Genomic DNA, 71,206 nt, shown 5'->3' with positions numbered 1-71,206 from the left:
CTTAGTTCATGGACCAGGTATAAAAATGTCTCCAAGTTCCTATAATGATATAGGGACTGCGATAATTCCAAGCCCCTGTATATGCTACAGATGAGATACTTCTTCCAAGACAATAAGTAGAAGCCAAAATTGGTCTTTGAAGATGGTGATCTCAAAGGGTCATGAAGTAGCAAAGTACGTGTACAGTATGATCTTGGTGTGCTACGAGGGATTCAAAGTATGAAGGCCTCAAGCTTCTGCATTCTCTAAACCTTCACAAATCAAGACGTTTAAGCGTAATGGAACGAGAGAGATGGTTCAGTGGTGTTTTTTGGTTCTTTGGGTGGATAGGAAAGTAAGAGCTGGAATCCTAAAAGTTCATGATGACAATGCTTCCATGAAAGCATGCAGCGATAGTGGAAGTCCACAAGGTCCTTTCACACTTCGATCGCGTTGGGATTTATTTGGCCATGAAAAATTTAGTAGCTGTTCCTGCAAATGGCATCAGGAAGTAAATATGTTTTGTCATATATTATGTGGTAAAGATAGGTAGACTAACTTTGTTTCTTTTCATTTAATTTTCTTGTAATAGTAGCGTTTAAATTCCAATACAGCCTTTTCTTTTTCTTTACTTTTCTCATGTACTTTTTTCTTCCTAATTATATGATCTTTCTATTTTTCATTTTTTATTCCCAAAGATACACAAACACAGACACAATGAATACACAGACACAATCTTTTAGCTCTATCAAATAAAGCGCCTAAAAAACTAGCCATAATTGCAAAAAACCATCAATGAATGGTAGTAATAGACAACACCCAAGCTATCATCATTACCATGTAAGCAAGTGTGCAAATCAAATTATTAAGAACCTATATCTATCTTGTCTTGTTACTAAACCCTACATCTACCTTGTCTTATCACTAAGACTTGTGGATTCATTTTGGCGGCAAGTGCTTAAGTGAATCCCTAGGCCCAAAACACATAGTCCCACTCATGTCCTTTTGGGATTTTGGCCACCTGGGTACTCATGCATTAGTTCACTTATTAAAGGCACACATTTGACACTACTCACTCCATAGATGCACGCACAAACACTCACTATATGCTTTCAGTTATGCTTAAAATAACATAACAAAATATCAAAAATTTACTTACTCCAAATTAAAAGCCATGTATTAAGATAATTAATTAGGAAATTCTGGAGAAATTGTACATATCATGAGCATTATATGTGCATGACGTGCATATAATGTGCATTGATTGGGTTGTCCAGATTTTGCTAAACCCAATGCCATCTTTTGGTTATTGTGCCAGTTTGTGATAAGGATAAGTTTAGTATTTGTACAAGTACATTAGTGTACACACATCCTTATTTATATTATTAATTAAACATAGACCCTTCAACTTGCCTAAAATTTGCTCAGCCCAATATCAAAGGCCCATGCACAAAATATGTAGAAAGTATGCACAACCCATTATCACAAGCACATGCACACAATAAGTACACTTAGCACAAATGAATATCGAACAAACCATGAACAAAATTAACTTCAAATTACATGCAATTACACAACCCTAAAGCCTAATTCATTAATTTCCCCTAAATTAACTATACAAAATAGTCAATCGCACATAAAACCCTAAATTCCCAAATTGGGAAAACCTAAGTTCAAATAATGAAAATTCAATTCAAAACGCCCCTTTTTTTTTTTCTTTTTTTTTTTTTTTTGCCATTACAATTGTCTGAATCAATGGATACCAAACTCGCCTTGGCCGCGAAAATTATAGAAAAGTTTGCAAGCTTGGCGCCGGTCGGAAATTGGACAGGATTTAGGTCACGTCATTTGGGGATTTAGGGTTCTAGAGATGGGGGCCGTGTGAGAAAGGTTTTCAAACAAGGAGTAAATGCTGACTAGGTTGGACGAAATAGCTCATTTATATACGAGGGCAATTAGGTCATTTCCAGGTTTTGAAAAATCCTATTTCTGTCATATTGTTGTGTATGTCCTGTGCATGTTCTATGCATATACCAAAAATCCTATCTTGGTCCCCAAATTAAGGAAGTGACCCATTTCTATCAATTTCTCTAAAAAAAAAAAAACATAATAATAAGGTGAACCCCATACAACACCCAAATGGCTACTTAGTAACTTTTTTTGACACACATTTTGTAAGACCCATGACGTAACCTTTTTCAAGAATTTGAAACGTCTATATTTCAATTCGTTGTTCATAGATTATGCTTGAAAAAATTTACACAAATAAAAATCATTAAGACATTTATATGACATTTGGATCAAATGGTAGTCATTTTAGTGTTTGTTTGTGTAATCGTAGTCATTCATTTTTCTTCACAAAAAAATAAATGTCTTAATGATTTTGAATTTGTTTAATTTTTTACAAGGATGATCTATGAATAAATTGATAAATAGACGGTTTGAATCACCAAGAGAGGTTACAAAATACCTAAAAAACTATGTCAAAATGTGTCAAAAAAGTGTCCCTCAAAATCCCAATTGAATACACCTCTTAAGTTTCGAATATAAAAGATTTCAATTATAAATAAAGAAGAATACCGTTAAATCGTAATAATAGTTAGTTTTATATATATATATATATTTTTTATTTTATTTTATTTTATTTTATTTTTTTGTTTTTTAGAAAACACAAATCATCACTTTTGTTAAAGTTAACATGAACCCATATTTATAGAGGAAAAGATTAATCCTCTGAGACAAAATTACTTCCTTTTATTGCCAAAGAGCCAGGAGTCTAGTCAAAGTACCAATTTTGGGTTGGGTCTCAAACTCTCCGAGCAATAGAGAGGGAAGATATAGAAGAAATAAAAAGCCGAAAGGGCCTCTCACTCTCTACCTTTTGATCAAAACTTTCACAGAGAGAAGAGAGAGAAAGAGGGGTACAAGGCGAAGGTGGTACACGAAGCATCATAGTGACCATGTCCTTGGGTTATGCAGAGAAGCTTTCCTACATAGAAGATGTGGGCCAAGTCGGAATGACAGAACATTTCGACACGCCTCAAGTTTTGCAAGAAAAAGTGAGAATCTTTTGAGTTTTTGCCCTTTCCAATTTTGTTTTAAATTTCTACTTGTTCTTAAAGTTGATGTTCTGGAGTTGTGATGAATGATAGTTAGGTTTTTTGCTTGCATTTGGTACAATTATGGCTTTGTTTTGCTAGGGAACATCGATTTGTTCCTAAAACTTAATGCTGATTAAGATCTGATATTTGGGTTTAGGCATTCATCTGCATTGTGATTGAGTTGTACTTGCTTTTTTGATCAATGAGTTGGTTACTTCCTTACCTGTGTTTTGGTAATCCCAAACATCTATGTTTATACCCTTAAAGAGGTAGAGATTATCAGCTTCACGGTTACCACATTTGGTTCGAATGTAGTTGAATTATACCGATTGAGTGGACAAAAACACAAGCTTTTCCTTCTCTTTTGTTGTTATCCAGGACTTACATATCTGTTGAAGAATTTAAGGCCTCGTTTTGTTAAAGAGGATTGGCTTGGAACTGCACAACATACTGAAGGGCATTTTGAAAGAAGAAATGGATGACAACCTTATTTTGTCCAAGTTAAAGACTATTCAGGAACAAAAGATATCCCCTACTAATCCTCATAAAAATGGTACTATTAAATTGGACTACTTTTCTTTTTGATTAACCTTCGACTTGGACAAAATAAGGAAGTTATCATCCATTTCTTCCTTCAAAATGCTTTAGCATAGTGAGTAGTATTACCCAAGTATACCCTCTCGAACAGACGAGGCCTAAGAGTCTTGGATTATCTCTTAGCTCCCGAAATTGTGATGTTTTGATTATTCAATTTCGTTGATATTCTAGAGGTTTACAAAGTAAACTTATGAAGGTTTACTTAAACATTTTGAAATGTAATGTGATATGCTTACTAATTGCAAGCTCCATTGCATTTTTATGCACTTTTGTGATCTTTCATTTTTGTGTTCTACTCTTTGCGGACGTATGAGTTTGTGTATGTATGCTCTTTATGCTGACATCATGTGCTTGAATTTATTTTTTGGGAATGGCAGATTGAGCGGCTTGCTATGTTGATACAAAAGGTTTGAACCTACACATCCCATTACAATATGTATATTTCATATTCGATCTTATTTAATCAATTTTTCTAAAAAATTCCTTGCACTTGCAGAGTAAGCATCTAGTAGTGTTTACAGGTGCAGGAATCTCGACTTCTTGTGGTATACCCGACTTTCGAGGTCCAAAGGGAATTTGGACTCTGCAGGTGAGAATCACAAAACCTCATACCAAATATGTAGAGTTAAATTTTTTTCTTTGTGATTTGTCCTTTCAAAATTAATGATATTCCTTTTGGCACAATTACTCTTGATTGGAGGGGAGTTTTGTATTGAATGTAAGTTTGGTTTGAGTTTTGAAGGTCTTATGTTAATTATGATGGACTTGTTATCCATTGCAGATGTATCTTTTTTCGCAAATAAAGTTTGTTTTTTTATAAGAAAAAAGAATCCTAACCACATCTAACATGGATTAATGCTTCTACCAGATACTAACTACTTAAAAATTGACTATTTGAGTCATTTGAACACAAATTACAAAAGATAGAAGCACTCAGGCATCTGCAGAGCACTATGGATGTTGCTGATTTCTGTTTACTAGTGCAGCGTGAAGGCAAGGCTTTGCCAGAAGCATCATTGCCATTTCATCGTGCAATGCCGAGCTTGACTCATATAGCTTTGGTTGAACTGGAGAGAGCTGGAATTTTGAAGTTTGTAATTAGCCAGGTATACATTACTTGGTCTACCTTGCAGAGTTTCTTTATATTGAAAATTATTGATGATGTTTTAAAATTTGTTATTCACATGGCTTAATATCTGGTCATGCTTTGGATGCTAGCATCTTCAAGTCTTTGAGGCTACATTCTCCTGTGTCCTATTCCCATATTGGGACTGGGGGTAGGGCATAGTCTTTTTACTATTAAAAAGTTTGTGGCCATTGTGTTTTTTTTTTTCCTTTGCTGGGGCAGGGACACATTAATAATTCCTTTGTGTTTGACTGTTTGTATTATTTTTCTGTCTGACCTTGTTACTATTTATGCACTATTTTCGTCTTTCATTCTTGCACCCGCATAAATAGCTCATTTGTCTCTCTCCATGTTTATTCCCTTTTATGTTTGAATGCTAGAATGTTGATGGTCTTCATCTTCGATCTGGAATACCGAGGGAGAAACTTGCTGAGTTACATGGTAACTCCTTTCTGGAAACCTGCCCTTCTTGTGGAGTCGAGTAAGGCTTTCTCTTTTTATCATCCTGTTATTGTTGCCTTTCCTCATCATTTTTCTTTTTCTTGGGAATTGGGCCGGGAAGGGTTTAGTGTACAGAAGTTAATATTTTGTTTGCTTCATAGTTTGGCTCCTTGGGTCGTTCTTTTATCAAATTTAATTTCATGATTTAAACTTGTTAAGGTATTTGAGGGATTTTGAGGTTGAGACTATTGGACTGAAGGAGACTTCAAGACGGTGCTCAGATAAAAATTGTAGAGCAAGGCTTAAAGATACAGTTCTGGATTGGGAGGTATTGCTTACTAATAATTTATGTTCTGTTTGGATGTCCACGGTGAAGAAATAATTTCTTGGCTTTCATTTTATTAATCTGTCAGTTTAATTTTGATTTAATCGTTTTTTTATTCACATAAGTGTTTGCCTCTTTTGGGTATCATTGTGTAAGTATTTATGGAATGTTCATTCTAGTATTGTATACCTTGATACGTTGGGAGTTAGTGTTTTTGCTTATTATAAGTTTGTGGTAGGGTTTACCTAAGAGGATATGGCTTTCATCTCCTTATGTACCTCTGTTCTGTGCATCTACAAAATTTGTATTTCCCATAAAAGAAAATTTTCATTTGTCACTTGTTTTGTCTGCGTAGAAACTCTTTGACCAAGAGTCAAAAGTAAAATATATAATTGCATTAGAATTGTACGTCACTTTCAGCTATATAGGATGAGAAATAGGGAGAATCTTCTGGGGACGTGGCTTGTTCATGCATTTTTTTTGAAAAGATGTTTCTGAGAAATGCTCTCTTGCTTTTGCTGTGTTCAGGATGCATTGCCCTCAAAGGAGATGGATCTGGCTGAGAAGCACTGCAGGATGGCGGATGTTGTATTATGTTTGGGGACAAGGTAAAAACAGAGTTACCTAATTTAGCTGTCACAACGGTAGCTTAGCTTTTGTATATAAGGATATTGTATGGTAGTTACTATTACTTTGTGGTTTTGATGGACCATATACAGTAATTACTTAGTTGTAGCATAATAACGTTTAAAGTTAAATTCCTTAGTCAAATTCTGAAATGAATTTCACATTCCCTTTTTTACTGAAACTAGGGCTACGGAAGGATGAATCAGGCTATAAATAGTTTAGGGCATGAAGTTCTTCCTGATTGGTGTTATTTCTGCAGTTTGCAGATCACTCCAGCGTGCAACCTTCCCCTGAAATCGCTCCGTGGTGGGGGAAAGATTGTAATTGTCAACCTTCAGGTAATTACCTTCTAGTTTATGGCTGTTGTTTAAGGGCTGCAAAAAATTGGAGATGTCACATCAAGTTTATTAACAGTTATTTATTACGTTCTTTATTCTACTTCACAGAAAACTCCAAAGGACAAGAAAGCAAATTTAGTGATCCATGGACTTGTTGATAAGGTATTGAAATGTATACCATCAATGTAGTTTTTATTAGACAAGCTTTTGTCACCTCTGCTGATGAAGTCTTATTGTTACCCATTATGCATATTGTACATGTGCACATCCCATCAGGTCTTAAGGTCTTATCTGGGCTTTATCAATAGGGGCGTGAATCAGAATGCTGAGCTCCAATTTGTTCATTTTATTTCAACATTTAGATTCGGTCTCCTACATCATTATTTATTCATTTCAGCAACAGGTTATTTCAGGTGTCATGGACTTTCTAAATCTTCAGATTCCTCCATTTGTCCGGATAGATCTTTTTCAGATCATTCTAACTCAAGCCTTGAGTTTAGGTAAGGTTTCATGTTTACCGTGTTAAATATTTTGTACAAGGTGCAGAGAGTCACACATGCATGCTTGTTTTGGATGTACAGGAGATGCTTTCAGTGTGCTTCTAGTAAATTTACAACTTTATTATATGTGAATGCGATTTATGTCCTTTGGTTTGCTATTAGATCTAGCACTGAAGCTCATTCTTCTTTTTCCCCTGACCTTTTCCAGCTTTGACTGTGACCGCTCTTCTGCAGAGCATATTTTAGTGTTAATTTCAAACACATTTTTGGTCCACTCCCTGAATAAAAACTGAAGCTTTTGGTGTCCAGTGGTTGTCTAACAAAGTATCCGAGCCTTGGTTTGCGGGAGGCAATGGGTTCGAAACCTCCATACCCATTCCCCAATTAATTGTTGGTTTGCATGGTGGAGGATGGCGCTGCACCTATATGAATATCTCTCTACATTTCTTAGCCTATCCACACACAGAATGTGTTAACTAGATACACATCCCTGGCCCTTAAAAGCTTAATCTATTGGGGTAGTGCCATAGTGGTTGTCTAGCGCTGAATGTTGTTAACATATAAACGTTTGCAAATGCTTTGTACTATTATGTGATGCCCTATATATGGTAATGGACTACTCTCTCTAATTACTCCTTGTTTTTGTTCCCAGACATGATTAACAAGTCTCAGTAGTTCCATGAATTGTCCCTCAAATTAGTAAACTTTAGTTTCATCTTTCTCACATGGTCCTTTCACTTGCTTACAGATAAAAAGAATGTGAACTGGAGCCTCCGCGTAGCAAGTGTACATGGACAGAAAGCTCCATTGCCATTTGTCAAATCTATTGAGGTGAAATTACTTTAAGATACTTGTTTCATTGATCTTGCTACTTGCTTCCTATCATTTTACTGACAGACCACATCTTAAATTTTTCATCTTTAGTTTTTGTATTTTACAGACCCGTCTATAGAACCAAATAACTGTAAATATAAAACAGTTGACTATTTTCTTTTATATCTATAAGGATGAACCCTGACTTTTTTTTTGGTATACTTTATGAATGTAGGGAAGTTATGAAACCCGCTGTAAGCAAGAAATCACTACATCTTGTTGGATATAGTTTATCTTTCGTTTTCATTCTAGCACTGCGATAAGAAACTTGTTTACTAGCTGCCCCTCAGAAATGATCCTCTTATTCACAAATGGTTATATGTTTTTTTATATATAGCTTTTTCCATGTTCATAGATGCATATTTGCATTCTTGTCATTTACCGATTGACCAGATCGTTAGGTGCTTAGTTTTGTTTTTGTGTCGAAAGTTACCGCTCTGCTCTGCCACCCAAGCCATAGTAGACTAATTTTTGAAGCAGTTGACCTTTGCACCAAAGAAATCTCTTGTAACAGTTCCCATTCTTGTATTTTAGCAACCGAGCGTAGGAACATTGCTTTATCTCGAGATTGATCAACATAGTGAATTTGTATGGGAAGCTTAGGGCACATTCCTTTTCTACAAGACATCCCCTTCAAATTATCTTGTTATATTTCCTTTTCCCAGATTTGGTTCTAACCCTTGTGTTATTTTTGCATCCTAGATATCCTTCTTAGACAATCAAGGGTATAAATCAGCTATTCTACAGAAGGAACCGTTTCAATTGAAAAGGTATGCTAAACTGAATTACTTCTATTCAATTTTGAATTTCAAATAAGATAGGTCATAAATACTTAAGGTGATTGTAAACTAAGTAAAATATAGATTTTATTTAAAACGAGAAAACAGTATGATCAGTCAAGACTTGTGTGGTTATTTCCAGCAGTTTGATATTTGTTATCGTAAATTCCTTTGATTGTAAACTAGTGGCTTTATTTGTATTTCTTAATGGTATAATCTGCATGGTGACTGCCATATTTTGGTTCGTCTGGTCCCATTGTTTTTTTAGAGTTTAGACAGAGGTATGCAAGAAAGGAGAGAGATGAGAGATGAGGGCGGTGAGGAAGAAAGGAAGGAAACATAGAACCAAAGCTAAAAACAAAAGTTTCTTAAATTGTTTGGGGCTTGTTTGGTATTGTTCTTGGATCTTAAGTTTCTGAATGGTAGGTAAATTACTTAATACTGGTTAGTTTCAAAAACAAAAAAATTCATTCAAGAAGGACACCAAACAACTCAGTTTTTTATCTATGAACCTCTCTGCATATATTTTCTCATCTCTCCTTCACATTATCATAACTCCTCTCACTTTCTTGTCCTCTAGCACTTAAACTCCATTCTGATGTATGCGGACGATCCAATAGGCTAATAGCTTATGATGTGTTATCTAATAGTGTCACGTTCTCACATTTTGTATTCGATATGTATCAGGAGAACCTTGCAGGGAAAATCATTTGATATGGTTTTGAAATTCAACTTGATAGATAGTTGTGGTTGTCCGTCCACAGAAATTGTTGTACCTCTTAATTTTAAGGTTGGTTAGAAGTTCGAACCTTGTCTCTTATATGCTGTTAGTAGTTATAAATTACATATCCTTGATTTTCGAAATCAAGGATATCGCCCTTCTGTGTTCTAAGGGAGGCCTGACATTACTGTGACTTAATATTGTCCAGGTTCCAGAAGACTGTCTTACGCTTGATAAGGATTCGGTATTGCAAAAGCTGAGACACACAGCAATTCAAGAATCATGCTGTGGGCAGAATGCAATTGTTGAGAGAAATGTCATCCTGACCCCAAAAACTAAGGTCATTGCATATGCCATTGTAACAAATGTTGTCCGGTATAGGATGACTGCTGAAGCCTTGCAAGCTGGTTCCCTAGGTAATGCCATTAAAAGGCGAAAAGGAAGTGTCAATGGTTTTGAAACATCAAGGAAGCGATCAAAAGTGCACAGGCGCAAGTCTAGATTTTAGAAACTGAACAGTTGGTGGTTCGGCAAGAACTTGTAAATGGTACTGAAATTCTAGAAATTGATGAAAGGTCACAGGCATGTACGTTATAGAAACTGGCCGCTTGCGCTTGGTTTTCTTGTAAATATCTTATGCTCATTAGGACTGACGAAAAAGTATTGAGTTAGTAGGGACTGGGTGAATTTTGTTAGATGCTGCACTCATCTCCCCAGCTATGAATAGGTGGTGTTATAACTTAATCGGCTAATATGATTCAAATTATGGTCTTCGGTTGCTTCTATATATTTTTCCTCTCTCTCTCTCTCTCTCTCTCTCTCTCTCTCTCTCTCTCTCATCCTGTGAGTTTTGGGTGAATGGAGATTCTCTGTTGCCAAAGAGTGGAGTGATTGAAGAGACCATCTCCTCTTCGTTGTAAACTTGTTTCTTTTCTCATAACCTGATGCTTGAACAAGGCTGACCGGTTCGGTCTTAACTTAAGCAGCCAGAGAAGTGCGCACCTTAAAATTCTTTGTACCTTGTGCTTTACACGCCCTTCCAATTGTTTGTCATCTATTTCAAAAGTATGTTATAACGACAAGAGATTTGGATTTGTCCTAACGAGAGTGGTTTCCATTTTTTACATTTTGATAAATTTTTTGATTTCTTTCCGACGGTTGACAGTTATTGACAATTTGTCACTTTCCAAAATCCTAACCCCATGTTGGTATTGGATTATAGAAATTGATAATTGACAACAACCGCCAACTGTTGTCGGAATTTTTTTTTTTTATGGGAAATTGATCCAAATGCGGAAATTAAAAACGGTTCATAATAAAAATAAAAAAAAGCTAAATTTTATGTGTCATAAATATGGGACCTTTGTATGCAAAAAGAAAAAAAATTGGCATCTTTTGTAATGAGATTAACGAATGGAAGATTATATTCACACACCTCAAATTACTTCTTCCTCTTTTTTTTTATTTTTTAATATTCTTTTATCGAGTGTTAGTGGTGTGTAGAAAATATTAAAAAATTAAAAGGATGTGAGAGAAGTAAATTGAGGTGTGTGAATATAATCTCTCTTAACGAATATATATGGAATCTCATAAATACATAAATATTTTATCTAATATGAAGTACATTAAACGGTGCAGTAGAAAATTAATTTATTGAATATATCAAATTACGGATTACAAATTTTTATTCTTTATCAGAGAAAATTTCAAAAATAAAAAGAAGAGTGTAGAGTACATGATCATCAAATAATAGGGTGATTTGCCTAAAAAAGTATATTTTTCAAGGAATACAAAAAGAAATTACACTGCAATGACAAACCATGATTGCATTTTGGGCCACAGTCTAATATCTTGGAGAATTAAAACTTGTGCTCAAGATATATTGTATTTAGGTTCTTCCCTTGAGTTTATTGTTTTAGTCTTGTTTGGGAGGCTAATTTTTTCACTGATGCTTTAGCCAATTATGGTCTCTCTATCCACATTGTGATGTAATTTAGGTTTGTACCTCTCCTCATGCTAGACAGGCGTTGTTGTATGGCGTTTTATGTACTGGAGGTAAAGGTCCTTGTGGTTCTGTTGTTTAACTAGTTTATTTCCCCAGAAAAAAAAAAAAAAAAAAAATCATAAATCGGGATAAAATCGTAGTTTTTCTCACAAAAAACATAACTCTTTTGTCCTAAACTTTTAGTTGTCATTAAATTGGGGCATCAGTACCTAAGTGAGCATAATGATAAAATTACAAGGTTTTGGTGTATACTCCTTTACTACAAGTCTATCTTCGTGAGCTTCCAGAAGTAATATATATGTGGAAACCTATGTATCATCATTAGTTGTAACATTGCAATACCAATACATTTGAAAATCTGTCAAAGACGTGCACACCTTAAAATAATTTGTCCCCTCGTGCTTTGCACGAAATTTCAAAAATGTGTTATAATGATACATAGAATTTCAAAAATGTTTTTTTTTTTTTTTTTTTTTGTCGAATGACAAATATAGTTAAATTAGTCACCGATATAATTCGAACCCACGCCTGATGGCACATTCCACAACGAGATTAACAAAAATATAGAATCTTAAATATTTAACCAGATATAGTGATTTTGCATTAAACGATGCACTAGCAAATGAAGTTACTGAACAGATCAAATTAAACATTTTTATTTTTATCTGAGAAAAAAATTAAGAATAAAAAGAAAAGTGTAAAGTAACTTGCCTATAAAAATAAAATTTTTAAGAGAATACAAAAATAAATTACATTGCAATGACAAAATACTTCATAAACAAGGAGAAATTGGTAATTTTACTCTATAAAAATCAATTCGAAAACTTAAACTTTTAGGTGTCATAGAACAAGAGTACGAGTGTCTTAGTGCATGCATGTCTATTTGTTTATTACGAGTGTCTTAGTACGAGTCTCTTTTATTTATTTATTTGTTTATTACCATTTTTCCTTCTTAATCATTTTATATATGCACAGCTATCTGTGTGTATAAATTGTAACAGAGGGTTTCTCAAATTTTTATTTACTTGTATATTTCTTTGTGGATTTTATTGCATGCATGTCTAGCTCTCCCCAAAATTTAGAGAAAGAAATTTATTTTTTTCCTCTATCCCTTTTTTTCCGAAAAATATATTGTTCCAAGGCCGATCTCAAATATTGTGCACATGATCCTGCATTTGGTGGTCTTTTGCATGTAATTTTGTGTTTATCTAAGCTCCTTGTGTGCTGATGTATCTAAGCTCCTTCTATATACATATATAGGAAGAGTTTAAGGGAAAGGATCTCCAATTTTTTTTTTTTAAATAAGGACATCTTCTTAACTATTAGATTTGATTTTAATAAAATTATATGACATGTGATTTAATCTCAACCATATAATTTTATTAAAATCAGATCTAATGATCAAGAAAATATTCCCTTCCTTTTTTTTGAGAAATAAGGATTTCTTTCCTTAAAAGGCCTATATCAGGTTCTACCGAGTTGATTGGGTTTTGAGGTAGGAAACAAGCTCTGAACGTGGTAATGGGGATTTGGTAGGACCCAGAACGGGGCCCGTTTCATGTGTGGGACCCAATTTTCTGGTTCTTGAATGCATGGGGACTAGAACCGGTCTGAACCAATTCGGTTCTTTGACCAAAATTAAATTTTCTGATTCACACAATTTTTCATGATTTATTTTGTCGCGATTCGGTTCGTGTTGGTGTTTTTTATGCCCACCCATACCCGACGTACCAAAGCCACTGCTCATTGCATTTGACTTTGATGCAATAAATGTAAATTGTATCAAGCGGCACTGAGTTCTTCGTACATTCTACTTTTAACTCCTCCGATTCAAACTCAAAACAGTCTAAAACTAGTCACCACCTTTAACTCGTCGCTGGCACCTCTCTCTGAACTCAGTTCGGGCTCTTTCTGCTGATGGGCTGAAATCGTCTTGTCGATCTTGAAAAGGTAAGCTTGCAAAAATCTATGCGCTTTCTTTCATATGGATTCTGTATTCGAAATTTGGATTTTTTTTTTTCCCAATATATTTGGGATTTGGATTAAATTTACCTTCATTTTTGAAATTTGGATTAATTACTGCTATAACTCCTTTGTTCAACTTTCTAGGAAAATTTTCACTACTGGGTAAACTTCAAGATTGGATCTTTTTGGCGTTTCTAAGTTTGGTTTATATTCAGTCACAAGTTTTGGGTTTCAAGGTATTTCCTTGAAGAGGCATCTAGTGATTGGCATTTGTTGGTCTAATGGGAATATGGGAATCTCGCGATATCATCTGTTTGGTTGGTGAGAAAATGTAGGAAAATGAAAGAAACTGTGAGTGTTAAACCTTTCAGTTGTTTTCGGTGCTGCTGATTGAAATAAACAGCTGAGATATGGCTTTTCAGTTGATTGTGATGATCGAAAGCTTTTACTAGCTGATTTTTTGTTGCTTTTTTGTAAGAAACCAAATTGAACATTAGGATGTTGTGATCGAGTGTGGCGAGATGGATAGTTCGGGTTTGGGAGGTGGGTTTATGTCTGGTCCCAGTGGGGGGATACTAAACCTTGAATCGCCGGTTCCTAGACGCCAAGAGATGCAGTTGGGTCATCAATTGTTAGGACATCACCAACATCACATGAATGTGATGGGGGGCGGCGGCATTGCAGGCGATCGTCATCCCATTGGGCTTGTGGAAGTGAAAGGGTCAGTCCCAAAAGTTGGTTCGACTATTGCCAAAGGGAAGGCAGTTGCTTCGTTTAATGGCAATAACGGTTACAATTTGAGTGATGACGATGAACAAAATTATACAGATGATGAGAGCATTGAAGGTGCCAAGGGAAAAAAGGGATCTCGATGGCAGCGGATGAAGTGGACAGATAATGTGGTCAGGCTTCTTATTGATGTTGTTGCTTGCGTGGGTGATGATGGTTCGGATGAAGGTGGTGAGGGGCTTAAGAGGAAATCTGGGATATTACAGAAGAAGGGTAAGTGGAAGACTGTGTCACAAATAATGATTAGTAAAGGTTGTCGTGTTTCTCCTCAGCAGTGTGAAGACAAGTTTAATGACTTGAACAAAAGGTATAAGAGGTTGAACGATATTCTCGGGAGAGGAACTAGTTGTAGAGTGGTAGAGAATCCTGCTCTTATGGATGCAATGCCCCACCTCTCTGCCAAGGCGAAGGATGACGTTAGGAAGATACTGAGCTCAAAACACTTGTTTTATAAAGAAATGTGTGCTTATCATAATGGACAGAGGATACCTGACTGCCAAGAGCTCAATCCCCATGGCTATTCCCTACCTCTTGGGAGGTGCTCAAAAGACATTAATGGATCCGAGGAAGAAGAAGCTGAAGAAAACCATGATAGTGAGGATGATAAATTGGACAACGAAGATCATAACGATGCTGATAATGATAGGGAGAGAATGAGAAGAATGAGTGAGAGGAAGAAGGCTAGGGAAGAAGATGGCCATATGTGGCCACAACATGTTCCTCTCGATAGTTTTGAAGTTGAAGTGGGTGACTGTTTTCAAGACGCAACAAAGTCGTTATGGGAACGGAGAGATTGGATCAAGAAACAGAAGCTGCAACTTGAAGAGCAAAGAGTCAGCTTCCATGCTGAAGCTTTGGAGATTGAGAAGCAAAGGTATAAATGGCTAAGATATTGTAGCAAGAAAGACAGGGAACTGGAGAGGCTGAGACTGGAGAATGAGAGAATGAAATTAGAGAACGAGAGAAGGGTATTGCAACTGAGACAGAAGGAAGTGGAATTAGATTTGAGGAGGTCAGAAGCTTCCTTGGAGCCTTCCTCGCTTGGGCTAGGAAGAGATCATATAGATTTGGGAAGGCATTAATAGCTTCGGAGCCCAAGTTCTGTTTGTGTGTGCACTAACTGGATCATGAGAGACATCCCGTGCTTAGTCAATATTCTGGAAGAAGACCTTTGAAGCACTCTAACCTTGTGAGACCTGTCTCTTCCTTTAGTTTAGTTTTTGGAAAAAGATTAAAACACCTATCTCTTGAGTTTAGTTTGAGGAATAATTGAGATTTTGTGGATGTTGGATGCGCTCCTGTAAATATGCAAGTGTTGTATAGTTCCACTTGTTCAAGGCATGTAGTAGGTGTTATGTATTGATGTAGTTTAGTTTTCAAACGGTCATTGTTGCTAATCATGTTACCGTCTCAATAAAAACTTGTTAATTTGAGTTAAGGAAATGAAGGTGAATGATGCTCTTTTACCATCCCTTTTGGTTGTGCTACCGTCTCAATAATCCACAGAAGATCATATGCTTCTTAGCTCTTATTTCTCATACATACTCGGTAATTAAGTATAAGTTGCAGTTTTACATTGTTTTCTTGTAGAATCAACGTGTTACATATCGTTGTCGCATGGTGGGAATGTTTAGATGACTTACTAGAAGTTTCGCCACTTGTTTGGTACCTTGATAGAGGATGTATCATGTCATTTCACTTCATTTAAAAGTTGTATACTGCAGTGTAAAAGACCGTACTCTTCTATTTATTTATTTTTTTTCATTTGAGCTGAAAAAGCCATCGTCATGCAAATTATAAAGGATAGTAGTTGAAGGCCACACAGGATTCAGTGGACTGTGCTAGTCTACTTATTAACAACTGCACAGTTTGGAGATTTATGGAAGATTTAAGCCATTCCTCGCATTCTGAATTTTCCAGTGTGCATTGACCTTGGTACTGTGAATTGCAGGGTGAAAAATAATGAAGTGACCACTTGGTTTTGAAAGAAATTTCGAGATGGGAGAAGAGAGAGCAGCTGGACACTTTTCTTTTGCTAGCTAGCATTACTTGCTGGGAGATTTGAAAAGCAAGATGTGCTTTTGTGTTCAATGATGTGCCGCTAGAGCCAAAGAGAGTAATTTAGAGAATCGGAGAGGCTTTTGGTAGAGGTTTTGTTAAGGTGAATTCTGATGGTGCTTGGTGTGGTTCTTCGTAAAGCGCTGGCTTGGGAGTAGTGATTCGAGATGAATCAGGTATTTTCAGAGGAGGTGTAGCAGCTCACTGTGTGTGTCCTTCTCCGCTTTTATCTGAAACAGCTGGTGCCACTGAAGGTTTGAATCTTGCTGCAAGTTTGGGTTTCACAAAGTGATCATAGAGATGATTGTCCCTTATTACATGCTTGCATGGTGACATAATTACGGGTGCTCGGGAACTCTATGATCTGTCGTCTATTGTTCACCGATGGAAATGGACAAGACACCAAGCTAATGGTGTGCCTCACTGCACCACTTCGCTTGGTTTGAGGATTGTGGAACATCTTCGTTGCTTTATCAAATGCGTACTGATGAGTCGGGGATTATATAATACCCTATTCTTAGTATTAATTTATTGGTTATTTTGTGAGAATTTTGATACTTTGAATTATATTTTCAATGTAGGACATTCAACTTCCTCTGGAGCAAAACGTGATCAAACGAACGGATTTGGAGGTGATTTCAGTTGGAGGATGTTCGTGTATATCTCAACTTGTTTGTGTCAAAGTTTCAGATTTTTCTATCAAGCGGTTTATTTATGGCGGTGAAATAAAAGTCAGCATGCAGTACTGTCAAATTAACGTTTTGGGCTTATTTGGGCTTTTTGGTGCCTAAGATGATGTCTTTTGGATTCGAGGCCATCTTCAGGACCTCCTAAGCTTTAATTTAAGCCATTTTGGGCCTGTTTTGGAGCTCTGAAGATCCATAAACGTCGGATTCTTGTGGCTGGGCAGATTTCCTAAAGTTAAAATAGGAATGTATTTCCTAGTTATCTTATTCTATTATGTTTCCTAGTTTTTAGAAGACATTTTCTAATAAGGATTTTATTTTGTAGTCGTATAAATAAGGCTATTCAGCCATTAGGGTTTAAGAAGAGGGAGAAAACACTTCAATTTAGAGAACGTAGCTAGGCTTTGACAATTTGTATTTTAAGGTGTTTTCTATCCATGTTTTTAATAATATTTTGTTTTATGATTAATCGTAATTGATTCCTTTTGCTAGGGCAAGGCCACGAGTCTTAACAAGAATATGTAGTTTCAATTTACTTATGATATTATGCATGCAGGTTCGAATTATTAATCAGTGGTTTAAACTATCTACTTGTCTTGATGCTTTATCACCATTAGAATATTTAGAAAAGTAATTTGATGCAATTTTAGTCGAAGGTTGGTCCCTGAAATTGATGAAGGCTTTTTGTGGTTAATATGTGCAAGTTCACTTAAGATGAATACCACGTCTTAATGGTGGCATGGTTTTTCAAAAGGTTTCACAAAGCATAATGAGTCTTGCATGTTTAGATTTGATCTGAATACCATAGACTGAATGCATGTTTGATATACGATCTATGTTGAGGGTCCAAGTAGGCATACTTTAGGAAAACCTAACCTTCAAAATATGCATGTGTAAGTCATAAGTAATTGGAAGAAGGGGAAACTTAATATAAGTCCAATTTTTTGAGCCAATAGTAGGAATAGTCCAGTTTATTAAAATAAGTCCAATTTGTTATATTTAATTATTTAATTATCAATAGTTATCTATTCAATGATAAGATTTATTATAAAAATCAAATTTCTTCCCAATTATCTCTTTGCTTATTTCTTTTTATTTATCTTTTTGTTATTTCTCATTCTTCCTCCTACTTTAAACCCCATTTATAGATCTTATTTTTAATTTTTATAATCAACCTATATCACAAGTTAATTATATTTATCTACCTATATGATAGATTCTTTTTTTATAATCAACCTGTCACAGATTAATGTGTCTTGCTTGTAGGTATGTAATGTTTTTTCTACCTTTTAGTTAGGTTTCATATCTCACGTATAGGTATTATATACATTCATATATTTGTTATTTGAGTTAGAGTATAATGTTTTGCAGATAAATTTATGTTAGTATATTAGTTTTTTTGTTATAAGATATTAAATATATTCTTTTGGAGTTGGAAAATGCATAATATTAGAAGATTTTAATTGATTTTTAATATTTTTAGAAAATATAAAATGAGTATTAAAGAAATAAAAACATATAATTAGATAACTGGACTCACTCTTAAAAACACTCTACGTTTTTGGACCTGCATCTAAAAGCCCCTTGGAAGAACTACTTAAGAATGTTAAAGTGACGACATAACCCTAATGTTTAATTCAATTTTCAAAACCGTTTTCTTTTAGTTTATTTTATTTTGCCGATTTATTTAATTATTTCTATTAAATTCGTTTTTATTATTTTAGGTCATTAAATCAACCTTTTTCTAAATTTTGTTTTAAAATAATTAATTCAGATTTGGTTTGACATAAATTATTCATTCAATCCTTGTGAAGAATGACCTTACTAGAGCCGACTATACACTTAAAATGGTTGCTAGAGTACAAGATAATTGTAGTATAGTCGGCTTTAGTAATATCGTTCTCCACATCGATTGAATGAATAATTTATGTCAAACCAATTCTTAATTAATTAATTAAAACAAAACTTGAAAAAAGAAAAAGTTTATTTAATGACCTAAAATAATAAAATTTTAATATAAATAATTAAATAAACCAACAAAATAAAATAAACCAAAAGAAAATGGTTTTGAAAATTGAATTAAGCATTAGGGTTCCGCCGTCACCTTAACAATCTTACGTAGTTCTTCCAATTACTTATGACTTACACATGCATATTTTGAAGATTAGGTTTTCCTAAAGTATTCTACTTGGACCCCCAACATAGAGTGTATATCAAACATACAATCTGTCTTTGGTATTAAGATCAAATCTAAACATGTAAGACTCATTAAGCTTTGTGAAACATTTTGAAAAATCATGCAACCCTTGAGACATGGTATTTATCTTAAGTGAACTTGCGCATATTAACCACAAGAAGCCTTCGTCAATTTCAGGGACCAACCTTCGACCAAAATTGCATCAAATTACTTTTCTAAATATCCTAAGGATGATCAAGCATCAAGACAATTAGATAGTTTAAATCACTAATTAATAATTCAAATATGCATGCAAAATATCATAAGTAAATTGAAAAGAAACTACATATTCTTGTTCAGGCTTGGGGCCTCGCCCTAGCAAACAGAATTAATTACGAACAATCATAAAAAAAAATATTATTAAAAATATGGATAGAAAACACCTTGAAATACAAATCGTCAAAGCCTAACTAAGTTCTCCAAATTGATGTGTTCTTCTCCCTCTTCTTAAACCCTAATGGCTGAATAGCCTATTTATACTTCTACAAAATAAAATCCTTACTAGAAAAGGTCTTCTAAAAACAAGAAAACATAATAGAATAAGATAACTAAGAAATACATTCCTATTTTAACTTTGGGAAATCTGCCCAGCTTCAAGAATCCCATGTTTCTGGATCTTTGAGGCTCCAAAACAGGCCCAAAATGGCTTGAATTAAAGCTTAGGAAGTCTCGAAGATAATTGCACAAGGCTTCAAACCCAAAAGACATCATCTTGAATGCCAAAAAGCCCAAATAAGCAAAAAATGTCACTTCGACAACACTGCGTGCTGACCCTTTATTTCACTGCCATAAATAAACCGCTTGATAGAAAAATGTATCTGAAACTTTGAGACGAACAAGTTGAGAGATACACGGACATCCTTCAACTGAAATCACGCTAAAATTCATTTGTTTGTCACATGTTTCTCCGGAGGAAGTTAAATGTCCTACATTGGAAATATAATCCAAAGTATCAAAATTCTCACAAAATAACCAATAAATTAATACTAAGAATAGGGTAAAATATATAGTATACTATCAACTCATCACATACTATTCGTCTATTTATTTGATTTACAATTCAATAAGTACTTCATTTTCGATTTGGATGATTTTTTGTGTGAAAAATCTTGGATAGTCTCTCAAAATATGAAGATGACTTAGATGAACTGATACAACGTTACAATAATGTCTTGGTCCAATAACACAATATCATAGAGAGATTAATACGTGACACATGCGACTGAACTAAGACACTACCACGATGATGTATTGAGTCCATCTAAGTTACTCTCCTCAAAATAAATGGGCTACAAGGGTGGTTTATGTCGTACCTATTTGTTTACATATGGTCTCTCTGTAAGTGAGAGCCTTCCTCTCCATGAGTTAGAGTTTTTCTACCTGTGTGTGAGAGTAGCAAAGAAACTCAATTTCCTCCTCTAGCTGCCGGGCCTATTTCAGTGTAGGGTCGGTGGTAGCTTCTGCTTTTTGGATATTTGGTGGTTTACCCAGTTTTCCTCCTTGTTTGTTCTTACCTTTCCATCCCTATTTGCCACTGAGCTTTCCAGCCCTCAAATCTGATTTCTTTTCCCCACTTCAACCAATCAACATATCCCCATCCATCCACCCACCCATTTGCATGTCCCCCATCCATACCTTTATCTACATGTTTTTGTCTTCCATGGATTCCATCTCTGCTTTAATCTGCAACCCTTTTTAGCCAGGATCTGTTGCGGCCTTTCAGGGAGAATGTGCGCAGAGTTCGGTGTTTACACCGGCTCGGGTGGTCTCACCACCAACTTTTTCTCCCTGTTTATCTTCTTTGGCAGTGTTGCTTGTGGAAATCCCACAAACTTCTTCGATTTCTATTACTTGGTTGTTGCGATCTGCGGTATGCTATCAGACGAAGGACGACATCTGTTTTCTTTCCATCTCTGAGGTGTTATTTGGCTGGGCTCCTGGAAAATGTTGGCTGTAGAGGCTCGTGCTCGTTGTGTTGTTGCGGCGCTTTCGGCGGCAGTTGGTGGAGGAAGCTGTTAAGGTTCGTTTGTGTGCTTTTGTTTTGGGCTCAAAACTACTGTTTGGGCCCAAAATATTATTGTTGGGCCGAGCAGCAGGATGTGCTCGGCCTAAGGTAATGACAAATACTATGGGCCGAATAATAAATCCCGGGCCAGTTGGCAGGGTCTGCCAAATCCTATCCTAAGTAGTCTGGATAAATAGAAAAGGTCGAGGAAGTCCTGGTGCGACCATGATTCTCGACCGGCAAGGAACAAAGCCTCGAAAAGAAGGAAAATTCAGAATCCCAGTGGGAGTAGGTTTGTTCGAGTTAGAGTCGAAATGGGACAAGGACTCCCAATCCAAATCAGAATTGGTCTCAAGGAATGAGGTGCTATAAATACAAGAAATCATGCAACAGAAAAACCCCTTCAAATCAGCATACAATTGCCCTACGCAAAACTTCTCAAACACCTTGAGATTTTTCCTTTTCTTTTCTGCCGACACACCTTCAGTTTGGATAAACAGCACTGTGGAAGCACCCGGCGAGCATCTTCAATTTGGATAAACAGCATTGCTGCCGCAGAATCAGCCGACCAAGAAGCACCTTCAGTTTGGATAAACAGCACTGTGTCGAGATCGACCGGTTATCTATTTAAGTCTCAGCCTAGAAGGGTTTTCGAACCTTTGTTGGCAGAGGTCACCTTACTAGCCTTCTCGGCATAGTCAGGTGTTACGAATTGCATTGCTCGGCGTACTGGACGCCGAGTGGTTTTATGATTGGATACTCGCAAGTAAGTTTCAGGGTTCGGCATTTCGACGGCCGAACTACGTTTAGCTAGGCCGAATTGCAGCCACAAGTCTGCGCTCGTACCCAGCCTTGGTCAATCAGCAAACTCTCCAGCGCGCACACGTAATACGCACAAGGGTAATGTCGCTCCCATCCCTACTGAAACGAGGAGACCCCGTAGAAGTATGTGTCGTCAAGGTAGAACCAAATGATTGGAGAAAGACGATGTTATGGTACCTCGATAACCCCAATGGGAAACACGACCGAAGAACGAAGGTCTTCGCCACGAATTACGTGTCGTACCAAAATGAATTATACCGCAAGGGCGAGGACGGGTTACTACTATTGTGCCTCGGCCCACACGAGGCCGCCCAAGCAATGGCCGAGGTACATGAAGGAATTTGTGGGGCACACCAATCTGGACGAAAGATGCGCTGGTTGCTCCGACGACACGGTTATTTTTGGCCCAACATATTAAAGGACTGCATCGAATATGCACGAAGATGCATACCATGCCAAATTCATGGACCCGTGCAGAGAGCCCCGACCGAATTACTCCACTCGGTGACTAAACCATGGCCGTTCAGGGGTTGGGCAATGGACGTAATTGGCAAAATCATGCCATCATCGGGTGCGGCGAAACACGCGTGGATAATTGTAGCAACTGACTATTTCACTAAATGGGTCGAGGCAAGATCATACGCCGAATTAACGGCCAAAAAGGTATGCAAGTTCGTAGAGGAGAACATTGTGACCAGATTCGGCGTGCCAGAAACGATCATAACTGACAATGGCACCATATTCACGGCCGATAGGTTTAAGGAATACACGACAAGTTTGAATATCCGACTTGAGCAATCTACACCGTACTACCCTCAGGCGAACGGACAGGCCGAGGCAAGCAATAAAGTGTTGATCGGCATCCTCGAAAAAATGGTAAGAGAGAGACCTGGGTTGTGGCATTTAAAGTTAAATGAAGCACTATGGGCATACCGAACTTCACCTCGGTCGGCCACTGGAACCACTCCTTACGCGTTAACTTATGGACACGACGCTATGTTAGCGGTCGAGTTGAGTATAAGCTCATTACGAGTAATCGAGCAGAGTAATTTGTTCAGTGTTGAATATAGTCAAGCGATGCGACAAGAATTAGAAGACTTAGAAGAAAGTCGAATCGACGCGGGTAACTTATTGATAGCACAAAAGAAAATTGCCGAGTGAGCGTATAACCAGCGTGTAAGACAAAAAACATTCGGCGAAGGAGAATTGGTTTGGCAAACTGTGTTGCCTGTTGGGATTAAAGACCCCCGATTTGGTAAATGGTCGTCGAATTGGGAAGGGCCATTCATCGTTCACAAAGTCCTCGGTAAGGGGGCATATCATCTCAGAGATCGGGTGGGTTCAGTTCACAAATTGCCGATTAATGGAAAGTTTTTAAAAAAGTATTATCCAATTACATGGGAAATGCAAGAGTAAAAGACCATTGTGTGAGTAAGAACCGTTGAGACCATTGTATTGATAGCAAAAGAACCATTGTATTTATAGCAAAAAACAAATACAAAGAACAAATACAAAAATGATTTCCTAGGGGGTCGAGGGGAGGAAAGTCTCGAGGGCAGCTTTTAGCTCCAACCACTTCGCTTCGCCCAAAATTATCTCAGCTTGCCTTGTCTTTTTATTGAACTGCAGCTGCTGGATATGCCGTGCGCCGGCAGCGAAGGCCGTCAGCCGAGCCTTGTTGGCCTCGAAGTCATTCTCAAGCTCGGAAGCAGCAGCAGACCTTTGCCGTTGAAGGTCAGAAATTTGACGCTGGAGGTCAGAAATCTGGCGATCAAACTCGGTCAGCTTCGCTTTCTTAGCTTTGATTGCCTCCATCTCAGCTCGGCCGACCTCTTGCGCGACCTTGGCAGCCTTCCAGTCATCCTCGGCTTGTAGGGCTCGCTCGAAGATGTGGAAGTGTTGCCGAGTCCGCTCCAAGAGGTCGGTGAGGAAAGAGATATTCTCCGTGCTTAGATGACCACCGCTGGCGAGGTTATTAAGACACTCTCGAACGGAGTTAAGGCCCTTGCATCGGAGAGCTTGGGAAGCAGTAAGAGACAGGACTTCGTGCAGCTTCACGAAGGCTTCGGCCTCAGGCATGGCTCCCGCTGGTTCGGCAGGAGCAGCAGAAGAGCCGGCCTCACCGGTCGTGCTCTGAAGAAGAGCGTCGAGCTCCACTTCCCACGATGGCTGCACATGAAGGGAAAACTTTGTGAAGGAAAGTAAGACGTCGTGATACAGTGCATGACAAAAAGGAATTGTTTTAGACCTGTCGAGAGGAGACTTCGGCCATGCCCTCTGGGTCATTGCTCGAACCCAGGGAACTTAATGGCTGAGCCCAGTGCCTTAGACCATTTCGCAATTCACGCGGCCGATGGAGGTCATCTACATTTGATGGCCACGATGGCGGCCAGGAAATATAGACAACGTTCGTCGGCGCATAAAATTGTCAGTGAAATGAACGTTCGGGCACCTGACATTTAATAGTCTTTTAAGAACATGTGTCATGAGAAAATCAACGCAAAAGAAACAAGACTTACAAAGGCCGAGGAGACTTCCTGCGGAGGAATGGGAATGACTTCATCCTGCGGGTGGATTGGCGTTTCGGCCGTGGCCTCAGGATCGGCCATAGGTCTCTTGCCGCGATCCGCCGCAGGACATGGTCGAGCGGTCGCCTCGACGACCGGAGGAGGATGGATGGGAGGAGAGTTGACTGGTCGACGACGGCGTTCCAACGGGACTTCGTTGCTCTCGCTCTCGACATCCTAAACAAAAAGAAAAACATTTTGCGTTACGACTAGAAACCTAAAGAAACAAAAGTGGAAGTAGAATTATATCTCTTCCAGAATGACCGTTGGAGTAGAGGGTGTCTCGACAGTTGCAGCCAACTTCCCCACGGCAGGCGCCACGACCGGCTCCGAAGCTGGAGCTGATGCGACGATTGGATCGGCCGTGGTCTCAGGAAGGGAGACGGCTGGAAGAATCGGGGATGGAGAAGCCGGGGCAGCCGGTACAGAAGGAGAGCTGGCAGGAGCAGGCGTCCCTGTAGTGTCACTGGGGACGACATGAATCTCCCGGTCGCCTTTCTTCGCCAATTTCTTGACGCGTTTAGAAGGGCAAGGGGCATCATCCTCCGGCTCGGCTTCTCGGTAGGGGCGTTTGGCAGGGACTGCCCGCTTGGTGGCGATGGTCCTCTTCGTGGGCACCAACTTCTTTGCCCTCACCACTGCGGCGACCACTTCCACCTTCCTCGACACACGACCCCTTGAAATAGCAAAGTAATTAATAACAAGGACAAGTGATATATAAATATATATATATATATATAAAGAAATAAAAATAAGCGGAAAGACTATACCTTGGGCCGACTCCTTAGGTTGGGCCGAGGGCGCTGGTTTGGGATGGTCGCCGAAGATTTTGTTCACCATGTTTTCAGCCGGGACGCCGAAGAAGTCACTGGTGTACTCCTTCCACCAGTCCCCGAATGTGTCGGTTCCCAAAGATTCAGGAACCATCGCCCGGAGCCGGAATTTCTTGCACTTCTCTTGAAACTCCTGCTCCGACGTCTTGCATTCTCTTTCAGAGGAACCAGAAAGACGCCCTCGACTCAGGAGAGACCGAGAGGCAAACAGGGGGACGGGGTAGCCTTGAAGGTAGCCGAGCTGCCGGGTGACAAAATGGGGGTGGTAGACCTCTCAGCTGGCTCGGCGGGCGTCGCAACCAAGAGGAAGATCGCGAGCCAAGACGAAAGACCCCCAGCATTGTCGGATGTCCGCGTCCTCGGACTCGGCCCATGCTGCCGTAGGGAGCCGGAGCGAGGTAGGGTACTCCTGGCGCCGGCATACCAGGAACTCGTCATCCGAAAGGACGTCGAGGCTGAGGAAGTGTTTGAAGACCTCCCCGGCTCGGTGAGGTGGCGCCGGTCGAGAGGCCAGTTAAAGGCCGAGGGCGGCCGATCGTTGGAGGGCAGGAACCTCCGGCCAAAGGGTGGAGAAGTAAACCTGCAACCAGAGTTGGAACACCCAGAAGGGTCCGTTCTGGTGCGGGTCAATCTTGTTAATGGTCGCCTCGACCAAGCAACGATAGAAGTTGGCGAGTATGGCTGGACTGAGCGCCAGTGAGTGACCATTAGCCAGTGCATGGGCCACCGGCATGTTCTCGACCAGGCATTTGTTTGACCTGGTACAACAGATGAATTTTTTGTACCAGTAGAAGAGGAAGGCCTCGTGTTCTCCCTTCCTAAGGCCTTCCTCACCTCGGCCAGCGAATGAAGGATGAGAGTGTTGTAGTTGAAGAAGTTCTTGTGGAGCTTCTGAACTTCTTCCCTTGAGGGCTCCCGATCGCCCCGACGTAGCGTCTCGACGGCCCTCTTGTCGGATAATGCCTTCAGGTCGAGAGAAGAAGGGCATTCGGAAAGGGCGGCATTAATGGGAAGGCCGGTTGGAGACGTCCCAAGGATGGCTGAAAATATCGAGGATTGTGGGGCCGAGAGGGCCGAAGGGCAGGACCATAGTGTTGGTGGCCGAACACCATAAACTCAGGGCCGCCATGAGCAGCTTATCCATGACAATCTCCATGGTCGACAGAATAATGGCATCGTAGATACCGAGAGCCTTCCACTCCTTGCCAAAGAATGTGCTCATTTGGTCAACCCAGGCGGCCCAGGCCGTGGTGGTCGAGGGCCAAGCTCCTTGAGGCCACGCCAGAGTCCACTTCGACCAATCGAACCCCTGCAGCAGGGGTATTAGACACTGCTCCTTGAGCAGATTAGTGATACACGATGGCATTGCGTCCCTTAAAAGGGGACCCAGAATCTGGTGGGTGGTGGCCGTGTCACTTTCAAATCGCAGCGTCTTGACGGCGCTCCAATCAATGAAATCCTTACACTTGTTGTCCTCGCCTCGGCTGGCGAAGTGAAGGATGAGAGTGTTGTAGTTGAAGAAGTTCTTGTGGAGCTTCTGAACTTCTTCCCTTGAGGGCTCCCGATCGCCCCGACTTAGCGTCTCGACGGCCCTCTCGTCGAATAATGCCTTCAGGTCGAGAGAAGAAGGGCATCCGGAAAGGGCGGCATCAATGGGAAGGCCGGTTGGAGAAGTCCCAAGGATGGCTGAAATATCGAGGACTGTGGGGCCGAGAGGGCCGAAGGGCAGGACCATGGTGTTGGTGGCCGAACACCATAAACTCAGGGCCGCCATAAGCAGCTCCTTATCCATGGCAATCTCCATGGTCGACAGAATAATGGCATCGTAGATACCGAGAGCCTTCCACTCCTTGCCAAAGAATGTGCTCATTCAGTCAACCCAGGCGGCCTAGGCCGTGGTGGTCGAGGGCCAAGCCCCTTGAGGCCGCGCCAGAGTCCACTTCGACCAATCGAACCCCTGCAGCAAGGGTATTAGACACTGCTCCTTAAGCAGATTAGTGATAGACGACGGCACTGCGTCCCTGAAAAGGGGACCCAGAATCTGGTGGGTGGTGGCCATGTCATTTTCAAATCGCAGCGTCTTGACGGCGCTCCGATCAATGAAATCCTTGCACTTGTTGACTTCGTCAGAGAGCTTCGAAATAAAGGAGGCCATTGGTAGAAAGGAGAGGAGATGGTTTGGAAGAAGAAGATATTGCAGAAGGAAGAACTGGAAGGTTTTGTTTGAACGAACATGAATGATAAAATTGGGATTTTGGAATTTCTGAAGGCGTGAGATGCGAATGACAGAAGTTTGGGTATTTATAGACTTTTCAGAAGGAAGATCAAACATCTGGAATTCGAAAAGCGCTGGTTCAAATTGGGGGGAAAATTTAATCGGGAAAGGTCCCAATCATTTCGGATATTTTGGGAACCTGCGAAGATAGGATCGAGGGGTCGAAAATCCAGGACGCACGATTGCGTGCGGCGACAGTTTTAATGCATTAATGAGGATAAGACGTTTCAGTTAGTGCACAGTTTCGAGGGCCATGATTGAAAGCTTTTAAGAGCGGCGGAGAATCGACACGTGGCTATACGTTGGGGGCAACGAGGAGAGTGCAATCATGTCTCATAAATGTGCAGGAGTAATGGTCATTAAGGAAGTAAAGTCCAAAAAAGCAATAGGCGTTTTTGCTTCTTCAAGGCCGAGGCCCGACCAAGAGTTAACAGTCAGTGACCTCAGAAGCGAGGGGGCAATGTTTGGGCCCAAAATATTATTGTTGGGCCGAGCAGCAGGATGTGCTCGACCTAAGGTAATGACAAATATTATGGGCCGAATAATAAATCCCGGGCCAGTTGGCAGGGTCTGCCAAATCCTATCCTAAGTAGCCCGGATAAATAGAAAAGGTCGAGGAAGTCCTAGTGCGACCAGGATTCTCGACCGGCAAGGAATAAAGCCTCGAAAAGAAGGAAAATTCAGAATCCCAGTGGGAGTAGGTTTGTTCGAGTTAGAGTCGAAATGGGACAAGGACTCCCAATCCAAATTAGAATTGGTCTCAAGGAATGAGGTGCTATAAATACAAGAAATCATGCAACAGAAAAACCCCTTCAAATCAGCATACAATTGCCCTGCGCAAAACTTCTCAAACACCTTGAGATTTTTCCTTTTCTTTTCTGCCGACACATCTTCGTTTGGATAAACAGCACTGTGGAAACATCCGGCGAGCATCTTCAGTTTGGATAAACAGCACTGCTGCCGCAGAATCAGCCGACCAAGAAGCACCTTCAGTTTGGATAAACAGCACTGCGTCGAGGTCGACCGGTTATCTATCTAAGTCTCGGTCGAGAAGGGTTTTCGAACCTTTGTTACCAGAGGTCACCTTACTAGCCTTCTCGGCATAGTCAGGTGTTACGAATTGCATTGCTCAGCGTACTGGACGCCGAGTGGTTTTATGATTGGATACTTGCAAGTAAGTTTCAGGGTTCGGCATTTCGACGATCGAACTACGTTTACCATCAAGACATACATCACGTTTGAGTACCTGTGCCCATATAGTTTGGTCTCGATTCGACGTGCTTATACTCTTACGAATATAATCACAGTGACCGAATCGGGCTCCGACGATTTGTGAACTCCACAGAATTAGTAGCCTTGTCTTCAGGCTGTAGAACCCAGAGACCGAGAATGTTCCTTCCTCGGTCGCAATCGCAAGATAGAGAAGTCAATGACGTGCTCAACGCGACATCAGCAAATTTTACTCCTTGGCCAAGCTCGGCCGACGAGTTGGCACGCCCCGCATTCAACCGAAGGACGTAGTTAGCTTATTAGTTACTCAGCCTGTGCGCCACGTAGGTTTTGTAATTTTTAGAGTCAACAACTACGTTTTAAGCTCTTGGGTTACTTCGTAGGTCCATCTTTTGCTTCTGTGGTTTATGTATTCAGGCCTACATTATATAATTATGTTGTGTTTTAGTAATAAAGTAACACCTTTACCAAAAAAAAAAAAAAATTTACATATGGTGTGTATAATGTATATGACAGTTTATGTCATTTAAAAGGTCACTTCAAGTGTGATTCAACTCGTTTGGGAGTGTTCTTACGATGGCTAGAAACATTATGTGGAAAAACACTTTCAGTGTGTTTCTCCATATAATCACTTCCACACCTTGGAAACACTTTCTCTGTAAAATTATGTAATGTGGTTTCTTAAGCAAATTTTAGTTTCTTGTCCATAAAAAATGATTCTGACTTTCTAAAGAAGTGATTCTGATCTTCAAAAATTATTCTAAATGGGGAGACTTACATGATATGAGTACGTCAATGTGATGTTTTGTGCCAATATAATTGATCTTAAAAATTACAAAGCCTACATGGCATATATGTCGAGTAACTAATGAGCTAATTAAGTCCTTCTACGGTTGATTGTTGATGTGGGCGTGCCCAGTGTTTAAAATATCGATATCGTTGGAAACCCAGTGTTTAAAATATCGATATTGTTGGAAATATTGGTTTCAAATTTGTGGAAAGATCGATGGATATATCGAATATCGATATTGATATTGGTTTCTTTCGATGAAAATGATGGAAATTTAAAATGAAACTTTACAGATTGTCAAACATTGGTTTGGACAAAATATAAGAGTTTCTCCAATATTTAACAAATGTATTTTAGCCTAAACTTGGGAGTTTCTCCAATATAAGGTGAAGTTTAGACTTCACCGTCCCTTTCCATACTTTCTCATATTTTTTTGGATATTTTCATGAAAATATCCACCGTATTGAAATATTTTAAACAATGGGCATGCCAACTTGCCACTGAGCTCGGTTGAGTGAATAAAATGAATGTGGTGGTGTGATGACGAAATGCGTTACTGACTTTGCAAGGAGCGGCTTCGCCTGAGGAATGAACACTTTCAGCCTAAGGTTCTGTAACCTGAAGATAAGGTTATGCAAATCACTATTAAGTTCAGGATCTTCTGCACCCGGTTTGGCAACTTCAACTATATTTTTGAAAATATAAGTCTGACGAATCAGTAACAAACTTTAAGGACAAAAATACTCAAGGGAGATAAGTGTCTTTATGATGAAGGTGATTCAGCCATTGATATGCCAAACTCCAAATGATACTTGTGAATAATCAATCATAGAACACTCTACTTCGCCAAGAAAGCTGACAAAGTGACCTCGTTTGGTGAAAGAATCAGAGACTCTTCGTCGGTTGAAACTTGAGATAGATAACCAGTCGAAAGAGGAGAACCCGATCTTTAACGGTCCTGATTCATTCAAAACTTGGCCGAACCATTATCTAAATTTGATTATTTAACAATCCTTATTCTATCAGGACCCGGTCGCTCCGCTAGTGTCCAATTTCTGGGATGAGATTCCAACTCATGGTAAATATTCGTTATTGAAATGAGATCTCGCAGTTCTTCATTTCCTGGACCCAAATTCTGGACTTCAGACCGAAACATAACCCCCTTGCTTCTGAGATCTTCGGCTATAGACCAAGGCCAAATGATTTTAAGAAGTGAATCATCCCTTAACCTCTTCCACTAACCTGTTTACTGTTCCCAATTTTAAATCGTTTGAATACAAATCAAAATGGTATTCAAAGTTTAGTTGGTTTTTTTTCTTCTTGTTTTTGCATGCTTGCATTAAAATACGTCTTCTAAAATGGTTATACAAAATTACAAACAATTTTTTTTTCAAATACTAAATCAAAATGCAAATGTCCAGTTGAATATAAATAATTAATTAAATTTATTAATTGTATGCAACTGTGGCTAGATGAGTAAACAATAAAAATTCATGTTTGGATAATGGACCAAGTAGAAATAGAGTAAGTGCATGCATTGCATGTGCTATGTCTGTAAACGAGAACATCCTCATCAAAGATGGATTAAGTATAGGAAAAATATGTATCTGTAATATATATATATATATATATATATATATATATATATATATATATTTTTTTTTGGAGAGTAAGTGCATGCATTGCATGTGTAGTGCAGGCAAGTGAGTGCGTAATAAAAAGAAAATTGAAGGAAAAAAAAAAGATGAGGATGAAACCTTTTCACAAACTAAGTTCTGTTTTTTGAATCTGTAACTGCAATTGAATGAACTGCAAAAAGATTTTGACCCAAGTTCTGGTTCAAGATATTCCAGCAAGCTGCAATGGTTGGCAATTTGAACACTCATCTGGTGATACAGGAATAAAATTAATAAATTATTTATATTTACAGTCCGGTTCGATTGTAGCGGTTCTGCCAAAATGAAAGTTGAAATGGAACTGGTATGAATGGTTCGATCTGATTCTTGAACGTAGGTTGACTTTTTTTTGTCAACATAGTTTTTAACGGTTTATTTTGTTACGGTTCGATTCGGTTTCGCAGTTTTTATGCCCACTCCTGCGTGGAGTACTTATAGCCTATTGACACCTGTATTTCAAAATTAATTATTATAAAAAATAAAAATATAAACAAATGCCCGCAAGAAATGCAACTCTTCCAAAAATGCTGATCAGTCCTAGATGTGCTCTTATTTGAATTTTGTATTAAAAAAAACTCTCCTTTGTAACCTCTATATAAAGATGAATATACATAAGGAATGTTCATTGAGCAAAATCATACTCAACCTTTAGTTTTCTATCTTGGCATCTCCCTTCTCTCTGTCGAACGACTCAAACACTTCTCCCACCTCAATGGCTCTACCCGCTGCACATTCGATTCCCATCCCAATGTCACCAACTTCCTGACTATCAAATTAGATCGTAACAATTACCTTATTTAGAGGGCACAATTCATCCCTCTTCTCCGTAGCAGTGGTCTGCTTTCCTTTGTTGACAGATCCACTGTTTGTCCACCAGCTTTTCTATCCATTGATCGATGGTAGAGGATGGACAACCACTGGAAGCAGCACCCAAAAGACCAGGACGGGGATGTGCATTGGAGGAAGAGCAGAAAAGGAGCCGCCACGAGACCCAGAGAAGGATGTTGAACTATAAGCCATGAGCTGATTAGTATTTGAGAATAATCTTGTCTTTAATTGTGTATTCACTTGTGCTTAGAAATTGCCAAGTGTAAGATCAAATTATGTAAGGCCATGAGTGCCATGTGTGATGATCCTAGCTATTGCTAGATGAGTGGCTGTGATCTTTTCTTCTAGAAGAAAAGATCCAGCTAAGCCTTGTTAACAGAATTATTCCCTTTTGCACGATTGTGTGTGCTGAGTGGAAAATATACTTTTACAAGTAGAAAAGGTTCCTCTGTAACTTGCAGATAGAATAGCAGTCATTTTCATCATTCTCAGTGCATTTTCTTCTTCTTCCATTTTACAAAACGCTAACATGGCCTCAGAGCCAGGTTGGATTTAACAATCTGGACGTAAATCTGTGAAGCTATCGAGCTCAATCAAAGCTCCATTAAAACTCTGTGAAGGTTGTCGATTCAGATCAAAATCATGTCTGGATCTGGAGGCTCAGAAGTGAGGACTCCAATCTTCTCCGGTGAGAACTACGAGTTCTAGAGAATTAAAATGGTTACAATCTTCAAATCTCTCGGGTTATGGAACCTGGTAGAAAAGGGAGTGTCAACACCTGACTCGAAGAAGAAGAAGAAGGAAGCTGAAGGGTCATCGGAAGACGATCGTGATGATGAAATGATGACCGTGCTAATGAGAGATGCAAAGGCTCTGGGAATCATACAAAACGCAGTCTCTGATCAGATTTTTCCTCGGATTGCAAACGCTGACTCAGCCAAGAAGGCATGGGATCTACTGTATGGAGAATATCATGGAGGTGATCAGGTTAGATCTGTAAAACTTCAGAATCTTAGACGAGAGTTTGAGTATGCTAGGATGCGAGATGATGAGTCTCTATCTAACTATCTCACAAGGCTGAATGATTTAATTAATCAGATGAGAACATTTGGTGAATCACTTTCTAATGAGAGACTTGTGCAGAAGGTTCTGATTAGTCTAAGTAAACCTTATGATTCGATCTGTTTAGTTATAGAAAATACAAAGTGTTTAGAGACTGTAGAATGTAAGAAGTTGTTGCAATCTTGAAGAGTCAAGAACAGCGGTTTGATCTACATAATGTTGATACCACTGAGAAAGCATTTGCATCATTCTCAGTGAGTTCATAAGGGCAGAATAGGAGTGGAACTCAATCTGGTTCATCAAAATTCCAGAAGAATTGGAATACAAAGGGAAAGAAATGGGATTCGAAACCTCGATTCCAACAGAAATCTCTTAATAGCCCTGCATTCAATCCATACCAGACACAGTCAATGGGTCAAGAGAGTACTAAACCACAGTGTAGAGTGTGCTCTAAGTTCCATTTTGGTGAATGTAGATATAAAGGGAAGCCCAAATGTTATAACTGTGATAAGTTTGGTCATTGGGCTAGGGAATGCACTATAGGGAAGATTGTACAAAAGGAAAATTCTGCAAATCAGGTGGAAGTGACAGGGAATTTGTTCTATGCTAATAGTGCAATCTCAGAGAAAAATGTCAATGGAAATTGGTACATTGACAGTGGTTGTAGTAACCACATGACAAGGAATGCTGATCTCCTTGTCGATATAAGAACAAATGTTGCTGGAAAGGTGCAAATGCCTACTGGGGTGTTAGTAAACGTTGCTGGAATGGGTTCATTGGAAATTAATACTAACAAAGGGAAGAAGTACATCAGAGAGGTCATGCATCTGCCAGGATTGAAGGAAAATTTGTTGAGTGTAGGTCAAATGGATGAGCATGGATACTACCTAGTGTTTGGAGGAGGTCTGTGTAGTGTATTTGATGGACCTTCACTTGACAATCTTGTCATCAAGGTCAAGAAGAAAGAAAATCGTTGTTATCCTCTTTCTCTGTTGCCTGACAATCAGTTGGTTCTGAAAGCAAGCATAGATCACTCTACTCGGACTTGGCACAGAAGACTTGGTCATTTGAACTTCAGGGGGTTGCAGCAACTCAGTGAGAAAAATATGGTGCATGATCTTCCATACTTAGAGGAAATTAAAGATGTATGTCAAGGATGTCAGTTTGGAAAGCAACATAGAGACTGGTTTCCAAAGCAACAATCCTGGAGAGCAAACTGTCCCCTGGAACTAGTCCATGTTGATCTGTGTGGTCCTATGCAGAATGCATCATTGGCTGGAAACAAATATTTCATGCTATTCATTGATGACTGTACAAGGATGATCTGGGTGTATTTTCTCAGATACAAATCTGATGCATTCAATTACTTTAAAAAGTTCAAGTCAATGGTAGAGCTGCAAAGTGGTCTCAAAATTAAAAGTCTAAGAAGTGACAGGGGTGGAGAATTTTTATCTTCTGAGTTTACTAAATTCTGTGAAACTGAAGGCATTCAAAGGCAACTCACTATGGCTTATACTCCTCAACAGAATGGAGTAGTGGAGAGAAAAAATCGAACTGTGGTTGAAATGGCAAAGACTATGCTTCATGATAGAGGTATGCCATATGTTCTTTGGGCTGAAGCTGTACACACAGCTGTATATATTCTAAATAGGTGTCCTACAAAGGCACTAGGAAATACAACCCCCTTTGAAGCCTATAGTGGCAGAAAACCAGGTCTTGCACATCTCAAGATTTTTGGTTCCCTGTGCTATGTTCATATACCTACTGAGACAAGACAGAAGCTAGATGCTAAGAGTGCTAAAGGTGTATTTGTGGGTTATGCTACATGTGAGAAGGGATACAGAATATTTGATCCATGTACTAACAAGTTAATCTTGTCAAGAGATGTGGTTTTTGATGAATCCATGACCTGGAATTGGAAAGAAAGTTCACCAAGTTCAGCTGCTGCAACTTACATCCAGGATCAACCTGAGAATGTAGTTGGTGTGAATCCATATGAGATAAGTGTGATTGAAGGAAGTTCTCTCAGTCCTAGTTCTTCTTCTCATACACAAGAACAAGTAAGTTGCACCTCTGAAACTGCAACACTGTCAAAGACTTATGACCACACACCTCTGAAATGGAGAAATCTTGATGATATTTTTGCTCAATGTAATCTGTGTGTTATGGAGCCTGAAAGATATGAAGAAGCAGCTCAAGATGAATCATGGTTAAAAGCAATGCAGGATGAGTTGAATATGATTGAGAAGAATGGTACATGGGAATTGGTAGATAGGCCAACAATGCAGCCTGTCATTGAGGTTAAATGGGTCTATAAAACGAAATTGAATCTGGATGGCACAGTCTTGAAAAATAAGGCAAGGTTGGTTGCCAAAGGTTATGCTCAGAAACCTGGTTTCGACTATAACGAAACCTATGCTCCAGTGGCTAGACTGGACACTATCAGGACCCTTATTGCATTAGCTGCCCAAAAGAGCTGGAGATTGTACCAACTTGATGTTAAATCGGCTTTCCTGAATGGTGTACTGCAGGAAGAAATATATGTAGACCAACCAGAAGGATTCACAGTGCAAGGCAAGGAAGATATAAAGTGTATAGGCTTCATAAAGCTCTTTATGGACTGAAACAGGCACCTCGAGCCTGGTATGGAGAAATTGATGCATATTTCTCCCAGTGTGGTTTTCAAAGAAGTCTCAGTGAACCAACATTATATATCAAGTGAAGGGGAGACAAGGATATTATAATTGTGTCTATCTATGTAGATGATATTGTCTACACAGGTAGTAGCACTGAACTGTTGGCAAAATTCAAAGAGGATATGATGATGAAATATGAGATGACTGATCTGGGTTTACTCCACCATTTTCTAGGAATGAGAGTCATTCAAACTAATTCCAGCATATTCATTCATCAAAAGAAGTATGCCTCATCTTTGCTGAATAAATTTGGGTTGAATGAATGCAAGCCTGTGTCTACACCATTGATTTCAGTTGAAAAACTCAGTAAGGATGATGGAAGTGGTCCAGCAAATGAAGAACAGTACAGAAAGATTGTGGGGAGCTTACTGTATCTTACAGCTACAAGACCAGACATAATGTATGCAGCAAGTCTACTTGCCAGATTCATGCATTCTCCCACAAACAAACACTATGGAACTGCCAAAAGGGTGCTCAGATACATTAAAGGAACCTTAGACTATGGTCTGGAGTATGTGAAAGGTACAAATTCTATGGTGATTGGTTTCTGTGACAGTGACTGGGGAGGATCAGTGGATGATAGTAAGAGTACTTCAGGATATGCCTTCTCTTTTGGCAGTGGGATTTTCTCTTGGGCATCAGTTAAACAAACATGTGTAGCACTTTCAACTGCTGAGGCAGAATATATCAGTGCTTCAGAGGCGACTGCACAAGCAATCTGGTTGAGGTTTGTACTGGAAGACTTTGGAGAACTTCAAACTGAAGCTACTCCATTACAGTGTGACAACACATCTGCAATTGCTATCACAAAGAATCCAGTATTCCATCAGAAGACTAAACATATTGATCAAAGATATCATTTTATCAAAGATGCTCTGCAAGAAGGAATCATTGATCTAGTCTACTGTCCTACAAAAGAGCAGTTAGCCGATATCTTCACAAAACCATTGGCAAAGGATCGATTCAGCTATCTCAGAGAGTTGATTGGAGTCAAATCAGCTCAAAGCTTAAAGGGGAGTGTTGAACTATAAGCCATGAGCTGATTAGTATTTGAGAATAATCTTGTCTTTAATTGTGTATTCACTTGTGCTTAGAAATTGCCAAGTGTAAGATCAAATTATGTAAGGCCATAAGTGCCATGTGTGATGATCCTAGCTATTGCTAGATGAGTGGCTGTGATCTTTTCTTCTAGAAGAAAAGATCCAGCTAAGCCTTGTTAACAGAATTATTCCCTTTTGCACGATTGTGTGTGCTGAGTGGAAAATATACTTTTACAAGTAGAAAAGGTTCCTCTGTAACTTGCAGAGAGAATAGCAGTCATTTTCATCATTCTCAGTGCATTTTCTTCTTCTTCCATTTTACAAAACGCTAACAAAGGAGCCGCCACAAATCGAAGAAAAAGCCTCCACGAGGTGGGTTTGCAGTAATACGGCGACCACGAGTCACAGCGGTGCCATTAGAATCACCAGGAAGAATAAACGTCAATTAACAACGTTCAACCCTAAGCAACAAAGCTGCAAGAGCAGCATAGGAATTGGGATTTTCACGGGCTTGAATGGATGCAACAGTATACTCATACAGCGGACCAACATTGTTCATGATGGTTGCAACTAAATCTTTATCGGTGATGGACGACCCAAAAAGGGTAGATCAGCTAAAGAACTAAGCTTATCCAGAAAGTTTGTGATGGAAAGATCACCACGACGTTGATTCATGGGCTTCCCACAGAGCTGAACAAGCCTGCTATGCGAAGAAGAAGCATACCTTTCTTAAAGTTTTCACCACAGATCAGCAGAACTGATTTTGTTCACGATAACGGAAAGGAAGTTAGGAGTTAAGGAACTCGCCAACCAAGATAGCACTAATTGATCTTGCTGTATCCAAGCCCCATACAACAGATTGGCCGTATCAGTCAATGTACCATCATTAATGGATAGACAAGTTGGTGGAAAAACGGTGGATCTGTAGACAAAGGAAAGCAGACCACGCCTACGGAGAAGAGAGATGAATTGAGCCCTCCAAAGAGGGTAATTGTTACGGTCTAATTTGATAGTCAGGAAGTTGGTGACATTGGGGTGGGAATGGAATGTGCAGCGGGTGGAGCCATTGAGGTGGGAGAAGTGTTTGAGTTGTTGGACAGAGAGAAGGGTGATACCAAGATAGAAAACTAAGGGTTGAGTCTGATTTTGCTCGGTGAACATTCTTTCTGTATATTCATCTTTATATAGTCATAAAGGTTACAAAGTAAAGTTTGATGCACAACAAACTCTTGCATAATAAACTGATAACACAAGTGATAATTACATTAATCCAAAATACAAATAAGAGCACAGCTAGGACTGATCAGCATCTTTAAAGAGTCTTGCGTTTCTTGCGGCTTTTGTTGGCCAGAGGAAATATTTAAATTTCCTCTTGGCGGGCTGGATCGCCACCACATTTCCCTTCCTTTCCCATTAGCCGACTGCCCACTGCCACCATACATCCTGAAAAATAGTCGATTTCTTTCAATTACGTTTCAACATTTGTTCCAATCATCCAAATAAAACAAAAAGCATAAATACACGGACTCCTAACCCGCGCCGATGACACTGTCCATCCCACCCCACCTGCACCAATGGCACCAACAACTTCACAAACACTTAGATTGGAGGTTGGCAATAACAGATCTGATTGTCCCGCCAACCATCGCTCGGGTTCCATTTCGAAATAAGACTTGGGAGAGAAAGAGAGCGATGAGGAGAAAGAAAAAGAGGAAGAGATAAGCAGAAGACATGAGGTCTTGCCGGAACAAACAACGGCGATTGAGGTGCGTAGGTGCTTGGCGTGAAGGTGGGCGATTAATGTCTCTGTCTCTGACCAAAATATGGTTTGTTTTAAGTTTTAACGTGCATGTAATGCTAGAAAAACTAAATTTAGAGACAAAATTTGCAAATTGAAGGATATATCACCAATACAAATAAGCACGTTTATCAAAGTTTATGTAATAAACCAATCATCAACTTTCATCACACTAACAGAGCAATTGATTGATTTTTCACGAAAAATCTAAAATGATCATGATGGACAAATTCAAAGAAATACTAAAATGATTCACGATAAACAAATTCAAGAACACTACTATTGATTATCATTAATTGTTAAGGACCAGATTAAGGAGTTATGTCAATGTCACGAATCATTTTGGCTAAAAAGTCTTTAATTTATTTGATTGTTAAATTTGAGGGTATTTATGTCTATTTAGATGGAATTTTAGATATATTTGAAAGATTTTATAAAAAGTGACATTTTTGAAATTAAGGATTAATTTTTTGCTATATTTGATAAATACTCATTCCCTCTCCTCTGTGAGAACCCCCTCCACTGTGAGCCATTCCTCTCACTTGTTCTCCTTCACGGTCCCTCATCTTTTCTCTCGTCTTAGTTTTCCCCTTTCGCTATTTCTTCCCCTCTAACCCTAGATCCTGGTTGTCATACAGTGTTCTTGTCCCCTTTAGAATTTTTTATATCCAGTTCCTAGTCAAATCAACCATCTGTTCCATCAAATCAAACAAACCTCCATAATATGAGTTTAAACTCTGAAGCCCAATTAGCCAAATTTTTAATCTTTCTCTGATTTACTCCCTACCAACCCTGAAGACCTTTTATTTCACCCTCATTTCTTTCTCAGAGTTCTTCTATACCTTATTTGTCTTTTGTCCATAAGTTCCCAAGCTCCAAAGTATCCCCCCCCCACCATTTTTCATTCGGTTCCGAGCTTCATTTACTCCTCACTAGCAGTTCAGTTTTGGTCCCCTTTCTTAACTCTTATCAGATCAGTGTCACCCCACCACCCCCCCCCCCCAACAATCAGATCAGTTTTGGATTTTTATTCATTTTTTACAATTTTTTAAAATTTTTTATTCAACTAATTAATCTATGCCGTTGGATTTAAAAAAAAAAAAATTTAATTCCAACACTCCATATTGTGCCATGTGGCACAATGGTAACATTGTTTAATTTTAAAACTATTTTTTCTTTTTTTTTTTATTTATAAAGAAGAATAATATCAACCGTTGATCTTAGATCGAAAGGTTGATATTAAATAAGATTTTTTTATTGTTTTTACCATTACAAATCTGACGGTCCACATTTTCTTGCCGTTGAGATCCAACGGACCATGGGAAGCCACGTGGCTTCCTAACGGTAACAATTTGAAACTACGTCGTGGGCCCCATTCGCTGAAAACATGTCGGGTGACGCACCCCCACGCGTTGGTGCAGTGCATGCGCCTGCTAGAAAAAAATAAAAAAGGGGCTGACGCCTGGCTGACGTCAGCCTTGCGTCAGATAGCCTTTGGGCTTGCGGGCTGGCAATTCGTGACAGGCTCGGTGCTCAAGCCTACCTTGTCCTTCAGGCTCCCACATGTTGGAGTCAATAGGCCTAGCTCTCGGGCTCTGTTTGCTAGCCTGTCCCCCGAGTAAAAGCCAACGCTGGAAGTGCTCTTAGCGGTTCACCGATGGCTGCCTCATTAATCATTTGATGAGATCCCCTCCCACTGGGTTTCTTACTGGGTTCAAATGCATGGCGTTCATTTGGAAGATTTTTCTATTGAAAATGCTTGAGTCTTTAGGCAACCTTTTGGGGAAGTGCCAGCTGAAGACTCGTTCAATGGCAAGGAAGGAATTAGAGACTGCCTTCAACTGCGTCTAACGTTTATCCAACTTTTGCTTTAGATGTGGCAGATTAGGTCATTTGGATAGGTATTGTGCCTTTGAGGTAAAGAATCGCAATACTGAGTTTCCTTACACAACTAATATGGTCGGCCAACAAGTTAAGGTGTAAGTTTCAATTTATCAACTTTCAAGCAAGTAGCATTAGTGGAAGGTCTTCTCAACCGTAGAACCGGCCAACTTCTGGCATGGCTCAACATATGTCATGGATGCAGACTTAATCAAGGCTCCAAACCTCCTAAGTAGATGAACTTTCCATGATGTCAGCCATGCAAATTGATGGGGCCATCATTGGAACTCCAACTATCTACCACCAGGGCAACTCTTACTGTTAAGTTGGCTCAACAACCCCCTAGCCACATGCCCAACAATATGCCACAAAATATCTTTGCTTTTGACTTTCTTGAAAGAAACTTTCCCATCCATAATTCTAGGACTTATTCCTTTTGTCCTAATGGACCCACCCCCAATCAACCTTTACAAAAGTTTTCCCTAAACCCAATCATGTGGACCACTAGCCATCACTCATAAAATATCCTCCCCCACCATATCACATCTTTCATTAAATTCCCTCATCCTCCAACCCAAAAAATGGAAACAAACCTTCTGTCTCAATAACTTACTTCTCCAATGGGGCACTTGCAACCATCACAAACTTTTTGGGCATGCCAAAAAAGAATTCCCCCACCCAAGTCATCTCACCCATTATTTCTTAAATTGCCCCAAACAACATTATGTCTTCTCCCTCTCGAGTACCTCCAGTAATAACTTCTACCCCAAACCTACAGTATAGTGTGGAAGAGATTCTTCTTGTTTTCCCCCTGCAAAAATTATTCTAAAAAGGCCCTTAGACTTTACTATCCCCAACATCATTGCAAAAAAAACCTAAGCTCCCTCTGCCTTGGCAAAGTTGGTCATGTTGGAGTCTTGTGAGACAGCTGCAGCAGCAACAAATCCCCCGAAAATGAATTTTCTCATCAGGGTAGAGGTTTGGGCCGCAAATTGTCTGTCAGCGTCGTATCGGCCTCTTGCCTATAATGGCAACTTGGGATACCCAGTAGAAGACTAATGTGGTGGACTCGAGCAACTCTATTTTTTCTACTTCCTCCACAAAACAAGACAAAGGCAAGGCTCCAATGGTAGTGGAGAACCAAGACAACCTCTAGGGTGGTGGTAGATAGCCCGATGCAGCCACAAGGCCTAAATGATCTACCTTGCTTGGGATTGCCAAAGGATTAGGCAAGACTTGACAGATGACACTCTTAGCAAGTAAGACTAAATAAGCCCTCGGTTGTGTTTTTATCTGAAACTAAGTGTATAGATGCAGGTATTGCTCGTACTACTCATTCCTTGGGTTTCAACAACATCTACTTTGTGCCAACTTTGGGAAGATCCAGTGGCCTTTACCTTTGGTAGAAAGACCATATTACTGTTTAAGTCATATCTACCCCTGACTTTTTTTTGGATACCATTGTGCAAGATTTTACTGCTGATTCCATCACCCATGTCTTTTGATTTTACGGCCCCCCTTATAGCCATAAAAAATGCAGTTTTAGGAATTATTGTTTATCTTTTTTTTTTTTTTTTTTGTTTATTTGCAGGGGTTAGCCTTAGATCTGCATAGGGGATTTTAATGAACTTTTGTGATCACATGAAAAATCTGGCGGTAAGGAATGGGAGCCGAATCGACATCATTATCTTAGAGAGTTTATTCAAGCAAAGACCCGAGTAGATACGATTTTTCGTGTCTAAAGTTCACTTGGGAAAGAGACTGGGATGATTTGGGCAGAATCGAAGAACGGCTGGACAGAGTGCTCGCAAATGACTCATGGTTGGAGAATTAACCTTTAACGGCCCTCACCCACGACCCTTTTGTTGGGTCTGATCATCACCCTATTATTCTACATTTTTTTCCTGCTTTATGTACTGACCTAGGCCTTTCTGTTTGGAACTATCATGGATAAAGGATTCTGAATTCCCATATGTTGTAAAAGAAGCTTAGAATGATAATATTGATGGAACTTTCTTTTCGTCTTGGTTATTAAATATTGACAGTTGTAAGGACTAATTTGTGCCATGGAGCAAAAAATTATCTAACAATTGGCGTACAATAAATAAGCTTCTCAACGAGCTTAAGTTAAATGAGTTCAAAGTTATTCCGTCTATGAGATTGGAAGTGGCCCGTACCACCATAAAGCTGTTGGTAGAGGCTTGGAGAAAGGAAAAATTATACTGGCTTCAACATTCGTGAATTTCCTGGCTAAGGGATAAGGACATAAACACTTCTTTCTTTCACAAAACTACAATGTAAAGACGGCAAAATAGGATTATGAGCCTTATTTCTCATCAGTATTTTGGCAAGTGTGGTTTTTGAATTCTCTGATCAAGGTATCCTTCCCCCTATTTTGACTTCTACTAATCTGGTGTTGATCCCAAATGATCTAAATTCGGAACAAATCTCCCAATTATGTTCGATCAGTTTGTGCAGTTTCTCGTATAAAGTTCCATCCAAACTCCTAGCGAACAGATATAAAAATCCACCTTTCTGGACTTATTTCTCATCATCAAAGTGCTTTCGTTCCAAGTTGCCAAATTCAAGATAACATCTTTGTGGCGCTTGAAGCTTTCCACTACCTCAAAAATAAGAAAACTAAGATCAAAGTGCTTTCGTTCCAAGTTGCCAAATTCAAGATAACATCTTTGTGGTGCTTGAAGCTTTCCACTACCTCAAAAATAAGAAAACTAAGCATGGGTTTGAGTTGGGCATGAAAGTTGATATGAATAAAGCCTATGATTGAGTAGAATGGGAATTTCTTGAGGTCGTGCTCTCCCGCCTGGACTTCTCTAATCGTTAGATCTCCTTAATTATGATCTGTGTCAAGACGGTGTCATTCTCCATTTCTTTTAATAGGAAATCTGGTGATTCTTTCAACCCATCCCCGTGGGTTACGGCAAGGGGACCCTCTATCACCGTTTCTGTTTCTATTCATCACGGAAGCTCTTTCTGCTTTAATTGCCAATCGTTGTCTGGATGGGTCGTTATCTAGTATTCTTCTGGGCCCCTCCTACTCGTCTCTGTCTCACTTATTTTTTGCTGACGACTCGTTTTTCTTCATTAGTGCAGATCTAAGGAATTGTCGGACTTTACAGGACCTTCTTGACACTTATTGTAAAGTTTCGGGATAGGCCATCAACCAACAAAAGTCTTCAATTGTCTTCTCAACAAATGCCCTTCCTCACATCATTGACGGGGCTTGCAGTAACTTTAATATACCTTCCTCATTGGATTCTGGAAAATACCTCAGTCTTCCAACTGTTTGGGGTCGATCAAAGAAGGAAGCGCTGGGCTTTGTCAAGGATAGGTTTGTTTGGAAAGTTCAGAGTTGGAAGCATGCCTCTCTTTCTCTCTCTGGCCGTGAGGTTTTGATTAAGGTCGTGGCAATGGATACTCCTACTTATCCTATGAATTGCTTCCTTTTTCCAATCACTTTCTTTAAGGACATTGATTCTATGATTGCTCGATTTTGGTGGGGCCAAAAAGACTCCAAGAACAAAATCCATTGGTGTAATTGGACAACAATCTTTTCTCCTAAATCGGTTGGGGGATTAGGCTTCCGTAGTTTGCATGACTTCAACGTTGCGTTGTTGGCCAAACAATTTTTTTTGGGTCCTTACTCATCCCACGGCCTTATGGGCCTGTATCTTTCATAACCGTTATTTTGCTAATGGGGATGCCCATAACTCTTCCAAGGGTTCGCGTGCTTCATGGGCTTGGAGCAGCTTGCTTCATGGTAGGGATTTAATTGGTCATGGAGCCCGCTAGCAAGTTAGTAATGCGAAAGTGGTAAATATATGGCAAGATAAGTGGCTCACTTCCCTTGGGGATGAGCTCCTTCATCCTACTCAACCAATTTTTCTCACTACCTTGTCTTTGGCTCGGGAGTTTATCAACATCAATTGTGGAGCTTGGAATCTTGATCCTATAGATCTCTCATTTCAGCTGAGGAAAGTTCGGCTATCTAGTGCATCCCTTTGTGGGATCTATCTTCTTGTGATCGCCTCATTTGGCATTGGACGGAGATTAGGGAGCACTCAGTCAAATCGAGCTATGCCTTGGGACATTCTATCCAGGAGGATCCTCTTTCCTCTTAGGGTAAGGCTCATCAATCACACTATACTCACCCTAATTTTTGGAAGACCATTTGGGGCCTCAATGTCTTGCCAAAGATCAAGTTTTTCTTATGGAAAATTGCAAAATGTCGGGGCTTTTTCAATGTCGAGCTCGAGATAGTCCAATGTCTAATTTCTGCTTGGATTTCTCTGAAACTTTGGAGCATTATATCCTCTTCTGCCCTTGGACCGCAACAATTTGATTTGCGCACCCTGTCAGCTATAAAATCAATGTTCAAGCTTCATTCGACCTTTGGTTCCTGGCCTTGTCTACTTACTTTAATAGTGTTACTACGGATCGTGACCACTTATACTCCTTGGTTGCTTTCATATGTTGGGAAATTTGGAAGATAAGATGTCATGCCAGCTTTAACGGTTCTTTCCTGTCTCCCGCTTTTACTGTTCATAAGGCACCTTCGGCGATGGAGGATTTATAGTCTACTAACCCTCTTTTGGTGCCCTCGAATCTTCCATGTTTATCTTCGCCCTGCCAGGATTCCTCATTCTGATCCCATGCTAAAAATTAACTATGATACCTCCAGGTCGAAAGAGTCCGACTTTACGGGTTTTGGATTGTGATCAGTGATGCCTCTGGCTCTTTAGTGGCTAGGAATAATGGTTCTGGCTGTGCAAATTGCCATCCAAAATAACATGACAAATGTTATCTTCGAATATGATTCAGCCTTTCTGGTGAATAGTATTAATGGTGACAAACGGAAGGCTAGTTGGTCTATTTTTCCTTTTCTCTGTCAAATCTGGAACATTCGTCACCGCTTTACTTTTAAGTGGTGCTGGATTCCCCGCCAAGCAAACTCGGCAGCTGATTGGGTTGTCTAGCATTGCGAAAGAGGGATGTGTCTGGAAGTCTGGGTTCCTAGACACCATTTGCTCTGGTTTATATCATTTCCATTGACGCCCTACCATGCCTCCATTAACGCTTTATGGGGGTTTCGGTCCTTTGGGTGGTGACTTAAGCTTCACTCTTGGTCTTCTGTAACCAGCTTGAGGTCCTCTTTCCCTTTTTTTTGGGGGGGGGGGAGGGGGGGTGTGCTCTTATCTTGCTGTTGGGGTTCTCAAACTTTCATTGAGACCCTTTCCTTACTATAGCTACTGCTTCTTAATATAATGGTTTCTATTTAAAATATAAAAAAAATAGAATAAAATAAATAAAAAAAGAAAAAAAGACACATGAGGATTATACTTCCTTGACATACAATAAATGATATCCCAACACACCATGAAGCCCCCAAGCTTTTTGGATTCACCATTTCGTGGATGTTTGAAACCTGTGCAACATAATTGGCATTCTCATGAGTCATGATTGTACTTGCCAAATAAGAAGGAAATTTCGTACTCATTCTTGAATCAATAATCCATCAGAAGACGTAAATATGAATTTACACCAATGAAAAAGATGTAAATTTGCGAACTCATTTTTTTTAACTGGCAGGATTCATCTCCTAAAAGATGTAAATTTAAATTCTTATTTGCATTTTACATTTTCTTAAAATTTGTCTAGTGAAGAATGTTTCGACCAACAAAAATATAAAATGCTCATTTCAAAGCATGAAAATACAATTTTATCAAAAAAAAAAAAAAAGCATGAAAATACAGCCAAGATATTTCCTATTTCGTAAAAACATTGTAGTTGCTGAATCAAATCTTGGAGAAACACCTAAGCTTGACAGGTGGTGTTCCAAAACAATAAAAATAAGCCTTGTGGCTTTCTACTTTTTTAATTAGAAATTATAAATAGTTAGAGCATCTCTAAATAAGATGTCAAAATCCTAGGTGGAATGCCATTGTGCATATTTAACATAAAAAAGCTTTCCAACCGAAGTGTTATTTGCTGATTGAATTTGAAGGCTTTGTGATTAGGAGTCAAATTTATTTTTAATTAATTTTAATGGTGGATCCTTTATACCATTAACATTTCAACCAATAAAAATTTTATTTCAATTTTTTTTTAATAATTACAACCATTTAAAGCTCTATTTTAATAAAATAAAAAATATTATTTGACAATTGAGTTGGAGAAGTACAAAATTTGACATGAGACTTCAGATTGCCACATCAGCCACCAATATAATTTAACTGTTATAATTTGACATTTCTTTTGAAGATGGTCTTTAACACCAAAAAAAACCTTTCCTTTTAACTTTACCATTGCCTTTCTGAATTCCTTCTCATTGGTTGTAATTTTTTATTTCTTCTTCTTCTTCTTCTTCTTGTCAAAAGATCACGAGAAAGCTCAAGATTCTTCTTCTTGTTCTTCTTTTTCTTGTCAAAAGATCACGAGACAGCTCAAGATTGTAATCTTTCTATTTGTAAGTTTTCAATTCGTCCCTTGTCGTTTGAAAGAGTAAACTTTGCCCTGCTTAGATTTCAAAGGAATCATCCACGTTGCCTGAGATGTGTGGTGGCTGCCTCCTCCTTCCACGTAAAATTTTCAGTTTCCGATTGAACTGATTCTAGGTTTCTTATTTTTAGCTTATACTTTGTTGGTATTTAAGATAATTATTAACATCTTGGGAATGAAAGGCCTTGCTGGCCGATTGGATTTAGGAATTAATTTGTTCAAACAAAGAACCATGAATCAAAGGGAAGTGTTATTGGCACTCCAAAAAACTCATTCTACACTCCTCACAAGTGTATTTGTCTTTTCAAATATAGAAAGTTTAGAGTGTAGAATGAAATTTTTGGAGTGCCAATAACAATTCCCTGAATCAAATTTGTTTCTTATAATTGATAGTAGCATAATTGAATTTCAGTAAACAGAATAATTTTGCACAAATTTACAAAGATGAGGGAGAGAGAGAAAGTTTAACGCCATTGTTGGAATGAAGTTAAAGTTCTTAGCTTATTATTTAATCATAAAATAGAAAGCCATGGCTTATTTTAATTCGTCCAGAACACCACGTCTTGCTGAAGTGTGTGTTTCTGACACATTGAAATTTTATCCAAACCTTGAACCAACGAAACCAAATATGAAGAATCATTTTAGGGGGACGTATTCAATTAAGAATTTGAGAGACTTTAATAGATTTATAAATCCATGAATTTTTATGGAGTGTAATTGATTTGTGGAGATTCCATATAAGGGGTGTATTCAATTGGGATTTTGAGGGATTTTAATTCTTTTAATGAATCTAGGGGTATTCAATCAGGATTTTAAGTGATTATCTGAAATTCAACATGTATTCAATTTTAAGATAGTTTATTAAAATCCTAAGAAATCCAGGTGTATTCAATTAGGATTTTAAAGAAGTTTAGAACATTTTAGGTGTATTCAATTAGAAATTGATTTTAAAGAATTTGAGAAAGTTGAGGAATTATAGGGAATTGGAGAGATTTCGTAGTGTATTTTAAACATCCACAAATCTCACATCTCCCCAAGAGATTTTGAGGGAATTGGATTAAAATTTTATATGGAATTTCTATAAATCAATTAAACTCCATAAAAATCCAATAAAGTCTTTCAAATTCTCAATTGAATACACCCCCCTAAAATTTTGATTCAATTCCCTCGAAATCTCATGGGGGAGAGGTGAGATTTGTGGATGCTTAAAATACACTACGAAATCTCTCCAATTACCTCTAATTCCTCAACTTTCTCAAATTCTTTAAAATCAATTTCTAATTGAATACACCTGAAATGTTATAAATTTATTTAAAATCTTAATTAAATACACCCGGATTTCTAAGGATTTTAATAAACTATCTTAAAATTCTAATTGAATACACCTTGAATTTTAAAGAATCACTTAAAATCCTGATTGAATACCTCTATATTCATTAAAAGAATTGAAATCTCTCAAAATCCCAATTGAATACACCCCTTTGATCACATATATACCAGTTTGGATGGAAAAAAAAATAATTTCATGCCAAATGCAGAACTTTGCCCAAGTCCGCTCACCCATGTCCCTAGGGGTGGTTCGGTATGGGATCCCATACCGAAACCCTTGTCCCGATTCCCAAACCGAAATTTTTGGGAATCCCAAATTCAATACCAATCCCAAACCAAATTTTCGGGAATCCCGAAATAATTTCGGGATTTCGGGACAAATCGGGAATCCCGAAATATATGTATACTGATATGTTCATGCATGCATAATGGTCTTTGCTCCTTTGTTTCCTTGATTTGCCTAGGTATGCAGGAAACTAATATCCACATATGATGCATACAGGGAAGAACACGTCAGGTAGAAATGTCCTAAACAAGACAATAAGGTAATGAATCGCAGTTTGCTAAAAACGTATCTTGAATGCATTGCGAACATTGATGACTCCCCTTTACATTCATCGGTAAAACTTACAAGGATTGCTTGTATGTTATAGATGATTCACATATATTATAGTATTTCAGAAAGGCATGTGATTCGTCTCTACAAGCAATTTTAATGTCGCGTTGTGGGATCTAAGAGAAGACATGGAAAAATCGGAGAGGATGTTATTGGTAGCTCTGCTGTGCGTTTAGAATGCAAGACCTCTCATGAGCAATGTGGTGAAGATGTTGCAGGGCGATAAAGAAATTACTCAACCGCCTTCTCCTTCTCCTCAGCGAAGTTTAACCCAGCAGAGTGAAACAGATGAAGACTCGAATACTTCTGAATCAGGAATAAGGACTTCCGAATGCCCTTATCAAAGTACTTTCCATGGAATAAATGAGATTGAGCTAGCTACTGCTAAATATGATTCAGAATTTCATGTATTCGTGTTAGTTTTTGACATTTTGATGGCACAAGTTTTGTTTAGTACTGGTTGCGGAATGTAATGAAATGTATTTTATTGGTGAGATACGTGTACAAGAAGAGATCACCACAGAAGCGACAAAATTCATAGTTGTATCCTCGATTTTATCTTATGTAACTGAAAAGGTTGATACAGAAGTTAAATAGCTTTAAGGAAAAACGATAACAGACGACTATCAGAAGATTAGGCAAAAGAATTACATGATCAGCATCGTGGAAGTGAAAACTATACAATGAGGATGAAATTGTCTGGAGAAAAATATAGGAGATAAATTGGCACTGTATTATGCAGAGGGCTATTGCTCTGTATTTTCCTGCATACCTAAAACCAAATAAAAGGAACCAAAATAATATATATATATATATATATATAATATTTATTTCTATTTGGTATGGGAATACCGAAAAAATGGAGATGCAATACCGAATCCCATACCGAAAATTTCGGTTTGGTTCAGGATGACATACCGAAAATTTCGGGAATTTTGGTTTGGGATTTTTTTGGTTTGGGATCGGGATTTTTTCGGTTTGGTTTGGGATTTTTGGGATTTTTTTCCAGCCCTACATGTCCCCAAAAAAATTAAGTTCTCCCGTATCATCTCCCTTATCAACGGCTATGATTACCTTCCAAATCACTGGGCCGTTGGAGAAAATTTTATAAGAACAACGTAGGAGGGGAGTATTCATTTCGGTTTCTAACCCTCGTGAGTGGCATTGACCTTCCCACCAAATCTCCTCCTTAACCTCTCCTCCTTTCACATTCCGCTTCCAAAGCTCAAAGGGTAACCCCCTCTCTCTCTCTCTGACTTGATCGATCACATCACTCTTATTTTTTACATTTAATGTGGTGTTTAGACCTTGTATTTTGCTGAAGTTTCGGATTTCACAGATGTAATTTGTTGTATTTCCATTTTTGTTATAAACCATCAAAAGGGTGTTCAGATCTCTCTTTTTCCCTTTGGGTCACTTGGATCTATCACTCTTCCCCCTTCCTCTCTCTCTGCATCGCATATATCAACTGCTGTAAAAGGTATATATATTTGTTGAATGTATCTTGGGAACTTGTTTAGGGTTAGAGTCACGACTTTACACATCCATTTCGTCTGTTCGCGCTCCTTTCATGTTTTCATGCTTTCTCATTATGTTCACTCAATTACCGAAGCACAAAAAAAAGTTGGATCAGGAGTGCCAATCTATAAAAAATAGTAGTGTAAATATTTAGCACCCTTTTTTATTCACGTTGTTGTTGGTATATGATTTGTCAGTTGCTTGCGTTGGTTTTGAATTTTTTTTCTTTATAATGTAAATGCTTTCAAATAATTATTTTTTGGTTTTAACCTAGATATGCTTGTAATGTGTTTGATACATTGTTTACTCCTATCATTTTATGTGAAGTTTGGGATTTGATTATTTTTTCCCTTTTTTCTTAATGATATAGTTTTCCTTTCACTTGCTTTCTACTAATTCCTTTTATCTTATTATCAATCTTATCATCGTGTTTGAAAATTCAGATTCAGTCGGTGTTATCACTGATTGTTTTGTTGGGAAATTGACTAAAATGATCATACAAATCCGGGTTATCGATCTGGTCAATATCAAATGAACAGTGATCATTTCAACAATTGAGAATTTGAGATCTGTAAAATGATTATTTATTTATTTTGGATTGAAATGGTTGTAAAAGTTTTAAGCAACGAATTCCCATATGATCGTGTTAATTTCAAGCTGGAAATGTTGAGTTTACGTTGTTTTTATAACTTTTGATGCAACAGATTGATTGTGATAGCTGAGGGTTAACAATAAGCAAATTGTCAGCTGGTTCCTTTTATTTTTATATGATTAACATTGTTCATTAGTTGAAAATTGTTTCGGTCTTGTATATTTTTCAGAAAATTTTAACTTAGGGTTCATTGTTGTTGCGGATCTGTTAATCCTTTTAGAGTTTCTGTTATGATTTGTTCGATCTTTTGTACAATTCTTCATTTTTTTTTTTTTTTTTTTGCTGTCTGGAAACGTTGTAATCTATATTTTGCATGATATTGTCAAAGCATACTGGATATTTTCCCTTGTCCTCCTTTCTGACTACAAGATTGAATGAGTTTGCAGGTATTTCATTCATTTCTAAGTAATGGCTGATAGGCGCCAGCACCCAACTATCACGGAAAAGTTTTCGGGTCAGCTTCATCTGAGTTCCAGCCACTATGGGGCCATCCAGAGCCCTTCCGTCAATCAAAGGCGTTTTTCATATGGAAGTTATTCAAATGAAGCATTGCAATATCCCATGAACCAAGCGTGTCGAGCTAATGATCCGTTGGTGGCTTCAGGTGCCTTGCCTGTGTTTGTCCAAGCCCCAAAGGAGAAAGGATTTTCGGGCTTTGCTATTGATTTTCTAATGGGTGGAGTTTCTGCTGCTGTGTCCAAGACTGCTGCTGCTCCAATTGAGCGTGTAAAGCTCTTGATTCAAAATCAGGATGAGATGATCAAAGCTGGTAGGCTCTCTGAACCCTACAAGGGAATTGGAGATTGTTTTAGCCGAACAATGAAAGATGAGGGGATGGTATCATTGTGGCGAGGAAACACGGCAAATGTCATCCGTTACTTCCCAACTCAGGTCTGTCTTTCCACATATTCCGAGTTCTTTAACCACGTCATCTTGTTCTCGCATTCAGTCTCCTGTATCTGCGAGTCTTACTGCAGTGTGCTTACATTGGTTTGTCCTTGTTCAGGCCTTAAACTTTGCGTTTAAAGATTACTTCAAGAGGTTGTTCAATTTCAGAAAGGACAAGGATGGCTACTGGAAATGGTTTGCAGGTAACTTGGCATCTGGCGGTGCTGCTGGTGCCTCTTCTTTATTCTTTGTCTACTCTTTGGATTATGCTCGTACCCGTCTTGCAAACGATTCCAAGGCCGCAAAGAAGGGAGGAGAGAGGCAATTCAATGGCCTGGTTGATGTCTACAAAAAGACTCTCAAGTCAGATGGTGTTGCTGGCCTTTACCGCGGCTTCAACATTTCTTGTGTTGGAATCATTGTGTACCGTGGTCTGTACTTTGGAATGTATGATTCTTTGAAGCCTGTGATCCTCACTGGAAAGTTGCAGGTAAGTGGATTGCTTGTGTACCAAGTCATATTTCCACTGTCCATATACACAAACTTATGGGGATTATCTCACATTTTTTTCGTTTTTTTTGTTTTTTTGGGAAATTTCAGGATAGTTTCTTTGCTAGCTTTGGTCTTGGTTGGGTTATAACCAACGGCGCCGGACTTGCATCTTACCCAATTGACACTGTCCGTAGAAGGATGATGATGACATCCGGTGAAGCCGTCAAGTACAAGAGCTCGCTTGACGCTTTCTCTCAAATCCTTAAGAACGAGGGTGCGAAGTCTCTCTTCAAGGGTGCCGGTGCCAACATTCTTCGTGCAGTTGCTGGTGCCGGGGTGCTTGCAGGTTACGACAAGCTTCAGGAGATCGTGTTCGGAAAGAAGTATGGTTCTGGTGGAGCTTAAGTTCAAATGAACCTACAACTCCACCCCCATTTCGCTACAGATATTGATTTGGAACTAATGGGATTCTCACTCAATAACCTAGTTTAGAGGATTTCGTCTCCTAAACACTATTTAATCATGTTCCGGGAGTTTTGTTCGCATTATCCTGGTTGTAAGAGTTGTTGCAAGCTTCTACTGTTAAATGTTTAAGCTTTATTTTGGTGACATTAGGGTTAATAAGGGAAAGAAGCAAATATTTGGAACACCAATCCAAAATAGATTTCATTATGTTTGGAACAAAAGACGGTACGCTATATGTTATTATACAAGTAGAAGAAATTTCTTTTTTTTTTTTTTTTTTTCAAATATCCCTCCACATATGTAATGAAGTGTGACGTATATGCTTGTATTCTGGGCACACTGATAAATTTCTCCACAGTCCAATTGGGACACAAGTGGAAGAGCCAACTTTGCTTTGGTTGCCAAACGTAGGCAGACAAAAAGAATAAAGAATATATGTGATTACTTGTCCTTGACTTGTCTTGCACGCCAGGTTTGATTCCGTCCCTATGCCTGCCAGCCCCCAGCCTTTGTCTCTCATGGCAGACCAAAAGCTAAAAACGATTAATTGGACAGAGAGACCACAACTACAGTGGAACAGTAATCCTTTCTCTCCCATTTGGGAGAAGCAACACAAATCCTGAGATCTAGCTACAGTACTTACAGCTACTTAATATTATTATGTGACGAATTGATTTATTGGGTCAAACGTTTGTCTAAAAAGATCTTGTTTTTGACCATAATGCCTTGATGTTCAACCCCTTGTTCGACCTGATAAATACATATGTTTGAACTTTATTCTATTGTTCTAATACGAATGTAATATGTTTGCCCTTTTACACGACAAAGTATTGGAGTTTGTAAGATGCCCAAAGGATTATGCTAGAGTTTGGAAAACTTGAACCAAAATGGTATATAGGTGGTGAAATTGAAGTAATTTCGTACATATTTCAACCAAAAAAATGAAAAATAAGGGTTGAAAATTGCATCGCAGCCACAGCCGAGAAAAGTCAAGTACAAGTTCCTTAGTGGCAACAAACAATCATCACAAACTTTTGCATTGCTCCATTTATAGTATAGTTTATTTGTTGAATCAGGTGTCAAAAGGGAACCAACCACCCCACCAATATTAACTTCAAAACATGTAGTGGCCCCCCTCACTCCTTTCACATCATCCATGAGTTCTTTTTTTTTTTTTGGTAATAACATCATCCATGAGTTTTTAGTCACAAGTAAGCTAGGAGAATTCTTTTTTTGGTAAAAAAAGCTAAGAGAATTCTTGCTGGATTCTCTTTCTAAGAATCCTGAAGATTTTCTAATCACATTCGTTCATCATACATCGTGCAGTCATAAATCATTATAATTTTTTTTATTTAAAATTGAATATAAACAATACCTGACAAAAATTGGTCACACGATATACGATGAACAGATATAATTAGAAGATTCCCGAGATCCTTACAAAGAGGATCCGACAAGAATCCTCCCTCACAAGAAAGTAACAAGTAAAGATTTTCGATTATGATTTAGTGATAATTCTCTTTCACTTGTAAGTGAAAAGTTTTATGTTTAATTATAGTTAAAGGCGAATTTAAACCGCATTATTGTTAATCCATCGTGAGATTAAGCCCACACCTCTTCCTTAATATAAATAAATCATTCGTGCAAAAAATAAATATTTTTGAATCAAGCTACACAAATAGTTAATCAAGACAAACTCTCACCAAACTCGTAATTTGCAAAAGTCGAACTTAGGAATACAACAAGTTGAGTCATAACGAACCTCGACTGACACCAACTTCCTTTCGGGGGGTTGGGAGTCAGATGGTTTTGGTGATCTATCTTCAACCAAATTAAAGGTCCCATTTTTGTAATGGCAAATTTGGCAAGCCAACCACTCATTGCAATCCCAACCAGAACCTTGGATTTGGATCATTTGGTTCGACTTCTGTGGAGCCCACGCTTCAAACTTCACGAGTTCGGTGATCGAATGTTTCGCCTCTCGTTTTTTAATTCTTATTTATTTACTTTAAGTACGGTATCATGGCTATTGAATGATTGAATCCCAACGCATTCACATCAAAGAAGAAACTAAGGATAGAGTCAAGTTGTAAATTTGTATTCATGTGATTTAAAGGTGGCATTTTTAGACATGATACAATAAATCGATTCGGAAAATACAACGGGTTCATGTCAATAATAATCATGTCGATCCATTTGCTATGAATTCACGGTTATTAAACAGTTCGTGTTTTGAATAAATCCGCCTAACTTGAAATTACATGCTTTATCATGTTTACGCAATTGTGTAAGTTGTTAATGCATATGCAAACCATATATATATATAAAATGATAAGTTTAGCCTAGGGCTATAAATTAGTATGAAACAGCTCGAACTTATATTGGATTTGGCTCGTTAAAGAAATAAGGCAAGCTTAGTTTGGCTTGATTAAGAAACAAGTCAAGCTTGAACATTAGTTTATTTAGTTCATAAAGCTCGTAAGTAGTTTGTATTTTTTTCATGAGACAAATTCAACTAGAGTGTAGACTTAAATTTGCTTGGAAAGAAGGACCACGTGTGAGATATTTATTTATTTATTTTCATATTGTTGACAAAGATGGGAGAGAAAAAAAAGTTGAAGTATTGTTTGTTAAACTTTGGTTGTATTATCTCAAACAGAGAAATACAATTAAACCACTGATTCGAATTATTATCGAGAGAGAAAATTCAGACCCGAATTTATAAAAACCACTAATCCAAAATATTGGCTAGAGAGAAAATTCGAACCCAAATTCATAATATAAACTAGTCCACTCGAGTAAATGTGAAACGTGTACCGATTAATTTTAAAAGAAAATAATTACAAAGAAGTGGGGGCGGAGCCGAGCAATGGACAAAGAATAAAAGCAACGGTTAAAGCAGCAGCAGAGAGAGATGATTGTGTTGGCATATGCCGCGCGACAGCAGATCCCAGTCTCCTCTCAACAAACGGACATCGCGTGTCACTGAAACCACTGCATAAAGCCACGGCAGTCACGCGGGATTCTCTCTCTCCTCCTCACCCTTACTAAGTACAGCACCATCGTCCTCCCTGAACCTAGAGAGAGAGAGGCACAGAGCAAAGCAGGAAAGCCATTTCCTTCAAGCAGAAGCAGAAGCAGAAGTTGGAGACGAAGCGCTTCTGAGGAGAAAAACCAGCAATGTCGGTTCTTTGATCCCTTGAGAATCTCAATCTCTTTCGGTTTTATTTATTTATTTCGTTTTGGTTAGCTTGCTCTGATCCGTTGATGCATTCTAATCTCATTTTCCGTCGCGTTTTCTCGGATTTTCTCTGCTGTCCGGTGTTTGGTTTTTTCTTGATTTGGTGTGATTGGAGAGCTCTTTGAGATCAATGCCGTCTGATTAGGTAGATTTGGCGGGATTCCTTTTGCGTTTGGTTGCCGGGAAAGTTGATAGGAAAAGTACAGGAAATGCTATGATATTATTATTTCTAATTTTTGGTGTTTGGATCAAATTATTAGTGATTTCATATCTAAACTTGTTACTGTTTCGGAATGATGAATCTCTTTCTAGCTAATCTGTAAATTAAAACAGTCTGGTTGGAATCGGCAGTTTACATTTAGTTGTCGTCATAATGATGCCTGGTTTTCGGTAGCGATTCGTTTCCTTTTAATCCATTTGTTTTGTGTCTGTCTGAACGAAAAACTGTTCCATTAGAGAGTTACCAGAAGGAAAATTTCGGCCAAATGACCGTGGAAGCTTCCTAATTAAGTAAACTGTTATCTCCATTCATTTTTAGTAATAAATTTCTAGTAACTAATCGAGTTTAATCCTTCCCAGAGATAGATGTAATGGAGATTAATAATTTCACAAATCTGCTTAGATCTACCAATGCCGATTGAAATATGAAGATACCGGAAACTATATGAATTTGGAACAGCTTCGATTTCATTGTTTCAACCATCTTGCATTCTTAAACTCTGGATTTATGTTCTCTGGCTGTTGATTCGCTACTCTTGATTTTTCTTCTGGGATGAGTTTTTGATTGTTCGTTGTGATTTGCAGGTATTTCTGTAAGTGCGAAACTGATAGCATTTTTCGGTTGCCTGTCTGAATTTATTTTATATGATATTGGGTGTTGGAATTTGTCGAAAGATCAGGTTTACATCTCTCCTGATTCGTTTTATTTGTGAACCTTATCGTCTATTCATCGTTGTAAAATATTCATTTCTTGTATTCTCTTTGTGCCCTTTAGATTGCTCGTCTGTCTTGCGGTTTTTAAAAATGAGTTGGGACCCAAACATGGAAGTTCATTACACCTACACCAGCTGTCCTTATAGCTCAGCGGGTAGCTTTATGGAGTATTTTGAGGGTCTTACCTATGAACATGTGAACTTTATTTTTTCAGGCGATTTGCATGCTCAGGTACTTTACCTTAAATATCTGCACAAAGATTTTCTTTTTCAACCACCGTGATTTGTTTAGTTAGTCTTTAATTATTATGTTTCCAAAATTTAGATCTGTAGGATTGCTGTACTTCATTGAAAAGGAGTTTATATGGGTTCCCATTATAGGATTGCTTTAAGACATAAGTACCGAGTTGTTGTTTGATGTTCCCCATTATTAATGCAAATTTTGAACCTTGGAATGTTTATCTGTATTTCATCTATTTCAATTTCTTTCAATTGCAATTTCCTTCTCACATGTGTAGGAGAGTGCTTACCCAACAATGAATACAAATTATTACAAGTTTGGGTTATCGGAACCTGGGAATACTTCATCCTATGATCTTGGGTTTAGTCATGCTTATGAGATCAATGGTCCTGACCCAAGAAGTGGTGAACAAAGAAGGCATTTGCAGAGTGCTTCAACGATGACTAATGAACAGAATGTGGCAGTGAACTCAGAATGGGAAGGAAATGCAAATACTTCTACACCCAACAACCCCATAGAATGTAAGTTATTAGTGTTGCTTTTCTTCTTTCTTTTCTTGGGATGGGCAAGGAGGCTGGAGGGCTTCATGATTATGCTCTGCGGTTTTCTCTTTTGTGGTCCTATGTGAGAGGCCCTGAAGACCGGTAAAATAATTAGCATTCTCTATTATTATTATTTTTTCCTAAGTTGTGGATTAGAACATTACAGGGCCCGGAGGGACTGGTGACATAGAGAATAAGTATTCTTAGTGAAACTTATAGAGTTGGATGAAATACATTCTACCTCTAGGGAAGAAGAAGATAAGAATTAGGTGTTTTATTGTTATAAAGTTTGTCATTTTTCATATTGTTGCCTAAAGGTAGCAGTCCAGTAGGACCCCCGTGACTGTTTATTATAAACTTATGTTTAAGGACTGCATATTATAAACATGTTTCTGACTGAAGTTGATGGTGTGGCTGCTTTTTGCTCCTCCATTTCTATACTCTTTGCTTCCAATGTCATTTGGTCTGTTCTGAGTCACTTCTTTATACTTGAGACTTGAATATTTTCTATCAATCTAAGTATCATCATTTACATTTCAGGCCCACGGAGACATCAAAATTCCCATGATCATCAGGTATTTAGTTTCTTCATATTCTGGGTCTTTCTCTAAATGTATGTATACATATAACTGTGAATGCATTCATATATGCATATGTGCAACAAATGTGCACACGGGCACCTAAATTGGGGCTGAGTAGATTGGCTTAACATGAATGGAAGTAAAACCACAGCTTTGGCAGGCTTATTCCTGGTTCCAGTGATTTCAAAAACCACTTACCGGGAAATTTTTACTCTACATCATTATCATATTCAAACTTTTATGTGAAACAAAATGAGCTCAATAAATTACTAAGTTGGAGCATTTTCTGTGAAATATGCAGGTTATTTGGCAAGACAACATTGATCCTGACAGCATGAGTTACGAGGTTAGACCTAACTGCACTTTATCCTCCTTAGAATTTGGATAATACAATTATATTATAATTTCAAGTAATCTGTCTTATCTGTTGATTTTCTGTTTAACATTTATCTGGATTAGGTATTATTCAGATTTTATTGTAACAAATGGATACACTAGCCATGGTTTATACAGGAATAAATTCCATCTACCACCCACCTTGGAAATTTAAATTGTGTTATTCTGTACATTTTCTTTATGGTACAGATTTACTTCATTGTTTGGAGGAGTGCTTGTGTGCTAAACAATCATTGCACTACTCCTTCTGTAATTTCTGTTCTTAATGAGGAGATTCTTGCAAATTTCTTAGTCTCTGATTCTTTACTTTTCTCTCTCTCAAATGCACAAGTTTCAGTGTAGCACTGCACATATTGTAGAATTCGAATTTTGTTGTCGTTGATTTAAGTGCATTGTTGAAATTATAGGATGACTGGCCTCGTATTATTTTTTAAGTGCTCCCCTTCTCACACAAATTTGTGTCAAACTGGTGGAATTTACTTTTAAAGCACTCACGTGTATAGACTGATTTTGAATTCAATTCTTTTAAGTTGGATTGCTCAATTATTTGAGCCCACTGGAATAGAAGTTTATTAAGCATATCATACTCCTGGTTAGTGTCATCAGCTTTCACTTGTGGATGTGATGTTGGATCTGGCAGAATTGTCTTCATGGTGGGGACCCAACTGTATGAGAGTTAGTGAGTGAATCTCTAAAGCAGAACAGGGTTCTCGAGTTGTGAGGGTAGTTTTATAGTTGTATGCCTGTAATGTCTTGTGTTGTATGGGAACATCTGCTACTCACTAAAAACCTTTTATTTGGAATAAATGTTACTGACAATGTTCTTTACGTTCAGGAATTACTTGAGTTAGGTGAGGCAGTTGGAACTCAAAGTCGAGGTCTCTCCCAAGATCAGATCTCCTTGCTTCCAATCTCAAAGTACAAATGCAGCTTTTTCTTGAGAAAGAAATCACGAGACGAGAGGTATAGATTGCCCTTATTTATTGTTCTTTTGAAAAAATGTGCTTACTCTCTCTCTAAAGAAATCATGAGACGAGAGGTATAGATTGCCCTTATTTATTGTTCTCTCTCTCTCTGAATTCCTGTTTAACGGAATCTCTCTTGGTTAAATATAGAAATGGGAAGTTTAACATCTACTAATTTTTGCAAGAACAACTTTTTTCCTTGCTCAAATCTCAAGAATAGAAAAGGAACTTGTTTTTGTTGTTTTCATTAGTATGGTGGTCTGTAGAGAAGATATAGAACGCTGATTTCTTGGGGAGTGAAGGTAGGTGTCATAGGTTGTATGATTAATTTGAGTCTCGAATGGTTCTTTCTGCACAAGGCTGGGATCATTTTTACGTTAGGATATTGAATTAAAGTGGACATGACTTTAGGTTTTTCATATATTGGCACTGTGGAGCGTAAAAGTAAGGACTTGATCTTCAGCTGCATACTTCAGTGACCTACTTGAGTCTTATGCAACTTGTAGTTTTCTTCGGAAAATATACGGAGAAGCAATATTGGATAAGAATCTTAGGATTGAATCTGGTAAATTTAATGGTTTCAAATCGGTGAATATGCATATTGGTGAGTATACTTTTCAATTTAATTCCCATTCCCTATTAAAAGTGCTCGGGATCCTTCTGTGCTTACTGCCGACAGGCCTTTCATCCCATGTGCACTTTAGTTGCACCAGAAAATAATTTAATTTGGTGTGGACTTGTAGCTCCTCTGAAACAAGACAACCGTTTTATATTGTAATATCCGTATCTCCTATAAGCAGCTTTCTGTGTATACTTTTTGCAGTCATATTAACTTGTAGCCCTTTGTTGCACGTAGATGTGTGATTTGCCAGATGGAATATAAACGAGGGGACCGGCGGATTGTTCTACCGTGCAAACACCTCTATCATGCTGGTTGTGGGACCAGATGGCTAAGCATCAACAAGGCAAGTAATTTTTTTATTATTATTTTTAAAGATGAATATATTGGTTTTTAGAATCTGTTGGATTTGTTTTAGCAGCGACTCAATTTACCTGACAGTATTTCTTTCATCAGGCTTGCCCAATGTGTTACACTGAGGTGTTTGGTGACGCGTCAAAGAGCGCAAAATAGAGGTGTATGTTTGCTTCATTTTTCAAAATTTTCAAATTTGGATAACAGAGGTGTATGTTTGCTTCATTTTTCCACGTTGTTTTTAGAACCATTGTGTTAGCTTTTCTAATAAATGAATATATTACGAAGTGAAGAATTCTGATAAATAGATCGTGTCGTGGCTTTTTGAGGAGTTTCATCCTTTCGTTATATATATATAGTTTTACAAAACGCTCGCAAATTCCAGGATCGGCTCATAACATGTGGTGATTTCGTAACGTTAGACGGTTGCAGTGTATAGCACAAAAATGGTCTTGTAAATATGGAAGGTAGTTGCAGTAGGTATAGTTTCCCCTCCTTTTATTTCTGCTGCTGCACTTTTCCTTTGTATTGTGTTGGGTTTGCAACAATCTTTGAGTTTTGCTCCATGGAATTGAATGTTATGAAAGGTATTATGCCTATTCTCACATTAAATCCCACCTCGGAGTCACAGGCACTCGTATTGTGCTTCTTTTACAACATGTTATCAACACGAAATATGTAGAAATTTTTGGACAAGAGTATATAAATGTATGAACGAGTGGCTTAAAGAAAAACCGTGCTCGGATAAGAATACATGAGAAACTGTAGTGAATGGAAAAGAGCCATTCACGCCCACGTAAAAGCTCAACCAACAGGGAATGAGAGTGTACAAGGAATTTCTACCTTTTGTAAAGAGGGCGATGTGCTCTAAGATATGATTTAGGAATCGTCGGTTAAAGTGTTTGAATATGATTAAGAGTTTCGATCATATTCATATGAATCATATGTACTTGAGAATTCACATTAAGGGATCAACACAGATTTAGTGCACTGGTAATGCGGTTAAGCATAATGAATTAGTGAGAGATTGTATTGCATTGCTGTTCTAACTAAATATGTTCTCTACCATTCTTCCTAGCTTAGATAACAATGATAAACTACAAGGAGTCACTCTCAGTTTGTGGGAGCCGTGAAAATTAACCGTAACAAGTTCTCATAGAATTGGAAACTATTTTAAATTAATCATCGATTAGTCATAGTTCTAATTGCTTAAAACCTCACTAAATTAGAACCTAATGGATCAAAAGCTCATAAGCTTAAGTTTGAAAAAATCAACATAGATGGTAAGTTAATTAATTTGGGTTAATTAGATCCTTAGCTTAGTTAAGGATGTTATTCAAAAAATTACAAGAGCATATAATGCTGAAATGGGCCTTAAAGTTAGTTTTGAGTTTCTAGGCTCATTGGGGCTTTTGGTGTAAGTTGTGCATGACAACTTATAACAAAAGGTCTAAATAGGCTCATGACAACAAAAAATTGCACCTTAGACTATCTTCAAATGGTGTGCCAAATTCTAAGTGGAATGTCATGATCAAATTGAAGGTAGAAAGAAACTCCAACCGATATATCAATCCTACATGGATTGACATATGAGTCTTTTGCTTTTCACAACACCACGTCAAATTACAATTTTATCCATGCAATTAATGGACATTTAACGAAAAATTATTTTTGAACTAAATTTTCTAACGTATTTTACCACAATGTTTAAATCTGAATTATTTTACCACAAGAGTTATCTTCTGAATCTCTTACCACCATATAGACCATTTATCTAATTTGGCTTTTTAAAATTATAAAGAAAGAAAAGGTAATGCATGTTGAGAAAAATGTGTTTAATACACTAGTCAGAACTATAGTAGACATCAAGGGAAAAACAAAAGACACAATAAAAGCTCAGATCGATCTGGAAAAAATGGGCATTAGGCCAGGTTTATGGATGATGAGGGACGAAGACATAGCTAGAAAGAAGCTCGCATCGTTTTTGGTGAAACTGGAAGAGGAAAAGAGTTTTTGCAGTTTCTATCTTCTGTAAAGTGTGCAGATGGGTATGCTTCAACATCGGCCATTGTGCAAACGTGGATGGAGGCAAATTTTCCGACCTAAAGACTCATGATTGTCATGTCATACTTCAACGCTTTCTTCCTATGGGAATTTGACACCTATTGCCTGAAGATGTGGTCAAGCCGATTATATTGTTAGTGAGATATTTCTCAATTAACTGCAAAATCTTTGTGCAAGTCTAATGTTAAACATTTGTGCGACAATATTATTGAAGTTCTACTTAAGTTTGAACAAATATTTCCTCCAGCTTTCTTCAAAAGTATGATCCATGTGATGATTCACTTGTCGAATGAGGCACTTCTAGCCGAACCCGTCAACTATCCATGGATGTATCCGATAGAAAGGTATATAATCGCCATAAATACTTTAGTTTGTGATGTATGTACAATTTGACTAATTTTATACGATAATTTGTTTATTGATGCAGACTACTGGGTGAATTAAACAATAGTGTATGGAACAGGGCAAAGCCCGAAGGATCAATCGTGGAGGCATGGGTCAGATTTGAGTTACTTACTTTTGTCTAATGTACCTACAAGACGTTGAGACTACGTTCAACCGACAGCAACGCAATAATGATGATGGTGTAAGAAGTGAAAAACTTTCTGTTTTTGCCCAAATTGCTCGACTCTTTGGCGAATCAATCAGAGGAGAGTCGTTTGACAAAATGGACATAGAGATAGCACATTGGTTTGTACTTAACAATTGTCATGAGACAATTACCTACCTAGATGAGCATGAAGAGTTGATCAAGCGGGAACATCCTTCACATTTATATGCCAAAATGCATTGTGAATTGTTTCCTCGATGGTTTTGTGAAAATGTAAGTTGTTCGTGTTTTGGGTTATTTGCATAATTGTAAATGTTAAACCAACTCGACAACTTTAGGTGAAGAAATTGAAAGAAATGAATTAGCCCGCTTACACTGAAGAATTGTACAACTTGGCGATTGGGCCTCTAAACACATAATTGTACTCCGGTTGTCATGTAAATGGCCTCAAGTTTTTGGCAGCTGATCATGATGACAAGCTTTGCATGCAAAATAGTGGGGTACATGTCCCAGGTGCGGGCGACATTGTAGACATTGATTTCTATGGAAAACTGACAAGTGTTGTGCAATTGCTTTACAAAGACCGGTGTCAAGTTATCCTATTTAAGTGTCGCTGGTTTGATACAAACCCACGTCAAGTTGAAGGTGTTAAGTGATATGATGGTTTGTTATCAGTCAACACTAACAGATGTTGGTATAACGACGACCCCTACATTTTTGGCAACGATGGCTAAATAAATTTTCCATATAGATGACCCCAAGGGTGGAAGGGATGGGAAGTAGTTCAGAAGATTGAGCACAGAGGGTTGTATGATATTCTGGACTGAGATCATGCTGCCGATAATGACTATGGTGATGTTGCTAATCAACAATTGGAGACTTCAATAGCACTTGGTGCAGATACACTACAGATATGACTATTGTACAAGAATCGTATCAGATAGCCAGAGGTCCTGAAATCAAAATACCGATCGACTCCATTATGATTGATCTTAGGGATCTACCGCGATACAATGCAACCGAGCACGCAAACGACGAAGTTCACACGCCTACAAACGCTGAGGAATGGGAGTTTGAATCTGACGATAGTGATGATCTTTATTCTAGTTCATATGAGGATTAATGAAAATTTGTGGTGTAAATGTAATGATATGTATTGAATGGTATTTAAAAATGTTGTATACAAACAAAAATTTTCTTTAAAATTTAATTTGTAACAAACTTAATTAAAAAAAATTTATTTTTTTATTTAAAACAAAAAATAAATTAAATTTACAGTTATGCACAACGACATTTTACACATGTTTGTCACGCAATTATTAAAAAAATCAATTTTTTTTTTTAAACTGTTGGCGCGACGAAAGTTTACACACCTTCGTCACACAAACATGTAAAATTTTGATTTTTTTTGCCAAAATTGGACTCGTTTATTTCGGCACCTTAACTCTCTCTCTCTGTCTCTTTCTCGATTCTATCTCAGACTCACTCAAATTTGGGCTCCTGTCTCTCGATTCTCTCAAGCTCGTATGTCACTCTCTTGCACTGTCTTTATCTCAGACTCACTATCTCAAGCTCATCTCTCCCTTTCTCGCAGTCTCTCTGTTTCTCTGTCTCTCTGTCACTCTCCCTTTCGCATCCGTAGCACTTCGACGCCACACCCTCTCCTTGCCGCCGCCGCAACATTACTAGGTAAGCACCCAGACTCCCTTAATTCATCTCCCTTAATTCAATTATTTTTAAGTGCAATTTTCTCAATTGTTCTAATTACAACATTTAGGGATTTAGGGTTGGAATTCCCAAGTTAGGGATTTAGGGTTGGAATTAGGAATACTGGGATTTAGGGTTGGAATTGGATTGGAAGTGGGAATTGTGGTTGTTGTTTCATTTTGGTTAACGAACTAAGTCATGTAGTTGCTCACGATGTAAGGTTTTTGAATTAGGGTTCGAATTACAAATTTACAACTTGGGGATTAATTTTTTATTTTTTTATTTTTATTTGTGGGGGGTGGGGGGGAGGGGTGGTTTTAATTTTGAGAAATTAGTAAGGAGAATGGCAATATATAGGATGTTAAAGTAGTCACTTTTTCCCTTCTCTCTGTTTTGAGATTATAATCTTTGAGCAGAAATACAATCTCTGTATTGGATATCTGAACACGATCTGTTTATGGAAAAATTTAATCAGTAATTGAACTATTCACTCTATTTATACACAGTTGTGAGTCAAAAACGCTTTTCAGTTTATGACTGGATTATTATTTCTTGCGTTTATTCACGGAGCATCACTTGTTTTTCCAATGTGAACGGAATGGTTGTTTCTTGCGCTTCTTCACGGAGCATCACTTGTTTTTCCAATGTGAGTTTAGTCGTGTGCTATGTTATTGTTGTTCCTTGCAGCTGGATGTGGCATCTGTGGAAGGCAAGGATTTCTGCGAGTATTGGCAGATGCTCTGTGCCCGGTTTCGTGGTAATGACCGAAAGTAGGAACTGATGCAGGAGTGTGTGTTTATCATGTGGTGCATATGGAAGAGCAGGAATGAAATGGTGTTTAATGGAATCTTGGCTAATCCCATGGAGATGGTGAATTTGGTAAGGTCATATCTTGGAGTTTAGAGCTGGGCAATGCAATAAGCGGAGTGAAGATGGTGGTGCCACGGAGGGGAGTGTTGACAGCTTTGCAAGGCTACGGGTTCAATGGAAGAGGCCTCCTTTTGGGGTGATGAAGATCAATTGTGATGGTGCATGGTGTGGAAAGACATGCAAGGGTGGTTATGGGTGCGTTTTGCAGGATTTCGCTGGCTTGTTGCAAGCTGCTGGTGGGGAAGGGGGGTTATTCTTTAACTCGGCAGCAATGGCAGAAGCTGCTGCTATCCGTGTAGCTTTGCGGGTCTGTTGCGAGCTGGGTTATGCGGATGTGGAACTTGAATCTGATTCTTAGGTTCTTATTTGAATGCTTACGGGAGAGTACATGATCGATGCTACTTTGGAATGCGTTATTCATGATATACCTCTTCTGGTATCTCAATTTTGAAGGGTGAGGTTTGGTTTTGTTAAGCGGTGTGGAAATGTTGCTGCGCATGCCGTGGCCTCATATGTGGCCTCACATGGAGGTGCTTTTCGTTGGGATGCAATTGGTCAGATGTTTTTATTTAATGTTCTTACTCAAGATGTAAACGTTTCTGTTAGAATCTAATAAAGTTTACCTTTGATAAAAAAAAAAAAAAAAAAAAAAAAGATGACAAGTTTTCTTTGTGTTTATTACAAAATTAGTAATAGAATAAAAGATATTGTTGTTTTTTTTATTATCTTTCATTATTTGAGTAGGGAATATAATTTTTATACAAATTGCTTCCTGATGGCACTTATGACTGGTTTCTATATTTACTTTTAATGCTTACTATATTAATGGCATCATGTACTTCCTAAGTTTTCACGGTCATGTGTTTCTATGGTTCTGTATGTATTTGTGTGATGTTCATCCCGACCTTGAATGCATAAACTAGCTGGATGAAGAGGTTTTGTTGTTATTGTCTTGCCCAAAACAAGGATTTCATTGAGGGCTAAATAGATTTCTTTTAACCAGTGTTCTGAAAATAGGTCTAGGCGGCCGCATAGGCACTAGGCAGTGAAGGCCCGCCCTGATTTTGGGCAAATCATTTCGAAAAATCGGTCTGGAGCTAGGCGGTCCTAGGTGAAGAGCACTGTTAAGGGGATACATACAAAGAAAAGAAATAAACTAGATACAACAAGGTTAAAGAACTTAGTCTATGTCCAATCCAATGCAAGGATCATGATTCATGAACAAGAATAATTTAGTCTATCATCCAAATCCTTCTCATTATGATTATATGCTTACTATTTTTTAAATATTGAACTTTTTGGATGTATATATAATTTGTGTATTCTTCTACTTCTATTTTTGCATTTTATCATTCTTTTATTATTCATACAAGTATAGTTTTTTTTTTTTTTTTTTTTTTGGGTGTAAATAGGCACTTATTTACATGATATATAATAAATTTACATAAATCTGCCTTGACCCCGCCTAGCCGCCTAGGCGCTAGGCCCATGCCCATCGCCTGACTAGCGCCTATCGATTTTTAGAACCTTACTTTTAACTGTGTTCTTATGTCGTCAGGGAAGGTTAGAGTTCTTTATCCTTTTTCGTATTTCAGTCAATTGATGTATCTTTCGACATATGTGCTGAGTGCTTCGTGAAAATGGATTTATGTTGTCTAAATGGTTGTGTTTCAGTTGCCTTTTTTGAGCTTCTTCCTTCCTGTCTGATATCTATTTTTTATCATTTTCATTGGATATTAGTTGGTTGCTTTATGTTTGTATATTCTCGCGTTTTTCCATTGCAGTGTTGAACTCAGTGAAATGCTATTATGAATTGGAGTGGTTCCTTTTGTCTTTGAGTGATTCTTATGACAACAATCAGGGAGGAAATCCCTCTCTTTTTTATTAGAATTGGTAGTTTTTTCTTATTGAATTTGCTCTTTTTCACTAGGTGATCTGAAATAGTCCTTAATTTTTTCTCTAAATTATTCTTAGTGGATTATAGGGTTTGCTAATGGATTACATCTTAGAGGTTATTGTTCGATTTCCCTTCAAAATATTTGTTGCATCATATATGTCATTGTAGATGGGTCAATTTGTTTGTTTGTTTTTATGAATAAACATGTTCCTTGCAATACTCTTTTTTATTCCTATCCCATGTCTTCATTCACCTTATATATGTGAAATGAAATGCATATAATAAGATGATATCTAAACAGATTCATAATTATTTTCGTAGATGTCGAACTTAATATCAAACCAGCGAGCAGCTAGTAGGGGTAGCTAGACACCTTCTCTGGGAGGTAATGCTGCTGCCACCTCCACACCTGATATGGGCACGACAGGTGTCCTTCTGGTCACGCCATTGGGGCCAATGGTGTCTACGGTTCCTGCGTCATCAAATTCTTCGGTGATGCATCCTATCCTAAGCGCCTAACGGACTCATCGACGGCCTGGAGTTCCGAGGAGGCTCAACCGTCTGGTGAGGCTTCCTCTATCCATGGAGAGGGGTCCTAGACAGGTAAGCTTGCTCTGTCCATTGATATGCCTGCTTCTGGTTCCATCTTTATTCATAGCCATAATGATATGTTCCTTACAAATATATGAGTGGCACATGTGGTTTGTAATATTTTCTCAAGTTTTGGCTTGCAAATTGACTGCAAACAATAATTCAGAACAGTCTCCATTATTCGGTCGAATAAGAAGCTTCTTAACTGATCTGACTCACGATGCTTCTCTTATAGGTTGGAGGAGCGACGTAAGGTAACTGTTTATTTAATTTAAGTTTTCAATCTTTTTACTCTTTATTACAAACAATTGGTAATCTATGTTAACACTTTTTAAATTTTTTTCAGGGGGGTCAAAGTTTCCGGAAATTGACATGTTCAAGGAGGTGTATGTTCAGCCCGGGGATGAGCTGACGGAGCAGCTTCATGTAAGTTATTTCAATTTTTTAATATTCAATTAGTATTAATATTAATTACATGTATATTCAAATTAATTTGTTTATTTCATTTTTCTAGTCCACCATGCTGTAGAAAGGCTAGACCGTTCTGGAAGAGGTGGCTTCCCAGCTTCCCGTAGAGACCCCAATCGAGGAAGTTTTTCCCCCTGAGGATGCTGGGTTTCAGATCATGACAGACACACTAGATCAAACCCTCAGTTGTCGGCCTGGGAATGTTCACCAGGGGCTTAGGAAAGCCCGCCTTCAGGACCCGTTTACCTCATCCTCTAGACAAAGAACAGAAGAGGTTCAAACACTGACATTTGAAGTGGCGGACCTAAAGCAGCAAATTGTCACCCAACAGGCTTAGATTGCAGCCCAAAACAATTTGATGCACCAAATTCGTCGCGCACTTCAAATTTTTGGCATTAACTTCCCCGACGTTAAACCACCCTCAGAAATGACCTTCCAACCCCCCACCACAATAGCTACGACCTCCCAGCCCACCGACATAGCAGCAACACCACTAGCCAGCGATTGTAAAGTCGAGGACTACCTATTTTAGTTTTGTTTTAAATTGTTTTCAAATTTAAAAATACTTTTTTCCATTGTATGTACATTTTTAATAATTTTTTTAATTCAATATTTTTTTTTTCATTTTCTATTTTTAATTTCAATAAATTGATTTTTACATAAAAAACAATATTAGCAACATTTAAAAGGAAAACAAAAATATAAATAAATAATAAATTATATAAAAAAACTAATTTTATTATCTTACTGCAATGGCCTCAACATCCGTCGTGCAAGAGTTTATGGGTCGAAGATCTATATCCATCGTGCAAGAGTTTGGTGGTCAAATCTCTACCTCTGTCACGCAAGAATTTGGGGGTTGAACCAAGTTTCGTTGCTCGGAACACACAACGATAAATAGTTCCGTCGCGCAATCTTCATTTTGAGCGATGAATAGCTTTCCTCCGTCGCGCAATGCCTGACGTTACAAGCTTTGCACGACGCAGTCTTCGCCGCCCAATGTTTCCGGCGACGATATTGGTCTTTGTGCGACTGTTTCCCCTTCGTTACCCAATCATTTATTCTTAGTAGTGTGGTTTTAAATTTGTATTTTTTTTCCTTTTACAAGAATGATTTATAAATGATTTGAAAAAATAAATTTATTCCAAAAAATAAACATTTCGTTTTTAAATCAATTTTATTTTATTACAAAAAAACAAACATTTTGAATCGTTAAAATAAACAATTTGATTCGAATAACTAAGTATCATATTCATTCAACAATGTGTCCCTCAAGCCACTTAGTTAGTGTATTCGGTTAGTGTATTGAGAATCGAAATTCAGTACTACGGTCTAGTAGTATTTCTTTTCATTTGTAAGTGAGAGTTCTTGGGTCCGATTCTCCTCAAAGGCAAATTTGAACCACATTATTGCTAGCCTATTGTGAGGCTTAGCCCACTCCCCCGCTCTCTAGTGTAGATAATATCAATTGTTCTAAAGAAAGAAAAAAAAAAAACAATGTGTCCCTCAAACAAAAAAAAAAACCAAAATTTTTGATGCAATATTTTATTAAATTTGGTTAATGATGATTACAACAAATTTTAACATATGTTACCAATAATGAACCACATAAGGAACTCACAAGTAACATATCTCGTGTAGGAAAAAAAAACATAAATAATAAAAGCATAAATTGCATGAAAACTGAAAAAACAATGTCCATCCTATCCTCTTATTCTTAACCCACATCGTAGACTGACTACATGTAAACAAGTAACCAGGATAAAACTCTCTCTTGCAGAAATTATTTGTGCAACCAATCTGGAACCTACAATGTAAACCAATATTGACAGTTAACAAAAACAAAGAACGGTGAGAGAAAGATGCATGAAATTCCAACTAGGTGCAAGGTGCACTTACATGAAGAGAATAGGAATTCAATTTGTTTAGTAATTATGAGTGGGTGGTGGAGGAGACGCATAATAATACGGTGGTGGTGAGGGAGATGGTGGAGGTGGTGACTAATAGACATGAGGAGGAGGTGGTGATGGGGATGGGGGAGGTGGGGATTTATAGATGTA

The 71,206-nt window shown here is 38.3% G+C and overlaps 4 protein-coding genes, 1 long non-coding RNA gene and 1 pseudogene across 7 annotated transcripts; 5 read left to right on the top strand and 1 right to left on the bottom strand.

The window, feature by feature from the left end:
• Window positions 1–2,761: 2,761 nt before the first annotated feature.
• On the top strand, window positions 2,762–10,192 carry LOC137743285 (NAD-dependent protein deacetylase SRT1). Its single transcript, XM_068483153.2, has 14 exons — window positions 2,762–3,038; window positions 4,055–4,084; window positions 4,174–4,266; window positions 4,664–4,783; window positions 5,184–5,284; window positions 5,464–5,572; window positions 6,098–6,177; window positions 6,456–6,534; window positions 6,643–6,696; window positions 6,938–7,034; window positions 7,783–7,865; window positions 8,610–8,677; window positions 9,374–9,476; window positions 9,616–10,192. The coding sequence occupies exons 1-14, from the start codon at window positions 2,940–2,942 to the stop codon at window positions 9,913–9,915; spliced, it is 1,416 nt and encodes a 471-aa protein (XP_068339254.1). The 5' UTR covers window positions 2,762–2,939; the 3' UTR covers window positions 9,916–10,192.
• A 2,882-nt stretch (window positions 10,193–13,074) lies between these two features.
• LOC137743506 (uncharacterized) lies at window positions 13,075–17,379 on the top strand. Of its 2 annotated transcripts, XR_011069503.2 has the most exons (3): window positions 13,075–13,362; window positions 13,522–15,355; window positions 16,118–17,379. XR_011069503.2 is itself a non-coding variant. In XM_068483409.2 (2 exons), exon 2 carries the CDS (start codon window positions 13,899–13,901, stop codon window positions 15,246–15,248), a length of 1,350 nt encoding a protein of 449 aa, XP_068339510.1. In that variant the 5' UTR covers window positions 13,076–13,362; window positions 13,522–13,898; the 3' UTR covers window positions 15,249–15,635. The 2 variants fall into 2 exon arrangements, 1 of the variants encoding a protein (XP_068339510.1); XM_068483409.2 differs by lacking the exon at window positions 16,118–17,379 and having other exon boundaries at window positions 13,076–13,362; window positions 13,522–15,635.
• A 33,104-nt stretch (window positions 17,380–50,483) lies between these two features.
• LOC137741365 (ADP/ATP translocase 1, mitochondrial-like) lies at window positions 50,484–53,310 on the top strand. The gene is made up of 4 exons (XM_068481086.2): window positions 50,484–50,593; window positions 51,670–52,174; window positions 52,290–52,661; window positions 52,772–53,310. Exons 2-4 carry the CDS (start codon window positions 51,692–51,694, stop codon window positions 53,066–53,068), a joined length of 1,152 nt encoding a protein of 383 aa, XP_068337187.1. The 5' UTR covers window positions 50,484–50,593; window positions 51,670–51,691; the 3' UTR covers window positions 53,069–53,310.
• A 2,676-nt stretch (window positions 53,311–55,986) lies between these two features.
• Window positions 55,987–61,334, top strand: LOC137742934 (E3 ubiquitin-protein ligase BIG BROTHER-like). Of its 2 annotated transcripts, none has more exons than XM_088678951.1 (9): window positions 55,987–56,310; window positions 57,174–57,268; window positions 57,364–57,533; window positions 57,820–58,063; window positions 58,625–58,659; window positions 58,967–59,011; window positions 59,897–60,024; window positions 60,883–60,991; window positions 61,102–61,334. In XM_088678951.1, exons 3-9 carry the CDS (start codon window positions 57,393–57,395, stop codon window positions 61,156–61,158), a joined length of 759 nt encoding a protein of 252 aa, XP_088535077.1. In that variant the 5' UTR covers window positions 55,987–56,310; window positions 57,174–57,268; window positions 57,364–57,392; the 3' UTR covers window positions 61,159–61,334. The 2 variants fall into 2 exon arrangements, with proteins under 2 accessions (XP_088535077.1, XP_088535076.1); XM_088678950.1 differs by lacking the exon at window positions 55,987–56,310 and adding an exon at window positions 56,420–56,514.
• Window positions 61,335–65,152: 3,818 nt separating this feature from the next.
• LOC148693094 (uncharacterized) lies at window positions 65,153–68,690 on the top strand. The gene is made up of 3 exons (XR_015952982.1): window positions 65,153–65,302; window positions 66,008–66,720; window positions 68,409–68,690. It is a non-coding gene; the product is annotated as an uncharacterized LOC148693094 (long non-coding RNA).
• A 2,381-nt stretch (window positions 68,691–71,071) lies between these two features.
• LOC137742935 (uncharacterized) overlaps window positions 71,072–71,206 on the bottom strand; it is a 1,504-nt pseudogene continuing 1,369 nt past the window's right edge.

The sequence above is a fragment of the Pyrus communis genome, chromosome 11 (genome assembly GCF_041283825.1).
Source record: "Pyrus communis isolate YQ-2024b chromosome 11, ASM4128382v1, whole genome shotgun sequence".
Lineage (NCBI taxonomy): Eukaryota > Viridiplantae > Streptophyta > Magnoliopsida > Rosales > Rosaceae > Pyrus > Pyrus communis.
This window is presented reverse-complemented; position numbering and strand designations above follow the sequence as displayed.

Excerpts from the sequence above, each read along its gene's own strand:
- LOC137743285 (XM_068483153.2), top strand. The coding sequence starts at position 2,940 with ATGTCCTTGGGTTATGCAGAGAAGCTTTCCTACATAGAAGATGTGGGC. Across the intron at positions 4,784-5,183 it reads TGAAGTTTGTAATTAGCCAG|AATGTTGATGGTCTTCATCT; the intron begins GTATACATTACT and ends TTTGAATGCTAG. Across the intron at positions 7,035-7,782 it reads AACTCAAGCCTTGAGTTTAG|ATAAAAAGAATGTGAACTGG; the intron begins GTAAGGTTTCAT and ends ACTTGCTTACAG.
- LOC137743506 (XM_068483409.2), top strand. The coding sequence starts at position 13,899 with ATGGATAGTTCGGGTTTGGGAGGTGGGTTTATGTCTGGTCCCAGTGGG.
- LOC137741365 (XM_068481086.2), top strand. The coding sequence starts at position 51,692 with ATGGCTGATAGGCGCCAGCACCCAACTATCACGGAAAAGTTTTCGGGT. Across the intron at positions 52,175-52,289 it reads TCCGTTACTTCCCAACTCAG|GCCTTAAACTTTGCGTTTAA; the intron begins GTCTGTCTTTCC and ends GTCCTTGTTCAG. Across the intron at positions 52,662-52,771 it reads TCCTCACTGGAAAGTTGCAG|GATAGTTTCTTTGCTAGCTT; the intron begins GTAAGTGGATTG and ends GGGAAATTTCAG.
- LOC137742934 (XM_088678951.1), top strand. The coding sequence starts at position 57,393 with ATGAGTTGGGACCCAAACATGGAAGTTCATTACACCTACACCAGCTGT. Across the intron at positions 57,534-57,819 it reads CAGGCGATTTGCATGCTCAG|GAGAGTGCTTACCCAACAAT; the intron begins GTACTTTACCTT and ends TCACATGTGTAG. Across the intron at positions 58,064-58,624 it reads ACCCAACAACCCCATAGAAT|GCCCACGGAGACATCAAAAT; the intron begins GTAAGTTATTAG and ends TTTACATTTCAG.